This window comes from Danio aesculapii, chromosome 22, assembly GCF_903798145.1.
Source record: "Danio aesculapii chromosome 22, fDanAes4.1, whole genome shotgun sequence".
NCBI classification, from domain to species: domain Eukaryota; kingdom Metazoa; phylum Chordata; class Actinopteri; order Cypriniformes; family Danionidae; genus Danio; species Danio aesculapii.
The window spans coordinates 25,459,978-25,532,066 of NC_079456.1; the positions used below are offsets into that span (position 1 = coordinate 25,459,978).

Consider the following 72,089-nt stretch of genomic DNA (forward strand, 5'->3'; position numbering starts at 1 on the left):
ATTGCCTAATATTAACTAATGAACCTTACTATAAAATGTACTTCTACAGTTATTAATATAATTTTTCATTATTATTGTTGCTGATGTTGTTGTTGTTGTTGTTATTGTTGTTTGTATAATATTCATGAAATCCCTAATAGTCCAATGAATTAAACAAAAATAATGAGCAAAACAAAAAATAAATTATTATAATATTGACTCAATAAGCATAGACTGCAATGGCATTGATGCTTGTATAATGTAGAAACATATATTTGAAATTGTATTTGCATATTATTGTTTGTTCAAACTAAAAAGTTAACTTAACTCCTTCATGTTTTCTCGACACAAATCTATTGCATGTTTTACAGTCTGTGCTGAACTGCTGAAATCAAAACCATACATGTGTTCCATTAAGCGGTCGGATGATGGTTAAAGACAAACAGCATCTTTCACCTCTGTCCAACTGAAGGTTTAACCAGTGTCAAAACGTTTATACGTTTATGTCTGTCAGTTCTCATAAGTTTCTGAAGCTCAAATGGAAAACAGCAGCACTGTAGAATAAACACTGATGTAAAATGTCATTGATGTAAATTCTAATTGTTATTTTAGATTATTGATGTCATTTTAACACAATTTCTGTCTTTTTTGTTTGAGTTAATTTGTCAGCTGCACCTAAAAATGTTAACATTGCTTTTATTGTTGCTTTTATTGTTTTTTGTTTGCTGAGGTGGAAAATGTGTGTTCTGTGTTTTAAAAATAAATGTTAAAATATTGAACTTTGACAAAATGGTCTTCTTTTATGGTATAATTTCATTTTTGTTTTGAAGGAGTAAGCTATAGGCTATAACTCTTTTAAAAGGCAATGTATACACAGTTTTTAATGTTTTGATATTAAAAGAAGAAAAAAGACCTTTTCATTTTTTTTTCTGATGTTCTACTGGCAATCTCTATCGTCTAGCCAGACTTTACACTTGTTTGTATTTACCAATAATTCAACTTTTTTCTTTTTTCCAAAAATATCCTGTGTGCTTAAACTTTACTAGTGCAATATAAACTAACTGGCCACTTTATTAGGTACACCTGTCCAACTGCTTGTTAACGCAAATTTCTAATTAGCCAATCACATGGCAGCAACTCAATGCATTTAGGCTTGTAGACATGGTAAAGATGATCTGCTGCAGCTCAAACTGAGCATCAGAATGGGGAACAAAGATGATTTAAGTGACTTTGAATGTGGCATGGTTGTTGGTGCTAGACGGGCTGATCAGAAACTGCTGATCTACTTGGATTTTCACATGCAACCATCTCTAGGGTTTACAGAGAATGGTCAGAAAAAGAGTATCCAGTGAGCAACAGTTCTGTGGGCCCAAATGCCTTGTTGATGCCAGAGGTCAGAGGAGAATGGCCAGACTGGTTCGAGCTGAAAGAAAGTCAACAGTAACTCAAACTCGTTACAAGGTATGCAGAACAGCATCTCTGAACGCAAAATACATCCAACCTTGAGGCTGATGGGCTACAGCAGCAGAAGACCACACCAGGTGCCACTCCTGTCACAGGAAACTGAGCCTACAATTCCCACAGGCTCACCAAAATTCTGCTGCAACATTCAAATTAGGGTTAGAATCAACAACATGAAAGCATGGATCCATCCTGGCTTATATCCACGGTTTAGGCTGCTGGTGGTGGTGTAATGGTGTGGGGTTTTTTTTCTTGGCACATTTGGGCCCATTAGTACCAACTGACCATCATGTCAACACCATAGCCTACCTGAGTTCTGTTGCTGACCATGTCCATCCTTTTATAACCACAGTGTATTCATCTTCTGATGGCTACTTCCAGCAGGATAACGCGCCATCACATAAAGCGCGAATCATCTCAGACTGGTTTCTTGAACATGACAATAAGATCACTGTACTAAAATGGCCTCCACAGTCACCCCCACTCAATCCAATAGAGCACCTTTGGGATGTGGTGGAACAAGATATTCATTTCATGGATGTGCAGCCAACAAATCTGCAACAACTGCGTGATGCTATCATGTCAAAATGGACCAAAATCTCTGAGGAATATTCCCAGCACCTTGTTGAATCTATGCCATGAAGAATTAAGGCAGTTCTGAATGCAAAAGTGCGGTCAACCCCGTTCTAGTAAGGTGTACCTAATAAAGTGGCCAGTGTGTGTGGTGCCAAAACATGACATTTGTTTGAGTTGGCCACTTGGTCATTTCATAACTGACAATTAACTGGATCTGTCCTCATTATTTGAGTATAAGCTTGAACCAAGTACAGTATTTTTACAATATATTTGCAATATATTTACAGCTCTTACAATCTTAAACTCACATTTTAAGTCTTACAGTTTTAAAAATGGAAACAGAAGCATTACATTCATTCATTCATTATTTTTTGGCTTAGTCCCTTTATTAATCTGGGGTCGCCACAGCGGAATGAACCGTCAACTTATCCAGCATATTTTTTATGCAGCGGATGCCCTTCCAGCTGCAACCCATCACTGGGAAACATCCATAAACACATACATCACGGACAATTTAGCTTACCTAATTCCTGTACAATGTCTTCGGATTGTGGGGGAAACTGGAGCACCAAGAGGAAACCCACACCAACATGGGGAGAACATGCAAACTCCACACTGAAACGCCAACTGACCCAGCCGAGGCTCGAATCAGCGACCTTCTTGTTGTGAGGTGAATGTGCTACCCACTGCACCACCGTGTCCCCCCACAGAAGCATCACAAAAAATGTTATATGTATATCTGATCTTGTTTTCCTTATGTATTGTTTCTTTGGAAACTCAAAAATTGAATTACAACAATGAATAAATTGGACAGTTTACTTCCAACCCTAATAAAACAGACTAATTGAGTCCTTCAGGCTTGTTTGAAACATAAGTGTGTAGGAGCAGGGTTGGGAAGTCAATCTGCTATTCATGTTTACACCACCAGAGGCCATCAGAGATCACATTTACAGACAACTGCACTGAAAAAATTATTCAAAGATGATTCCTTGGATTTACTCAATTTTTTAACGTTAAGTGGTTGTAAACAATTTATTTGGGCTGAATTTAAACAAAAAATTAAGTTGAACATTGCTCAATTTAATTTGTTTGTTTAAATTCAACACAAATAAATAGTTTGCAACAGTTTTGCATGCAACACTTTTTTCAGTGTGTGTGACCCCTAAATGAAAGAATTAAAACTCTTCAATAGATTAAAATTTATTTTTTACGGTTCACTTCGAACCTAAATGCAAAACCTTCATATTCATATAACATTTACTATCTATTAGCAATGTTAAGCAGTGTGTTCACCAAACAATCTAACACAAAAGCTGTTTTTAAAGTAGTTCAATACTGGTTTTATTTAGTAAACAGGTTAAACAAAGACAATAAATTATTGTGGGATATCACTTTACAGCATTTATTTATTTACAATTGACTAAAACATTAACCAGACATTGACAAAGTTTCTCTCACACACTTAAAAATTAAAGTATTTGTGCACACATTTCTGCTGTCATTGTGTCTGTCATCTGTTGACTGTAGTTTATCAATAAACCAAACATCGAGAATGCAGATTTTCCAGTGACGCAGAGAAACTGAAAGACAAAAAGAAAAGCAAATATTTTGATGTATTTGCCATTCAAATCTCATTGACATTTGTCTACAGACATGGATTTGGTTCCTTGATCATTATCTTTGTTTCAAGCTTTGATACAGATATTATTATCTATTATAATATTTTCCATTATTATTATTATTAATATTTATCTTTATACTATTCGTTCAACAAATACCTGACATTACAAGGCAGAGCATTTATTGTTGTATTATGTTTCACTATTACATCATATTATACAGAAACATAATACAACAATGACTTTAAAGTTCTTAGTGATCAGACTGGTTTATAAATACACAAATGCTTCTCATTGAGTTGGCTGAATCGTGTCACCTGATGCCTTTATTTAAGGTTTTATATAAACTAATGAGTGGTGTTATTATGGTGACACTCGTCTCCAGGATGCAGGAAATGCAAACACCAAAGGGAAAATAGCTTTTTAAAAATTTGTCTAACAAATTTTGCTGCTGAGATCCAGTCAAGTGCAGGGGTGCCAAAGGGCCGGTGTCCTGCAAAGTTTAGTTCCAACCCCAATCAGACATACCTGTGCTAGCTAATCAAGGTCCACGCAGGTGTGGTGAGGCAAGTTGGAGCTAATCTCCAGGACACCGGCCCTCCAGGACAGAGTTTGGGCATCCCTGGTCTAGGGTATTCAGTGAAAAAACTAATTTGAATGATGTTACAAGTGAAAAAAAATCTGATGACATGCAATAAAAATATGGACACATGAAATAATTCATCCTGGAATTACACTTATTACCAAATATGAACTGACTTTTGATACTAAGAATTCCAGAAATATAGTAAATATTGATAATCATGACACCAGGGACCATCAACACATCAACATTGGGTATATTTATACAGTCTATATACGTTTATTTTTTTTACACAAAACTTCCCACATATTCCACATCATTTCTGTGATCCATGCAAAAAGACCTCGTTTATAGCTTGTTCATATTTGCATTGACCAGATTTGTTTTGGCCTTCATCCTTCATAAACTATCATTGACAAATAATGTCTTTGGACTATATTGATACTTTAAACATGGATTAACTCACAATGCAAGTTGCAAGTTGCAGAGTTTGACATGATCATGACATTAGATTTGGTAAAAACAGGAGAATTAGCACTTTTGTGTCACCTGAGTCGAACTGTAGAAACTATTATCTTGACATAATTAGCAAAAGCTGGGTCTTTCAGAAGGAAAACAGAAGTTTGCCACAACAAATTTAAAGTTTTCTTTTAAAGATGAAAAGGTATGCTTTCACTAATCAGTAGTTTAAAAGTAGTCTATAACTAAATATAGTACCTCCTCAAGCTAAAGAGCTGAACACAGTTCTTCAGAGCATTTTGTTTTGTATGCATAATATCATTATCATACTGTGTTGAATTGTATGGACTGAAGTTTGTTCTCGTATTGATCAGACTGGTTCATAAACACACAGATGTGTCATGTTTGGTTTGAAAAAGACATGTGAGGTCCAGGATGCTGTAGATACAAACACTGCCACAAATGAGAAGAGTCCTCATCTGTTTCTGTACCAAATTCATCTGCTGAGGCTCCATGAACCACCAAAAGACTCAAAAATACAGACATTTAAAGGCCTGAAACATTTAAAAACAAAGATTCATCATGGGATGAGTGGAACTCACCAGTCTGAACAGCCATCTTGAATTAAAGTGCAACCTGGAATTACGGTGCATTTTATATTGATCTAAACACCAGTGGACGAAAATAAACACAGGTGTGAGCAGGGTTTGTACTTCATGAACTTGTCCGCTTTCATTTATTAAAAGCCTGTTTGGTTCATGTTTGACTGCATTCAAACACCCACAGCGTATTGACTCAAAGCCACAGCCTATTGACTTCATTCTTTACCATTACAGGATGTTTTGTTGATGTTCACTACCACTGAATTCACTAGAGATTATTATTACTTTGCTGTCTGAAATCACATTTGGTTTCAGCAGAATCCTCTCTTATTAGTCTTGATTCTTACACAAACTGCAACACTGCTGTTTTTTGCTTCCATTTTTCATGGGCTGAAACTTTCTGTGTACACAAAAGACATATTTCTCTCAAATATTACTCATCTCATTCATCTAAATCTTTGTTACCGAGCACTTCTTCTTTGCTGAAATAATCTATCCACCTCACAGGTCAACATATCACAATGCTTATTAGACAGCCTGATTATTGCACAGGTGTGCCATAAGGGGGTCACACCCCAGAAGCGCCGCATTGCGTCACGCAGCGCCATGCATTTCAGAATTCTAAACATAGGTTTCTATCAGGGTACACACACCGGCGTCGCAAGTTGAGGGAGCATGCAATTGCCATGCAGACTACAGTAATGTCCACTAGAGTTGTTCCATGTCAGTTGAATGTTCATTTCTCTACCAAAAGCAATCCCCGAAGTATTTCGGGGAATTTGGCAGTACATCAAACCAACCCCACAACTGCAGGCTATGTGTAACCACACCAGCCCAGGACTTTCAGTATCGACATTTAGTAGTGATGGGTCATTCTTGAACGATTCGTCCATTTTGAACTAATCTTCAATATGACTCGGGAACTCCGAGTCCTCTCAGGGAGTGATTTGTTCACATTTGTGCAGGTGGAATCGTTCATTTCAAGTCTTTTGAGTCGTTCATCGCGGAAAGGCAGAAGCCAATCATTTGCGTTTAGAGCCGGAAAGAGAATTGATCCGTTCACCTCTCGAGTCCTCGGTCTGAGTCGTTCATCACGTGAAAGACAGAAGCCAATCATTTGCATTTAGAGCCAGAAAGAGATTTGATCCATTCACCTTTTTAGTCCTCGGGTTTGAGTCATTCTATCACGTGATGACCGAACGACTCAAGAACCAGAAGACTCGAAAGGTGAACTAATCATCATTCAATTCAATTCACCTTTATTTGTATAGCGCTTATACAATGTAGATTGTGTCAAAGCAGCTTCACATAAAAGGTCACAGTAAATAGGAACAGTGTAGTTCAGTTTGTAGTGTTCAAGTTCAGTTCAGTTCAGTTCAGCGTGGTTTAATAATCACTAGTGAGAGTCCAAATATTGAATGGCAAATCCAACGATGCGCAGCTCTACAGATCCCGAACCATGCAAGCCAGTGGCGACAGCGGAGAGGGAAAAAAAACTTCACTAATGGCGGAAGTGAAGAAAAAAAACCTTGAGAGAAACCAGGCTCAGTTGGGCACGATCATTTTAATTTCTCCGCTGGCCAAACGTCTTGTGCAGAGCTGCAGTCTCAGTGGCGGAGGCTGGAAGCTGGCGGAGGCTGGAAGCTGGCCTCAGCGAAGACTCGTCTGTCTCTGGAGCGTCACAGGAATCAGTCTTATATTTTCTCAGTCATCATGGTTCCTATTGGCTCAGACTGTGTACATTGGTTAAGATTATATGTAACTGTCAGTGTAACGTGAACGAACCACTGACATTTGAAGACATGAAGAGGTAAACTGAGCAACGGGACAAAAATACCTTCATAGACAAAAGAGCAGGTAAACACTGAAAGATTATTTTCTCCTTCTTATAGTATACTATTTATGACTTATTTGTCATGTGATCAACCTTTTGGGCTCGTTGTAGATTTGTTTGGAAGCAATTTGTAACATTTTAATAATATTTTGGCAAATTGAACCAAATAAATGAAATGACTCGAAAAAAGATTCGTTCATCTCGATGAACAAGACTCAAAGATCTGAGTCAGTAAAATGATCCGAACTTCCCATCACTAACATTTAGTATCATCACCTCCAAGATTGTCTGAGACCAGCCACAGCCAGAAACAGCAGCTGCAACAATTGATTTGATAATGAGAATTTCTGCACAAATGGTCTGAAACCGTCTCAGGGAAACTTATCTGCATCATTATCTTCATCATCGTCTTCATTGATGCCATTTTTAATGCAGAGATCATGAGGCCCAGTATTGTGTCTGATCGACTCTATGCAACGGAGATGTTGCACTGCATGAGCAAATGGGGGTCACACCTCATATTGACTGGTTTTCTGAGCAGTGTTTTTAGAAGTGTTTCTTTATATTATTGTAGGGCAGTATGTAACTCTGCTTTGTTTGTGGTTTGAATGTGTTTCTTTTCTTTTCTGGAATGACCAGGCTTCTGACACCTGTGGGAAAGATACATCCATTCAAGCAAAACATGTCTTTTATTTCAGTCAGCTATTGCCTGTTTAGTGTGTTCATGCACAGCTTTTTGGTCCAGGTGAGCCAGAGGCAGCCAACAAACGTCAACAGCACAAGTTATAAATTGGTTCTTGTATTGAAGCTCATTGTAGCTGTTGTCACACTGCAGGAAAGTGTCTGAAAAAACTGACACTGCCTGAACATCTGATTGCAACGATCATTAAGCAACTATCAGGGGACATGTCAAACCAACGGACAAAAATCACAAATCTTAGCCTAGGATTTCAGGAATCTTTTAGGAATTCCCAAATTTGTCTCAGTCAACTAAAACTTTTTCGATTGTTTGACATAACTGTATGATGAAGTTATTGACGAAACTGTTAACCAATAACTTGAATTTAGTAGTAAATTATTAAGTGAATGTGTTATGTATGTAAAAGTAAAAAGGGTGGGGCAATATTATTAGTCTAAAACTGGAAAGAGGTTGGACTGTATCACAACTCTACATTTTGAAGAGATCATATAAGTTTACATTGAGGGTTGCACAGACTGGTCAACTTTAATGCTCTGCCATGCCGCACTTTGATTCATGTCGACTAGCCGCGCTGTGCGGATCATGCGTTTTTGGATGCAAAGAAGTGTTCAGTATGAATGACCCCTTATGCTGCATCCCAGACACTGTTGGAGGTAGTTTCCATCACAGTTGCATTTTCAACATATTAGATCTGAAAATTTAATGTTATTTTGTAAATGTATGGTTGCTAAAACAAAAATAACAGAGAATGCTAACTGAGTGTTTTGCTGACATCACCAGCAGCTAGTCAATGTCAAATTTCATCACGTAAAATTTGACTTAAAAAATTAAAATCATGCCCCTACTTTAAATAGGTCTCAGAATAATTTTCAGAGATTTAAAAGCTTCCTGATTTTTCCCCCTTTTTAATACAAACAAAAGCAAAACAACTACAACAACAACATACAATTCAAACAGAAGTCCAAAAAATTAAATAATAATAAATTAAATAAGATAAAATTAAATTTAAAAAAAATTAAATTGAATAAAATTCAAGTTCGAATGGGTCATGCAAATCCGAGGCTTCCAGGTTTCTTGACACATGTGCCATTTGTTAAACTCTTGGTAGACTTGTTTATCTTGTTTATTAACACTTGTTTATCTTGTTAGATAAACATAGAATGAGTCATGCAAATGCGAAGCTTCAAGTCATCAATGGTATCATTCTTCTTCTTCCGTGTTTATAAATACATGCGCAGAGGCCTTGCCACCATAATGCTATAAAATAATAACAATATATCAAACTTCTGAGATTCAATGTTGATCGTCCATTGTTATGGGGTCATCATGATCATCAGGTATGTTAACGATCAATGATTTTGCACAAAGCAAGTCATACTTTCCCCTGCGACACGAAAAAAGTTCTGATGTTTTCTTGGCCTGGTTTGTTTTGGTTTGTTCGCCCGCTTAACTTAGCTACTACCACATGCTAACATTAACAAAGAAACCTGTGGACATCATTTATACATCAAACGTAGATTTATTGAGTTGCAATTTATATGTACATCTGTAGCAAATGGCAGTAACTATTTTGATTTAGCATTAGCAGTTTAGCATTAGTAATTAGCAATTAGCAGTAGTAGTTGTCCCTTCATCTACCGCCACAATAATAAGCAATAAAATACACTGGTGCAGAAGGCCTAATTATTCAGTTACAGCTCAGTTACTAGTCTTATTCCTAATAAGAATATTTAATATTATCGTCCATTTAATCATTATAGATACAGTCTAAACATTAGCACTGTCCTTACAGGTAAGGAAAAAAAAAACTGTTAACTGTTATTAATATATTAGTATTCATCAAAACAAAATTAACAGGCTATAGGTGCATCCCAAATCCATATGCACTATTCTGTGCCATTTTGTAGTATAAATATTATGTTGTGCATTAACACTGAAAAACATTGGTAACACTTTATAATAGCTACACAATATAAATCTTTTATTAAGCATTAGGAAATGTGTTTAATGTGTATTAATTGTGTATTAATTGTTTAATGTGTATAAATGTGTAAAAAATAGTTTAAACGAGTCGAGCAAAATCGAGGCTTCGCACGTCATCAGTTTCTCAACTTCCAGCTTTCTCGACACATGCGCTGAAGCCTTGGCACTAAGTTATAATGCTATGAAAAACAATATATCAAACTTCTGAGATTCTGTGTTGATCGTCCAATATTGTTGGGTCATCATGATCATCAGGTATGTTTGCGATCAATGATTTTGCACGAGGCAAATCATACTTTCACCTGCGACACAAACAAAGCTCTGATGTTTCCTTAGCCTAGTTTGTTTTGGTTTGTACGCCCGCTTAACTTACCACATGCTAACATTCACAAACAAAGAAACCCGTGGACGTAATTTATACACTAAACGTATACTTATTAAGTTGCGATTTATATGTGGTATTTATATTTTTCTTTTACTTTGATAATTATATTGCATTAGCAGTTTAGCATTAGCAATTAGCATTATTAGTTTGTTGAAGAAACACCATAACGACGAGGATTAAAATACAGTACTGTATTAAGACATTATTATTCAGCTACAGCTCTGCTCAGTTCAAAAACAAGGTAGATTTCCCCCCTAATAAAAATATTTATTATTGTCTGCCACTGTTTATAAGAGTAGCACTGTGCTTACAGGTAAATTAATATATATATATATATATATATATATATATATATATATATATATATATATATATATATATATATATATATATATATATATATATATATATTGCTATTTCTTGTTCCTTGGCCACAGATTTTCAATAATATGTCAAAAGCCAAACAACTGTATACATTTTAAGCACGAGATGTTCTAAATGTCATTTAATCATCCATATGTATATATGTAATACACCTGACAGAGCACACCTGTAAAGAGATTTTTTTTGTTATGTATATAATTGTTATGTATAAAACCGAAGGTTTTTCTATTTCAACATTGAGATATACACCCAAAGGAAAAAATCCTGAAATAAGAAGGAAATATAGGACAGTGCATGATTTTATCCATTGGAAACTTCGGAAGATGGGTGTTGCTAACAGAATGGAGGAAAAGTAATGAATAGATGAAGGCAGAGCAAAAATTAGCATTCCATGTGACAAGAAATGAAGAAAAGTCATTCCAGGGTTGCCAAGAAGGTTATGGTATTTTATAAAAGATTATGAGGGCATGTGGGAAAAACCGGAGCACTCGGAGGAAACCCATGCGAACAGGGGAAGAACATGCAAACTACACACAGAAACACCAACTGACCAGCCGAGGCTCAAACCAGCGACCTTCTTGCTGTGAGGCGAATATGCTACCCACTGCGCCCCCGTGCAGCTCTTATTAATAAACAATATTTATTAATTACATATGTGCCTATAAAGAAGTTGCTGTACGTTTTTATTTATTTATTTTTGCATTAGCATATTCTAGCAATTAGCATTGTATGGCCATGTGCATCTACATCTTAATGTTCTTAAATAATAATCTGATTCATTTCATTATTTTGGCTCATTTTAGTGTTTTCAAAATTGTAAACTTGTTGAGCTGAAGCTGTCTGCTGAGAACATGCTAAATGATGACAAATTTAGACATTATAAGTATTCTAAATTTATGTATTTTGACAATAATTTAACTGACTAAAATACCTGAGTAAATAATCTTAATTACACTATAGAAAAATTATATAAACAATATTCACACTGTACATTATACTTATATATTTATAATAATGTCAAACTTGTAATTGAATTTTAATGAAGTATCCTACATATTGAGATTGAATAAGTTCACACTTGCTCTATAAGTGAACATTAAATATTATCTTGATTATGGAAATCTGTGAAAACACCAGCAAGAACTAAAATTAATCCTTTTGAGGGGTGGAGATATCTCTCTTTACCATTTAACATCAAAATCAAACTAATTATACTATTAATTGAATAATTAAATATTAATATGAGCATGATCATTCAGTTCCTTAATGTGGTGTGCTTGTTCCATGAAGCCCCTTATTCAGAGGAGTTTTAGATTAGCCTGTACCAACTATTGGTTTAAGGGAACAAAAAAAAAAAAAGGACCTGTAAAGCAACTTAGCGTAACTAGTAACAAAACTACTTAAATTTTTCTGATTTTACAGATCCCTGTGCTTCATCTGTGTATTTGCACAGCTGACAAATGAAGGTAAGCACTTGAACAGCCCATATAAAATTTGTTTAAAGACACGGTCTGTAAGTTTAGGAGATTCTGTCATTTCAGTGTCTCTGCAGGTCACTGGTTTTATTGGTGGTTCTGTTGTTCTGCCTTGTGCTTCAACTGAACCTGATCATAAATGTCAAGACATTGAAGTGCACTGGAGACACAATAATAGTGTGAATGTGTATGATATACTCAAGGGTGAAGAATCAGTAGAGTTTCAGGATAAACAGTACAAGAACCGAGTTGAATCATTCCCTGGTGAATACCTAGGAGGAAGCTTTTCCATCAGACTCCTCAATCTTCAGCACACTGATGCTGGAGACTTCATCTGCTTCATTACACACTCAGATGAATGGGAGATTGTAATGCTCGAAATCCAAGGTGCGTGAAACTGGTTGATTATTTGAATTTTATAAAGTGTACTGATGCTGTCAGTGATGTGTGTGTGTAAAGATAGATAGATAGATGATAGATAGATAGATAGATAGATAGATAGATAGATAGATAGATAGATAGATAGATAGATAGATAGATAGATAGATAGATATTAATATTATAAACACAAACATGTTGCTTTCATCACAATTAGCTAATATTTCCTTTTAAACTTTGTTGCAGAATCAAAAAGGCGAAAAAGAAAACAACTCCAAAACCCAAAACCAATGTGAAGAAACAGAAGCAGACTGTCAGGAAAAGTCATTGCTTGCGCTGTGGATTGGGTTAGCTGTGTTAGCCGCAGTTGTGCTTATATTCTGTCTCATAAAAAAGCCCATGTTACTAACATGCACAAAATAAAGTGATCAAGTGCTTTAGGTCTTTACAGAGTAAAGACAAAGAATACTGGTGCAAATGACATGTCCAGTTTTTTCACTATAAAAGTCTTAGATAGGCAGATATCTTTTGCAGATTTCTCAGGAGTCTTTCCAGTGCTTTTGATAGTGTTTTGGCTGTTACATCCTTACTTTAAGCATTGCCTTGTTCTTATTGTATAGCCAAAGAAGATTGTGAAACATTTTAGGTTAAGAATTTGTTGTCTTTTGCACCACAGGTTTTCCTTCATGTTGTGTTTGTAAGAATTAATATATTTAGTTTTTTTCTTGAATTATTTCATGTATTTTTATCTTATTTATCCTCTGACTTTTATTTATTCCATTATATTTTTCTTTGATCTATTCAACAGACATTTATAAAGTATTTCATTTTGTCAGCACATACTTTTCTGTTTAGTTTTTAATTCGTTTTTTTTTTTAAGGAAGAGAATCTCTTATATCAGCAGGAAAAACGGTTTTCTCCCACAGAAAATACTTTAAGTTTAAAACTTTATGAAGATAAACAAGTCTTTATTGGCTGCTTCTTTCTGAGTTGATGTTCCCTCTCACGGCTTTGTTCTTTCATTGACTTAGTTTTCATTGACCTTGTCTCCTGTTTTGTGATCTGCTTCACACTTGTTGCCATTGTTTGTTTTATAGAGTTAAAGACAAAATGATTAGATAAATATTTATTCTTTTTAAAATATTGTTTAATGGTGGGATTTATTTCAACACATTTTAATCATAATAGTTTTAATAATAATTTTTTAGTAACTATATTTATTTTGTCATTGCTGTGGTGACAGTGTGTAATATTTTAGACTTATTTTGCAAGATACTATTATTAGCTTATAGTACAATTTAAAGCCTTGTTGTACATGTTGAATATATATATATATATATATATATATATATATATATATATATATATATATATATATATATGTATATATATACAAAACCATAAATCAGAAAAGGGTGGGACAGTGTGGAAAAAGCAAATAAAAAAGAAAGTAGTGATTTACAAATTTACTTTGACTTGTATTTCATTGGTTCAGGTGCTCCGGTTTCCCCGCACAGTCCAAAGACATGTGGTACAGATGAACTGGGTAAGCTAAATTGTTCGTAGTGTGTGTGTGTGTGTGTATGTGTGTGTGTGGATGTTTCCCCAGAGATGGGTTGCGGCTGGAAGGGCATCCGCTGCGTAAAACGTGCTGGATAAGTTGGCGTTTCATTCCGCTGCGGCGACCCCGTATTAATAAAGGGACTAAGCGGAAAAGAAAATGAATGAATGAATGCATTTCATTGGAGACAATAAAATTAAACGTGTTTCTCATGATTTTTTTTTTTTTTCAAAATAAACACGTGTTTTAATTTTTAGCAATTTAGAGCTAGCAATCAAGTAAATTAGTTAAATAATGATGTGATTTGAAACAGGTGATGTCATCAGGTGATTGCAATTATGATTTGGTACAAAAGGAGCATTTAAGAAAGGTCTTCTTCATCAGGAGCAAAGATGGGTCGAGGATGGCCAGTTTGCCAACAAATAGAGAAAATTAATGAGATGTTTAATAACATTGTTCCTCAAAGAAAGATAGGAAGCAATTGGATATTTCACCTTCAACAGTGCAAAACACACTTAAACGGTTCAAGGAATCTGGAGGAATCTGGTGCAAAAAGGTCAAGGGCGCAAACCTAAGCTGAACTACTGTGATCTCCGATCCCTCGGGTGGCACAGCATCAAGAATCGTCATTCATCTGTAAACTATATCACCAGAAAGGTTCAGGGCTAAGACTGTACTGTGCCAAAAGCAAGCCCTATGTTAACAGTGTGCTGTCGACTTCTCTGGGCTCGGAGGCATCTGGGATGGATCATCACACAGTGTGTGTACTGTGGTCAGATAAATCAGTATTTCAGGTATTTTTTGGGGGGAGCAATGGATGCTGTGTGCTCTAGATCAAAGAAGAAAAGGATCTTTTTGGACAATGCAAAACCACATTCTGCACACATTACAAAGTCCTGGGTGTAGAGGAAGATGATACAGGTGCTAGACTGGCCTGCCTGCAGTCTCGACCTGTCTCCGATAGAGAATGTGTCACCCTGTACGGAGAACAAAGATCCCGTACTGTTACCCACCTTGAGACTTGTTTGTAGGAAGCATGTCCACTACATTTGAAGAATATATGGTATATGTTGTGAATATATACCATTTTAGGAATAAACCTAAACCATGTCCATTACGCTTTGTTTCATGTCAATTTGAATTATAAAGTCCTGTCAACATCAGTCTTAATTCAACAACATTTTTATCTAAGTAAAGACCCAATAAACCGGAAACTGCAATGATTATTTTGTTCTTATTGGGACGCAGTTCCTAGAGGAATATTTAATGAGCTAACAGTGGGCGTGGCTTGTTTTTTTCTGCTGCAAGCTGATTGGATGTAGTAAAGTAGGCATTTCATTCAAATAGATTGGGGAAAGTGTTTGTGGAGAGTCATTACAACCCAACAGACTCCTCCTGCATGCTCACCATTTCTGTTTGTTGTCAAAACTGACAGATGGAGCAGCGTGATTAAATATGTTAGCCACGCCCATTTGCTAAGATATACATAATCTGAAAATTTTAATGAAAAAAATACTATTTTCAGATTTCTATTAAAGATTACAAGGGCAAACAATTTTTTTCTTAATGACACACACAGACGAATTGTTAACCGCAAAACTAGCAATGTAAGCTAATAAAATTATATGGTTAGTTTTGATTTCTTGGGGACTTTAATTAAACTTAGGCCACGCCCATTACACTATTACATATTTTCTTGAAATTGTTTTACTTTTTTAAATACGATAAAAGCAACAAAAAACCCTGGATACAATTGTAAGAGACATCCAAAAAATAAATATGATAAATTAAATTAAATAAACAAAAATTGTTTGAACGACTCAAGCAAAACGCAGGCTTCGGACGTCATCAGTTTCTCAACTTCCGGCTTTACCGCTGAAGCCTTGGCACTAATTTATAATGCTATAAAAAACAATATATCAAACTTCTGAGATTCTGTGTTGATCGTCCAATATTATCGGGTCATCATGATCATCAGGTATGTTTGCGATCCATGATTTTGCAAAAAGCAAGTCATACTTTCACCTGCGACACGAACAAAGCTCTGATGTTTTCTTGGCCTGGTTTGTTTTGGTTTGTTCGCCCGCTTAACTTAGCTACTACCACATGCTAACATTCACAAACAAAGAAACCCGTGGACGTAATTTATACACTAAACGTATACTTATTAAGTTGCGATTTATATGTGGTACTTATATTTTTCTTTTATTTTGATAATTATATTGCATTAGCAGTTTAGCATTAGCAATTAGCATTATTAGTTTGTTGAAGAAACACCATAACGACGAGGATTAAAATACAGTACTGTATTAAGACTAATTATTCAGCTACAGCTCTGCTCAGTTCAAAAACAAGGTAGATTACCCTCCTAATAAAAATATTTATTATTGTCTGCCAATGTTTATAAGAGTCGCACTGGGCTTACAGGTAAATATATATATATATATATATATATATATATATATATATATATATATATATATATATATATATATATATATATACATATTTAGTTACCATGTACTTACACATTTAGTTACCATGTAAGTTCACAGGTATAAGCGACACTTTATATAAAGTGAAACCCTGAATGTTTGTAGCTTAAATTGTTTCCATAATTATTGATATTCAGTGTCAAGTGACTATTTCTGCACTGGTTTGGTTTCTGTTGGGCAAAAAACCTATGACTAATTTACAAAAATAAGTTTTAAACATAGTTCGATTTTGCAAAAAAAAAAAAAAAAAAAAAAAAGGTTTATCGAGAAAATGTGCACGCCTTGAGTTTTGTTTGGTGTAAACACACTCACTTATAGCATGGTAAATCTACAGCATATTTGTACTGATTTGATATTTACATGTGTCTGTGCTTTTAGCCAGAATGTGCACAGGCACATTTTATTCAACATAATTTCATAATTTCATATGCACGCTACTTTTATCCAAAGATTTGCTCATAATCAAGCAACAACATGCACCATTAGGCATTCAAATACTGATGATATTTACGAGAATAAGAGCATTTAACATTTTGGTGACTAACAGTGTGAGTGTAAACTTTTACACCAAAGTGTGTTTTTTTAAAGTAGTTTTGAAAATAGTTATTTAAACTTGACTTTTAAAAACTTGAGTTTTAAACTAATTTGTAATATGCTTGTTATTAAATTAAAGGGTCACGACACACTAAAACTCATTTTTGGGCTGTTGACAGTCATATATGTGTCCCATGCTGCTAAAAAAACTATTAGGACACATTTATTACACAAAAAAAGTGAAAATACGTTGTTTTGAAGCTAAGTAACGGCGATTAGATACTTGTGTGTAATCCAGCGTGTAGACTGGATGTCTGTACCTGGGAGTACATTTTAACATCTCTGAGCATGCAGCATTAATTCATGAGTAAGACTTGGTTCAAACCAATCAGCGCGCTCTATTGTGTATATGGTGCAACTTCATTAATATGCATGATAACTTCGAAGACTGTTTTTACCTGTTACAGTGTTCAGGAGGCAGAGAGATGAGAGCGCAGCTAGACTCACGTGTGGATTACAGTGCACACGACAGAAATATGTTTTTGTTCCCTCTGAGCACCAACTACATCACATACTGTATTTGGGTATCAATGTTTCCCCCAGGCTGTCAGAGTTGTTTGGTCTCAATTATACCCCACAACTTAAAAAAATAGATGACGACCTTCAACGCTGGATGAACTTACCACTATCCATCATGGGCAGAATATCAGTAACCAAAATGTCCATACTCCCAAAGATAAACTATTTGTTTTCAACGATTCCAACACAGCCCACTCGTACCTGGTTCAAAACTCTAGATTCAATTATCACAAAATTTTACTGGAAAAACATGACCCCAAGAATTAAATTGACAATCCTACAAAAACCAAAATCACAAGGAGGATTAGAAGCACCACATTTTTACTACTGTTTTTTGGCAAATCAGCTTCAAAACATACACAAATGGATTAACTCATCAGAATACACCTGGCAAGATATTGAACAATCAATCTGCAAAGACATTAACATTTCAGAATTACCTTTTCACAGTCAAACAATCAAGAAACATCACTGTTTTAAAATGCCAACAATAAAAGCAACTCTGACAGCCTGGTGGAAATTCTATCAGGTCACAAATTCCCCACTTAGTCCATCTAAATACACCCCAATCTGGAATAACCCTGATTTCGTAGCTAACAAGAAACCACTCAACTTCCGCACATGGGCAGATAAGGGAATCACACAACTTCAGCATATCTTTAATAATAATAACCTGGCACAATTTTCGCATATAGCCCAGACATACAGCATTGGGAGTAATTGTATGGAGCTAGATTTGTTTCTTTATTATTTAATCAAAAATATTTACTTTTAAGGAAAAATTAAGCATATAGTAGTTAAAAAATAAAAGATTGCAAATGAAAAAACATTTCATTAAAAAAAAAAAATATGTCAGTGATAATAAAATGTTTTGCATCGCAAATAAATAAACTATGCAGTAAGCACAATTTTTATTGCACAATCATTAATTTTGCTCTGTTCTGCTGTCATTTATTGCACATCTAGAATCTTTGCTTGCGAATTGAAAGGTTTTGCTTGCATGTTAAAAAGTTTTGAACCACTGTATGCTAGAGTAATTTTTGTGTCTTTATTATTCAAACAAACATATTTAGTATTAGACCAAAGCTAAGTACATTGTAATTAAAAAATAAAAGATTAAAAGAAAAAAAAAAACATTTAATTAAAAAATGTCATTGGTTAAAAAAAAATCTGCATTGCAAAAAATAAACTATTGCCATTTTATTCAGTTACCAGTAGGGTTTTTATTAATTTTGCTTTCTGTTGGGTCAGATTTTTTTGCGGAACTTAAATTTTTGCTTGCGAGTTGAAAAGTTTTGAACTCTTCAGCGCAGGGGGCGGTATCTTCCCTCTGGGATGAGGCCTTTTTCTATTGGTCAAACTGGATTGACGTCACAAGTTGGCCACGCCCACTACATGTTCGCGCGATTGGACTCCTAACAGTTAGATGAGCGATCGATGGCGAGCAACAGGTCTACTTCGAGGTAAGTTAACAAAAACTGTATAACTTGTATATTATTATCCACATGTCCCATCGGATAACATAACGACTGCTATTATTAGCTCAGAGTACTTCGTAATATAGATGAATAATCTCGATTAACTTACATTTGCTGTCGGCCTTCAGTAGTGCACAGCTGCAATAGGCAACGGAAGGCCGCTGTATGTTATTTTGGAAAATATACATTAATGTACCGTCACTGTAAAAACAGGCTTTGCTTATGTCTGTATGATGTCTGTAGATGAAGGCCAGGTGTACCTTAACTTCCGGTCGGAAACTTTTGTAGTGAATTATCAAGGTTCACAAAACGAAGCATTCTTTTACTTGTAATGTTAGACATGTAAGAATAATATATAGATAAAGTTTCACATTTTTAAATTAAATATCTTGTTTAATTATGTAATATATAGTCTATGCTTTATATAAAATATTCAAACACGTTTTTTTTCTTTTTGTGTTTACTGATTACTGTTTAAAAACCTTATTTTTCATAATTAAATTTATGTTAAATCTTCACTATTCCAAGCATGATGACATTCAAATAAGATTTATGCTGATGCTTATTTGCTTTACTTCTGTTACTGTAGTAACGTTAGGTGATATTTTCTATTCAGACAATCAAAATATTTAAGGATCAAATCTGAAATTATCTCAAATGCAGATATAACGTAAAATCCACGTCTCCAAATCCAAATTAGATCTATTGACTACAGAATTTGTTCTCTTTTTTATTGTATATACATAATCTCTGAAACTGAACATTTGATAAAGTACTGTAAGAAAATAAAATATATATTTTTAAATAAACATTTTTTGTTCAGCCAAATTTAAGGTTAAAGAAATGGCAATATTTTGTCTACAACTTACCAGTAAAAATTATACCCAGTCTTCCAGTGATAATAGGTTCGGTCAGGGTTGTACCATGCAGTCTGTGCTAAAGTAGATAATTCAATTTTACTTAATTCAATTTCTTTTCAAAAGATTACCTTTTGAAAAATCTTTTGTTTTTGTGAAGGAACATGATTTCATATCACATAATCAGGAAGAAACCATTATTTTGTAGAACAACATACCAGAAAATATTTTGAATTAATTTCAAGTCCATATCACCTATTCCTTCACATTTGATGCAATGCTTCTGAATGCCATGAATGTTACCTTTTCAAGTAATTTTGTTAATAGCTATATTGTTTATCTTTACAGATCTCTTCAGAGGGAGATTTTGCAAAGGTCCGCTGATAGACTGGGGCACGTTATTGATCGGCAGCCCATTGATGTTGAATATCTGCAGTTGGTTTGCAGTCAAGAGCTACTGTTTCTTCGAACAGCAGCATCATATTTAGAATATATTTACACGTCTTGCAATGCAAGACAGCTGGACCATTCTTGAAAGTACTCCAGCACCATCTACACGTTGCATAGACATCTTTACTTGTCTCCATGTAACTCTGTGTCCCATTGCTTGTAGAGATTCCTTTACAAGCCTATATCCAGCATGAGGCATTCTTCCTTTTATAGATCTAACCTTCTGATCAAGCTCATGATCTGAAATATCTGAATAGCTGTTCCTTAGTGACAGATTTTCCTCCTTCATTCGCCTGTATAAGGTAGATCTTGAAATACCATGCACTTTAGCCAAAGAGGCCAGTGGTAAGTACATGCTGAGCAAATCTTGAAGTGTTTCTCTTTGTATGCTTAACTTGGGACGCCCCACACTTTCAAAACTTTCAGCCACAGCTACATTTTCTAAAAGTGGAGGGACAAAACTCTGTGAGAGGTAGCTAGAGATGACCTCAGATAAGTGTTCAAGAGCATCCACCACGCACTGTGGAATTTCTAAATATGATGCTGCTGTTTGAAGGAACAGTAGCTCTTGACTGCAAACCAACTGCAGATATTCAACATCAATGGGCTGCCGATCAATAACGTGCCCCAGTCTATCAGCGGACCTTTGCAAAATCTCCCTCTGAAGAGATCTGTAAAGATAAACAATATAGCTATTAACAAAATTACTTGAAAAGGTAACATTCATGGCATTCAGAAGCATTGCATCAAATGTGAAGGAATAGGTGATATGGACTTGAAATTAATTCAAAATATTTTCTGGTATGTTGTTCTACAAAATAATGGTTTCTTCCTGATTATGTGATATGAAATCATGTTCCTTCACAAAAACAAAAGATTTTTCAAAAGGTAATCTTTTGAAAAGAAATTGAATTAAGTAAAATTGAATTATCTACTTTAGCACAGACTGCATGGTACAACCCTGACCGAACCTATTATCACTGGAAGACTGGGTATAATTTTTACTGGTAAGTTGTAGACAAAATATTGCCATTTCTTTAACCTTAAATTTGGCTGAACAAAAAATGTTTATTTAAAAATATATATTTTATTTTCTTACAGTACTTTATCAAATGTTCAGTTTCAGAGATTATGTATATACAATAAAAAAGAGAACAAATTCTGTAGTCAATAGATCTAATTTGGATTTGGAGACGTGGATTTTACGTTATATCTGCATTTGAGATAATTTCAGATTTGATCCTTAAATATTTTGATTGTCTGAATAGAAAATATCACCTAACGTTACTACAGTAACAGAAGTAAGCAAATAAGCATCAGCATAAATCTTATTTGAATGTCATCATGCTTGGAATAGTGAAGATTTAACATAAATTTAATTATGAAAAATAAGGTTTTTAAACAGTAATCAGTAAACACAAAAAGAAAAAAAACGTGTTTGAATATTTTATATAAAGCATAGACTATATATTACATAATTAAACAAGATATTTAATTTAAAAATGTGAAACTTTATCTATATATTATTCTTACATGTCTAACATTACAAGTAAAAGAATGCTTCGTTTTGTGAACCTTGATAATTCACTACAAAAGTTTCCGACCGGAAGTTAAGGTACACCTGGCCTTCATCTACAGACATCATACAGACATAAGCAAAGCCTGTTTTTACAGTGACGGTACATTAATGTATATTTTCCAAAATAACATACAGCGGCCTTCCGTTGCCTATTGCAGCTGTGCACTACTGAAGGCCGACAGCAAATGTAAGTTAATCGAGATTATTCATCTATATTACGAAGTACTCCGAGCTAATAATAGCAGTCGTTATGTTATCCGATGGGACATGTGGATAATAATATACAAGTTATACAGTTTTTGTTAACTTACCTCGAAGTAGACCTGTTGCTCGCCATCGCTCGCTCATCTAACTGTTAGGAGTCCAATCGCGCGAACATGTAGTGGGCGTGGCCAACCTGTGACGTCAATCCAGTTTGACCAATAGAAAAAGGCCTCATCCCAGAGGGAAGATACCGCCCCCTGCGCTGAAGAGTTCAAAACTTTTCAACTCGCAAGCAAAAATTTAAGTTCCGCAAAAAAATCTGACCCAACAGAAAGCAAAATTAATAAAAACCCTACTGGTAACTGAATAAAATGGCAATAGTTTATTTTTTGCAATGCAGATTTTTTTTAACCAATGACATTTTTTAATTAAATGTTTTTTTTTCTTTTAATCTTTTATTTTTTAATTACAATGTACTTAGTTTTGGTCTAATACTAAATATGTTTGTTTGAATAATAAAGACACAAAAATTACTCTAGCATACAGTGGTTCAAAACTTTTTAACATGCAAGCAAAACCTTTCAATTCGCAAGCAAAGATTCTAGATGTGCAATAAATGACAGCAGAACAGAGAGCAAAATTAATGATTGTGCAATGAAAATTGTGCTTACTGCATAGTTTATTTTTTTGCGATGCAAAACATTTTATTATCACTGACATATTTTTTTTTTATAATGAAATGTTTTTTTATTTGCAATCTTTTATTTTTTAATTACTATGTGCTTAATTTTTCCTTAAAAGTAAATATTTTTGATTAAATAATAAAGAAACAATCTAGCTCCATATAATTGCTTCTTGGAATATTTTCAAATCAAATCGTCAATTAAATCAAAATTACTTAACCAATCAATCAATCTAGACCTTCCCCCTCAATTCTCAGAGTTTATTAATATATCTTACTACAAAAAATTGCTCTCCCAAATATACAAAATGATATCAAAATCAGACAATGCATTAGTTCTACCAACTGCTAAATGGGAAAAAGACTTATCCATTACTCCCAATGCTGCACTCTGGACTCAAATTTGCAAAAACACATTTTCCATGACTAAAAATGCTACTTCACAGATCACATCTAACCGGGCAGAAATTATTTAAAATGGGTTTCACATCAGAAATATGTTCACATTGCACACAAAACACCCCAGACACTTATCTTCATGCCTTATGGCATTGCACTTCAATTAAAAAATTTTGGGAAAAGGTTACTGACTCACTCTCCAACTTAATGGGATGTCACATCCCATTGTCTTCTTCCCTCTGCATATTAGGTGACATATCCACAATAGATATAAATAATACAAATGGTCAATTACTTCTGGTGGCGCTAACTATTGCCAAGAAAACTATCCTCATGAACTGGAAATCAAGAAATACCATTCACATCTCATCCTGGAAAAATTTATCAACAGAGTTCATCTCCATAGAAGATTCTCTTTGCCTGAAGCCATGCCCCAACAACACCTTCATCAGTACATAAACAAGAGGGGAGGGGGAGAGGGGGTCAGGTAGAGGTAAGAGAAAATAAATAAATAAATAAATAAATAAACGATAAATAAATAATAATAAAAAAATTTCTTTAATATCAAATCTAATTAAAAATAAATTAATTGAAAGGAAAAAACAAAAAGTTTTTAATATTAATCTTATTAATACTTCCCCACATTATAATTCGTTATTTACATACTTTTTTTCCCCTTTTGTTCTATTCATTCTCCTTTTCTGTTGCTATCAATTTTTTTCATTTTGTTTATTTATTTATTTTTTATTATTATTATCTTTGTTTATTTAGTTTTTCCTCTCCTTTTTTATTTTTTTTAATTTTATTTATTTATTTTATTTTTTTTATTTATTTTTTTTTTTCCATAACCAAGTACCATATAACTTTAAATGTAACAATAATAATAATTATTTGATTTAATGGAAAGAAGAAAGAGAAAGGAAAAAAAAAAGGAAAAAAGAAAAAACTCCTTGCATATACTTACATATACTACACTCACAGGGTAAGTGTGGCGTGGGCATGGCAGCCTGTGCACTGCACCGGACTGATCCATGCCACGCGTCATACTTTTTTAATGCATCACAAAGCAACTGACAAACAGTACACACTTTAATGCTGATTTTATACCTTCCACCACCTCAAATTATTGTGAAAGTTGTTGTTGTTTTATTATTATTAGTATTATTATTATCATTAATAATATCGATGTTAGTATATCATAGTTATCACGTATATCGTTCCTCCTCTCAATCTTTCATAATTTTTTTAAATTATTATTATTATTATTACTATTATTAAAAACTAATCCTAGTATAACCTAAATTCTTCTTTTCAATATTTCTTTACTTTGAGTTTTTACTTTCTGTTTATTATCATTATTATAGTAACGTTTTTTTTTCTTCTCTCAATATTCTCATTGTCTTGTCTGCTGCAAATTGTTTCCACTTCCTTTTCTTCTTCTACTCTTTTCCTTCCTTTTCCTTTTTTTTACTCTCATTTTCTAATTTTCTAATCTTCTATTTCTTCTCTTTCCTTTTTCTACTTATTATTATTATTATTATTATTATTATTATTATTATTATTATTATTATTATTATTATTATTATTATTATTATTATTATCATTATTATTATCATTATTAATATTATTTGTTCTCTTCCTGAAATCCCAACCCCCCCTCACCTTCTCACTATTATCATCAATATTATTACCTCTACTTTTGTTACTATTATTATTAGTACTGTCCTGACTTGTCCTGTTATCTCCTCATTTTCATTATTACAAGTATTTCTACCATTGTCATTATTCAGGTTGCTGTAGTTGTAGTAGTAGTCATAGTAGTAGTAGTAGTAGTGGTTGAAGTTGTAGTTTGGGTTTTTGAAGTAGTAGTTGAAGTAGTAGATGTCGTTGGTATAGTGGTATCAGAAGTAGTGGATGTGTAGTAGTAGTAGTAGTAGTAGTAGTAGTAGTAGTCGTTGTCTGTGTAGTAGAATCAGAAGCAGTAGACGTTGTTGATGTAGATGTTGTAGTAGCAGCCATTCCTGTAGTAGTATCAGTAGTAGATGTAGTAGTAGTATCAGTGGTAGTAGTCATTGTAATAGGTTCAGTAGTAGTACACATTGTAGGAGTAGTAGTGGTTGTGGATGTAGTAGCAGTAGTAATAGTTGTAGCATTAGAAACTCTCTGTAGTAGTAGTTGGTGTAGCATTTGGGATTTATTTTTATTATTATTATTTTTATTATTGGAGTGGTTGTTGTTAATGATTATTACTGTTGTCCTTTCTTGCTTGTTTACTGTCATTATTACTATCATTATATCACTAGCATTGTTGTCACTCCTTATATAAGTCACTTGCCTCATTTAGTGACTGTTATTGTTCCTTTTGTATGTACTCTGACCTGTTTACCATGTTACCTTTACATGTACACACGTGCACACACACACACACACACACACACACACACACACACACACAAACAAACACACGCACCTGCCGGTACTTGATTGTATTGTTGCTTTTTTTGTTGTTTTTGTTTTTTTGTTATTGTTTCATTTTCTTTGTATTTGCATTATCTCAAATTGTGTACCTTTTGTATATTCTAATAATAAAAAAAAAAAAATGTTTTTGTACAGAACATTTTTTATCCGAGAGCTTTTCGCATCTGGAAATGGTGAAATCCTGATTTGCTGCGCGTCTCCTTTTAAAAAAGACATGGTTCCAGTTGGTGTTGATTGTCCTGTTTACAGATTTGGTAAGCGATCAGTGGTCTTTGTTTGTTTATTCAGATGGCAAAGTTAGTTCGTATTGTCTGCAGTTCTCTTTTAGTTTTTAAAGACATACCTTAGTCAAAATGATTGCTAAGTTACTCAGTTTACAGTACGTAAATATCACTACAATATTATGAACTGAAGGATCCGCTGTAAATGCTGCTCTCTGAGTGTAAACATGTAAACACCGCAATCAAATCTATTGCCGTCGTGTTGAATTTTCGCCTCATTTTGTGACAGGATAGTCTACACACACAGCTTTCTGACACTACCTACCGAGTGCATCTAAGTTACAGAGAAATGCAAAGTTTTTTTTTCTCTCTTATACGACATGCGCTATCAAACATTTCACTGTCACTGTCATTAAACAGTCACCATCTTTCTCCCCTGCGTCTGTGTGTTTGTTTTGCCTGGGTGAAAATCAGCGCGTGCCCAAATAGAAACTACCATTTTCATCCAAATCCTTCCCTCTTTCCCTCCCCCAACACACCCACCTAAACAGAGCTAGACACACCCACTTTCTTGACTTTTTCTAAACTAGAGGTGTGAAAACACCCTGCTGAAACAGGCTGGTTTCATGGCCCTTTAAACATGTTTGGACATCATTTTAATGCTTTTTTTATATATACCACCATGTGGCTTGTGCCACCAGATTATAGTGCTACAATATTGGTGGCGCCTATTACACCACTCTCAAATGTTAGTCTGGAGCCCTGCACTATGCACTTATCCACTAAACCATGTAGTGAATGAGTTAAGTGCTGTCCCAAATGTTTTTTACTAAACAGAAATTCTTCTTTCAGCGTCTCTCATGCTGGCCCCGGGCCATCGGACAGTCCTTATTGTCGAGCCCTGATATGTATCATTATTAAAACTAAAATGTACTGTACTTTAACAAAGTTTATTTTAACTGTCATTAACAGGTGTGAAAAAACTGTTACAAATAATGAAAAGTATTAACATATAGTATTTATCAAATATAATTAACAGGTTATAGGGGCGTCCCAAATGACATATTGTTACGTATGCACTATTCGTTTGCCGTTGCGTAGTATAAATAGTATTTGTAGTTCATTCGCACTGAAATATTGTTTTTATATTATAAAGAAAGAGTGGAATGTTGAACACTTCATGCACTCAATGATCACAGCTTTGTTCACATAGCAGAAAAGGAGGAGCTATCGGGTGCTGAGGTTGGAATACTTCATTTTTTCTTTTGAATTGTGCAAGCAAAATTCTTCTACTTAAGTGATTATGCCACCTCCCAATAGTGAATGTTGTTGTACTCATGACAGGAAATATTTGGTTGTTTGGTCATTTATTTCACTAATGTAGCAACCGTTAAACATTGTCCGATAAAAGGTTTGAGTTTATGTTTAGTAAAAGCATTAGTGTTTCATTTGGGACAGCACTGAACTCATACACTACATGGTTTAGTAGATAAGTGTATATTGCAGGGCTCCAGACTAACATTTGAGAGTGGTGTAATTGTATGGAATCATTTTTGTGCCAATAAGAATGAACGTAACTTTATAAAACTGAACGTAACTTTTCAAGAAACGATCAAAAATATGCCACTGCAAAAGAAGAAAAACACAATGAGAACAAAAAAATGAACTCAGTCGCACGAATTTAACATGCTCTTCAAATATGCTTCATTCTTTGTTAATGATTTTCAAAGAATCGTTTTTGCGAATCATGGATTTTGAATGTGTTGCCACAGTTTTCGCTTACGCTTCGTAAATTTTCGTTTGCTGTTTTGGCACAAACTTCTCGTGGGGGCGGGCTTAACAGCGATCTACACTGATTGGCTAATGAGCTTTTGATGGACAGTTGCTCTCTGACCTGGAAGCACAGTAGGTGACGTCAGTGGCGTGCATATCGGAAAGTTGTTGTGGTGTGCAATACGTCGTGCTTTATGTTAAGTATTAATGTTAGTATTTTACCTACGGTCGTCTCTTAATTTCTAAAGATGACCTCCCAGGAGAGACACGGAGCGGTGCCATCATCTTCCACCTCAGCTTGTCCCTCAGGGCAGCTTGAAGTAAGTTCGTGTTGCTAAAGTAACGTTTATCAATAACATTAATAAAAGTTTTATTCATGTACAGTGTGCAACAGTTCTGGCTTTTTTTTAACACTTTTATTGTTTACATGTTGTGTTTAGAAACGTTTTACATTTTTGGTTTATTGTGTAAAAATGTTTAATGTATATCAAGATACAGTGTATAACAGTTAGATGTTAATATAAATAGATATTGCCTAATTGCCTACTTTTCTTTCAATGCTACTTTACTGCCTTGCTGTAGAATACAAAGACCAGTTTGATACCTGCACTACAATGACACGTCCTTACATATTATAAGTATAACTGTATAAAACAGCAATCTAACTAAAATTAAAACAATTAAACTACATGACATAACATCAGTGCACTGCAAACTTGTGAATAACAACAATAACCCGCAAAATAACTGTTGCACACTGTACATGAATAAAACTTTTATTGTTGTTATTGATAAACGTTACTTTAGCAACACGAACTTACTTCAAGCTGCCCTGAGGGACAAGCTGAGGTGGAAGATGATGGCACCGCTCCGTGTCTCTCCCGGGAGGTCATCTTTAGAAACTAAGAGACGACCGTAGATAAAATACTAACATTAATACTTAACATAAAGCACAACGTTTTTTTTTTATTTATTTATTTTTTTTATTTATTGCAATAATAACAATGCATTACAACAAATACAGATACAGAACAAAGAAATATAGTACAATCAATAGAAATATTACTTTTTGGGACAAGAGAAATATAAAAATTTTATAACAAATATAATATAGGTAAAGCACAGAAAGACAACAAGAAAGAAAATGAAACAAACAAAAAAAAAAAAGGAAAAATACTTGAGGGCACATGACATAAAACGCTACGGTTACTAAAGTAACCCTTCGTTCCCCGAGGGGGAGAACGGAAATGCTATGTGGAAACTTCACTATGGGGATGTCACGGATTGGTCAGGCTCTCACGATCCCCACTCACGAAGATCACCATCACCTGACTTCTAAGGAGCACACAGCTGCATCACATTCACGAGCACCAGATAAAAGCACAGCACTCCAGTCGCTCATTGTCCGGGCTCGTCTCGACGAAAGCGGACAACTGAGCGACCACTCAGCGTAGTCATCCTCAGCTAAAACAAACGCTTTACTTACCTGTTCTCTTTGTATTCCTCCTAGTCTTCCTGGTCCACCCGAATCGTCCTGTCTTCCAGTCCTTCCAAGTCTGTGTCATCCTCTGTCAGCTGTATCTGGTGTGTGCTGTCCATCCTCGTGTATTCCTGTTACCCAGCCACGGAGGAAAAGACCCCAACATCATTCTTGATCCTCCTGGCTATCCGTCATGTGCTCCTTGTTGTCATTTAATAAACACCCTAACGTTTCCTTACCTCTGTCTCCTGTCCGCTTCATAACAGAAGCCCGGACCCATAACGACGACAACATGAGCACCCCCGATCACTTTCAAGAGCTGGTGGACCAGTTGAAGCGGATTCTACAGCCACCAGCTCCACTTTCCAACGCACCACCAGCACCGAGCACTTCCGCCTCCACAGTTTCTTCTTCGGCCCTTCCTTCCAGTCCCATGGCCCGACCAGCGCCCTACTCAGGCGGAGCGGGGGAGTGCAATGGTTTTCTGTTACAATGTTCCCTCATATTCGAAATGCAACCTTCTCTATATCCCACAGATAAGTCAAAGATCGCCTACATCGTATCACTACTCTCTGGGCCTGCACTTAAATGGCTGAGACGATCTGGAACCAAGCCGGGCCGGTCATGAATTCCATCACTACCTTCACGGAGTATTTCAAAGAGGTGTTTGGACGTTCTGATGGGGAAGTAGCCGCTGGAGAGCAGCTGTATCATCTAAAGCAAGGTACTCTATCTACACAGGAATATGCTCTCCGGTTTCGCACTCTAGCAGCTGCAAGTGGATGGAATGAGAGATCGTTGTTGACCACGTACCGGCTCGGCTTGGAACCCACTCTCCGAATCCAGCTGGCCACATTAGATGATACTATGGGTCTGGAGAGATTCATCCAACATTCTCTCCGATGTTCCGATCGTCTCCGTTCCTATCAACAGGACACCATCACCCCCTCGTCTGCACTCCTCCAATCGCCTGAGTCAACAGCCTCTCCAGAACCAGAACCCATGATAATAGAGTCTGGAAGACTGACATCAGCGGAACGACAGAGGAGGCTGACCCGGGGTCTGTGTCTATACTGCGGTGTCAGTGGACACACCCGTATGGAGTGTCCCCTTCGTCCCATTCGGACTTCAGTGAGTGTATTCAGTACGAATATTGAACAATGTAAACCACTTACTACCACCGTACAAATAACTACTGCCTCTATTTCTCTCCTTGTCACAGCCCTCATCGACTCCGGGTCAGCAGGGAACTTCATCTCCCAATCCCTCTGTCGTCAACTCCACCTACGTACTGAGGCGTCCTCGCATATATACCAGATACAACCGATAACCCAGTGCACTCGATCTTCGACCCGTATCCATCGACAATGCGAAGACATCCTTCTTCAAGTGGGGTTGTTACATCAAGAGAGGATTCAATTTCTGGTTCTGGAGGGTGCAAATATGGACATCATTCTAGGGCGCCCGTGGCTGGTGAAGCACGATCCCATCATCTCTTGGGGCACAGGAGAGATAAAGAAATGGGATCTGGATGTACACCTACCTGTTTTCCAAATCTCCCTCTTCAAGGTCGGAACCCCCATTTCTTTGTTTACAAACATCGGTCGAGAGTCCTCCTGAGAAGCAGTCTATCCACATTCCTAAGGAGTACAGCTCCTTTCATGATGTCTTCTGCCCCAAGAGAGCTTCCCAGCTACCGCCGCATCGGCCATGGGACTGCGCGATCGACCTAGTTCCAGATGCCCAGTTGCCAAGAGGTAGGATCTACCCGCTCTCGCTTCCAGAGAATCAGGCAATGGAAGATTACATAAGGGAGGCTCTGAGTCAGGGGTACATACGTCACTCAAAATCACCAGCCGCCTCAAGCTTCTTCTTTGTGGCCAAGAAGGACGGAGGGCTGCGTCCATGCATCGACTACAGGGTCCTAAATAACGGTACAGTAAAATACCGATATCCCCTTCCTCTGGTACCAGCCGCTTTGGAACAGCTCCGAGAAGCTAAAGTCTTCACTAAATTGGACCTCCGCAGCGCGTATAATCTGATAAGAATACGTGAGGGGGACCAATGGAAGACAGCATTCGTGACCCCTACTGGCCACTATGAATATGAGGTCATGCCTTACGGTCTGGTCAACGCCCCCTCCGTATTCCAAAACTTCATTCATGAAGTCCTCCGGGAGTTTTCTTCACCACTTTGTAATAGTGTACATAGATGACATCCTCATTTACTCCCGGAGTGAGGCCGAACATCGCCAACACGTTGCGGAGGTCCTACACACATTGAGAGAACATCACCTCTACCTCAAAGCGGAGAAATGCTCATTCCACCAGAAGTCGATTCATTTCTTGGGATACATCATTGACCAAACCGGTATACGTATGGATGGGAAGAAAATTGAGGCTGTTCTATCCTGGTCAGAACCCACTTCCATTAAGGAGCTCCAGAGGTTTCTTGGGTTTGCTAACTTTTATAGACGGTTTATCAAGGACTACAGCAGGATTACATCACCTCTCACTAATCTCCTCAAGGGTAAACCCAAAGGACTGGAGTGGACCAAAGAAGCAGCCGCAGCCTTCCGCCTTCTTAAGAAGGAGTTCACAAGGGCCCCACTCCTGACTCATCCTGACCCAAATCTTCCTTTCGTGGTGGAAGTGGACGCATCCACCACCGGCGTCGGGGCAGTATTATCCCAACATCATGATACACCGCCCCCGACTGCATCCCTGTGCCTATTTCTCTCGGAAGTTGAGCCCGGCGGAGCAGAATTACAGCATAGGAGACAGGGAGCTTCTAGCAATCAAGCTAGCCTTGGAGGAGTGGCGTCACTGGTTGGAGGGAGCCAAACATCCGTTCCAGGTGATCACAGATCACAAAAACCTCCAATATATCAAAGAGGCCAAGAGACTATGTCCACGTCAAGCCAGATGGTCACTTTTCTTCTCACGTTTTGATTTCTCCATTTCCTATCGTCCAGGACCCAAGAATCTAAGAGCAGACGCTCTCTCTCGTTCCACGAGCATCACGATCATGAAGAACTCCCAACGAAGATTCTTCCCGAACACATCTCCATTTGTCCGATCACCTGGAACGCTCCTCCAGTCGTTGCCACTCCGGAAGCCCCTGCTCCGCCGGGATGCCCTCCTCATCGGCAGTTCATACCACCTGAACACCGGGTAGATCTGATCCACTCCTTACATACCTCGCTAGGCACTGGACATCCAGGGATCAACAATACTCTCTCGCTAGTATCCCAACGATTCTGGTGGCCAAACATGGCAAGGGATGTGAGGCAATATGTTCAGGGCTGTAAGGACTGTGCCCAATCCAAGAGCCCACGTCATCTACCCGCTGGAAAGCTCCATCCCTTGCCGATTCCGAACCGTCCCTGGTCACACCTAGGAGTGGACTTTATCACTGACCTCCCCTCGTCAGAAGGTAATACCTGTATTCTAGTCATCGTAGATAGATTCTCAAAGTTTGTCAAACTAATCCCTCTGAAAGGTCTTCCCACAGCCTTTGAAACAGCCGACAATATCTTTAATCAAGTCTTCAGGTCATTTGGTATTCCAGAAGATATTGTGTCGGACAGAGGTCCACAGTTCATCTCACGTCTATGGAAAGCCTTCTTCAAGCTCCTAGGTGTGGCCGTCAGCCTCTCTTCTGGAAATCATCCCCAAACCAACGGGCAGACAGAGAGGAAGATTCAGGAGGTGGGACGGTTCCTGAGGACCTTCTGCAGTGGTCACCAGAGCTCCTGGAGCCAGTATTTGGGGCTGGGCAGAATATGCCCAAAATTCACTGCGGCAACCCTCCACCGGACTCACGCCATTCCAGTGCGTCCTGGGCTTCCAACCACCGCTCTTTCCCTGGGATGGCGAACCATCTGATGTCCCCGCAGTGGATCACTGGTTCCGGGAGAGCGAGAGAGTCTGGGACGAGGCTCATCAACATCTGCAGAGGGCAGTCCGTCGAAGCAAGGTAACCGCCGATAGAAGAGGTCTGAAGAACCCAGATACACACCCGGACAAAAGGTGTGGCTATCCACCCGGGACATACGCATGCGACTGCCCTCTCGCAAGTTAAGTCCCCGATTTGTTGGTCCCTTCACCATCGTGGAACAGGTTAACCCCGTCACCTACAACTACAATTACCCTCTCACTACCGTATTCACCCTACATTCCACGTATCACTCCTGAAACCCTATCACGATCCTGTTCTTCCCTCCACAGAGCCTGACCACGAAGAGGAACCCCCTCCTCCACTGCTCCTAGAAGAAGGAGCCGTCTACGCAGTGAAGGAGATCTTGCGTTCCCGACGTCGTGGTGGCCAGTTGGAGTACCTGGTGGACTGGGAAGGGTACGGCCCCGAAGAAAGGACATGGGTTCCCAGAGCTGATATTCTCGATCCTAGTCTCATGGTGGAGTTTCATGAGAGCCACCCTGAGTTCCCAGCGCCTAGAGGCAGAGGGAGACCACCACGGCGTCGAGGTGTCGGCCCTCAGGAGCGGGCCCTGGGGAGGGGGGTACTGTCACGGATTGGTCAGGCTCTCACGATCCCCACTCACGAAGATCACCATCACCTGACTTCTAATGAGCACACAGCTGCATCACATTCACGAGCACCAGATAAAAGCACAGCACTCCAGTCGCTCATTGTCCGGGCTCGTCTCGACGAAAGCGGACAACGAGCGACCACTCAGCGTAGTCCATCCTCAGCTAAAACAAACGCTTTACTTACCTGTTCTCTTTGTATTCCTCCTAGTCTTCCTGGTCCACCCGAATCGTCCTGTCTTCCAGTCCTTCCAAGTCTGTGTCATCCTCTGTCAGCTGTATCTGGTGTGTGCTGTCCATCCTCGTGTATTCCTGTTACCCAGCCACGGAGGAAAAGACCCCAACATCATTCTTGATCCTCCTGGCTATCCTTCATGTGCTCCTTGTTGTCATTTAATAAACACCCTAACGTTTCCTTACCTCTGTCTCCTGTCCGCTTCATAACAGGGGATTTCGTCAGAATCCAATCATCTGAAAGAGTATAAAAACGGGCCAATGAAATGCCAATGAGTTGGCAGCGTCAGCGTGCACAGCTGGCGTCAATGACAATCAGTCATGCTATAAAGACGCAGCCAGTGCCATGCTCGACATCCTTTTCTAGCTGAAGAGACTTTCACGCTCAACAGCTAAGGGACTATCGTTGTGGCGAAGGAACATTGCATTTCAGTTCCCCCCCCTCGGGGAACGAAGGGTTACTTTAGTAACCGTAGCGTTCCCCTTCGGATGGGGAACTCCAATGCTATGTGGAAACTTCCACTATGGGGAAATCTATGGAAAACGCCACAACGAAAGAACCTTACTGCGTCCCTGGCGAAGGGTGTGCCACGCAGTAGAGCGAGCGCACCTACAACGCCCCGAGACACAGTCTTCCAACGTGTCCCCTGGCCCTCACTTACCTGTTCAGACACAGTTATGTTTTTCGGGGAGTCGCAATAACCCAGTAAAATAGGTTTTGATACGACAGTACGTTGGGAAAGCGTTCAGTCCTGATAGGGAGGACGCTGCGGAGCTCACCTGTTACCCAGAGGGGAGACCTGGTGACAACCTATGGACTAGCCCAGAGATGGGGAGTCCTTGCATAAGAATGGTTAGCGGGGAGGGAAGACACGTGCCTGCCCTAGAAGGGGGGACTATACCGTGGCTGAGTAAACGTATGGGATCGCCAGCGGGGATCACACATAGCAGGCACCTATACCCAGAACGCGGGCTGACCAGCGGGCATGCCGTCAACGTAACGGGCCAACACCTGACTCCTCCGCTGAGTCAGGTGCTGGGGGCCTCGGAGGAACTCTGCAGGGTTCGCCAAAGAAATGGGGAACTAAACTGACAAAGCTGAAAAAGCGCACGTATTTCCGGGTTAGGGAGAGTGGCGCAGCAAGCGTGTTTCGACACCTCAACCGAATCGTTTCCTCAATCACCAAGGGTTACCTAATACCCTTGAGGAAACCGGCTCCACTCGCAGATTGTAACCTTGCAAATGTATTGGGTGTCACCCAACCGTAGCTCTACAAATGTCTGTCAGAGAGGCGCCGCGTGATAACGCCCAGGAGGATGCGATGCTCCGTAGTGGAGTGCGCTCTCACCCCCGGGGGACACGGCTCACCCTGGCCCAAAGGCGAGGGAGATGGCATCCACTATCCAGTGGCCCAACCTCTGTTTAGATACGGCACTTCCCATCTGCCGACCACTGTAATGGACAAAGAGCTGGTCAGAGGATCTAAGGCTCTGAGTGTGGTCCACATATATTCGCAAAGCGCGAACAGGACACAACAATGAAAGGGCTGGGTCTGCCTCCTCCGCGGGCAGCGCTTGCAGGCTCACTACCTGATTCTTAAACGGCGTGGTAGGAACCTTGGGCACATAGCCGGGCCGGGGTCTCAGGACAACGTGAGAGTAGGCCGGCCCGAATTCTAGGCACGAGTCACTGACCGAAAATGCCTCCATGTACCTAACCCTCTTAACCGATGCCAACATGACCAGCAGAGCTGTCTTCAAGGACAGAAATCTCAAGGATACTGAGTCGAGTGGTTCGAAGGGATCCCCACGTAGGCTCGTAGCACTACCGCGAGATCCAAGAGGGTATGAGAGGGGGGCGGGGTGGAAACATCCGCCTAGCACCTCTGAGGAACTGGATGATGAGGTTATGCCTCCCCACGGTGCCACCATCCACGCATCATGATGAGCGGAGATGGCGGCCACGTAAACCCTCAGTGTGGAGCGCGACACCGGTAGGTTACCTAAGTCTTCCTCGTTGCGTCTTATGGACCCCACGTGGAGGTTCCACAGAACTAAGCGAGGGGGCCAGATGGTGCCCTGTCCCTGAGAGAGTAGGTCCTCTCTCAAAGGGACTCGCCAGGGGGGGCGTCGCGAGGAGGAGAGTTCTGGATATCCAGGTCCGGTTGGGCTAGGGGCGCAACTAGCAAGACCTGCCCCTCGTCCTCCCTGACCTTGCACAGAAACTGCGCGAGTAGGCTCACTGGGGGGAGTGCATACTTACGCATGACTCGGGGTGGAGTCGCCATTCTCCCGGGGAAGGAGCTGCCGTGAGAGCCTGTTGGCCGCACGGTTGAGCCCATCCGGGGTGTGAATAGCAAGCAGCGACTTCAGCCGCGTATGACTCCCGAGGAGCAGACGCGAGCGAGCTGAGACATGCAGCGGGAGCGTATACCCCTCATCCGATGGAATACGCTACGCGGGCCGTGCTGTCCGTCCTGACCAGCACGGGTTGCCCCCTCAGCACCGGGTAAAACGCAGCGCAGAGCGAGAAACACTGCCAACAGCTCTAGGCAGTTGATATGCCAATGCAGCTGGGTTCCCCTCCACAGGTCCGCAGCAGCATGCCCGCTACACACGGCCCCCCACCCCATACTGGAGGCATCTGCCGAAACGACAGCCTGCCTGGACGCCTGACCTAGGGGCACACTGGCCCGTAGGAAGGAGGGGTCCTTTCCAGGGGGTGAGGGTGCGGTGACACAGCGCAGTGACAGTCGCCCGGTGTGTGCCCGCGGTGCCATGCGCGTCTGGGGACCCGATCGTGAAGCCAATGCTGTAGTGGTCTCATATGGAGCAATCCGAGCGGCGTGGCCGCGGCTGTGGATGCCATATGCCCCAGGAGCCTCTGAAATAATTTCAGGGGGACCACTTTTTTTCCTGTCGAACTCTCTCAGACAGTTCAGCATTACCTCGGCGCGCTCTCGTGAGAGGCGCGCCTCTATAGTGATCGAGTCCAGCTCCAACCCAAGAAAGGAGATGCTCTGCACGGGGGCGAGCTTGCTCTTTTCTCGGTTGACCTGAAACCCCAACGGGCGGAGGTGCCAAAGTACCTTGTCTCTGTGCATAATCAATTGCTCCCGAGAGTAGGCTAAAAATCAGCCAGTCATCGAAATAATTGAGCGTGCGGATGCCGGCGAGCCGAAGGGCCGCGAGGGCACCCTCCGCGAGCTTGGTCAAAACTCGCGGAGACAGAGAGAGCCCGAAGGGGAGGACCTTGTATTGCCACGCTCGACCTTCAAACGCAAACCGCAGAAACTGCCGGTGGCGTGGAAGTGTGGAGATATGAAAATACGCGTCCTTCAGATCTATTGCTGCAAACCAATCCTGAGGACAAACGCATCGCGTTATGCGCATCTGCGTAAGCATTCGGAAGCTCAGCCTGTGAAGGCAGCGGTTAAAAAATGTGCAGATATAGGATTGGCCATAGCCCACCGGTTTTTTTTTTTTTTTTTTTTTTTTTGGGCACGATGAAGTGCGGGCTGTAAAACCCGCGCTCCATCTCGGCTGGAGGGCCGGCTCGATTGCATCCTTCGCCAGGAGGACAGCAATCTCCTCTCGCAAGACAGGGGCGGACGCAGGACTGACCCTGGTCGCCCGTGAACCTGGGAGGCTGTTTCGCGAACTGAATCGCATAGCCGAGTCTGGTCGTATGGATGAGCCATTGCGATGGGCTGGCCCGCACTAACCAGGCAGGCAGAGCCCCCGCAAATTATCTCACCCGCACGATCGCTGACGTGCCAGCTGCGGGGCAGCGTGGAGTGAGTGGGCTCATCCGGGGAGCGCTGGGGTCCCACAGGAGAGCAGGAGAGGAGATGTTCTCGTCTCGCACTCAAACTCCAGGAGAGGGGCTGGGAGTGGAGAGAAAGGAGACCGTTCTCTCGCGCTCCGTGAGCCATTGGCGAAATGCACCGATCCTGCGAGCTGGAAGGCATAGCGTCCCAGACTGGCAGTGTTCAGGCTGTCACATCCGGAGGAGGGGAAAAGTGCTCTTTCACTGAGGATTTTGATGGCGTTTTTTTTTTTATTTTTTTTTTACGCCTTTAAATAACGTGCCCCGCCCTCCAGCGGGGAAAGAGCAAATTCCCTCCTCCCCAGATGGCCCGCCTCAGGGACGCTTCGCGGTCCGTTTTACCGAACTTAGGGGCGCCCTGCGCGGGGGACGCTGGTTGCCTGCGCGATGCTCGGCGCAGCCGCGTGGCCGGAGGCGCAGGCGGGGGCGGCGAAGCAAAGCTGCGGGCGGGCGTCCTCGGCGAAAAGCAGTGGATGTGGATGGCTCGGCGGGGGGGAGCGGTCATACAATCCCGCCGATAGAGACCTCGCCCATCGTCTCCGACTGCTCTATCACCGGCGTGAATTCCTGGGCGAATTCACCGCCAGTGTCGCCGAACAGGCCAGCTGGGGATATGGGTGAGTTAAGAAAGCGAACTTTGTCAACGTCATGGCACATCACCAGGTTTAGCCTGAGGTGGCAATTCCTGGATCACGGATGTGATCATCGTCCTTCCCAGGGCACACACAGCCGACTTTTTTTTTTTTTTTTGTAAGAGCATAGTCGGTTGCGGTGCGGAGCGCGTGCTCAGTCCTGGGTCAGAACCATCCTCGCGCAGCCGGGCCAGCGCCTGCGCTTGGTAGCGCTGGTAGGTGGCCATGGCGTGCATGGTGAGGGGGAAAGCGCACGCAGCACACTGCGTGAGCCTACTGTGCCCATCCAGGAAGAAGGGGATGGGGAGGCTTAGAAGGTCTTGCCTTCATCCTCCACATCACACCCCTCTAATCGGTCCGGCCGCGGGGCTGGGGGATAAACCATCTCCAGAGCCACGGCCGAAGCAGCCTGGGGAAGCACAGCCGCAAAGTCTGCTTCTGGATTCGACTGCCGCGCTCAAAGTCCCGAGGGAGCGAGCGGGTTCGAATCCTCGTCAGACCTTGACAGCCCAACCTCCAAGGATGGTGAGGATGGAAGCGCATGCAGATCGGGCAGAAAAAAAGGTGCCCTCAGGACAGCGTGAGTTACTGTGCACTTCCGTGAAGAAGGGACGGGAGGCTTTGAAGGTCTTGCCTACTTATATCCTCCACATCACACCCATCTAGTCGGAGTGTCCCGGCCGCAGGGCTGGGGGATAAACCATCACCAGACCCACGGCCGAAGCAGCCCGAGAAAGCACGGCCATCACGTCTGCTTTTAGATGCTAACGCCGCGCATCTCCACCCCGGAGGGAGGGAGCGAGCGGAGCTCGCATCCTCATCAGACAATGACAGCCCATCCTCCGATGCAGCGATGGACATCTGACCCCCGTGTCATCAGGTGAGAGAGCGAACCATCCAAGGACGGAGTGCTTCTCTTCACCTGAAGCTTGGATGGAGCGCGTGGAGGAGCGAGAGGTCCGCGGCCCGGGGGCGGCGGATTACTCCACTGAAACCCTCAGATCTGCCCGAGTGCCAACCGCAAGTGCGGGGGACAACTGGGGTGGGTGGCTCTTTGCAAGAGCGAGCCGCGATCTTAACTGCGCAACAGACATGACATCAGTGATGGCATGCACTGCCCGTGAGCACCGCATTAACATGCTGGACCCCCAGACATGAAACGCTGTGCTCGTGCCCATCATTCGGGGATAGGAAACCACCGCATCCAGAAACGCACGGTCGGAGTGACGTCTTGAAAAAGACGCGCTGCACGACCGTGTTGCTCTTTTAGGAAAGCTTTTTTCCTATATACAAACCGCTCTTGGAGGACCGGACCCAAAGGACGCCAGGCAAGGGAGAAATACCCAGCTCGACCATCTGCCACTGCGTATACGCGCTCTGGACCAGGAGAAGCTGCTTCTCGATCTCTCTCTGTAGACACAGGTTGGAGATACCCTCAAAGACTCTCTCAGAAGCTTCATGAAAGGCTCTGAAAGCGAAAGGATGTCGAGCATGGCACTGGCTGCGTCTTTATAGCATGACTGATTGTCATTGACGCCAGCTGTGCACGCTGACGCTGCCAACTCATTGGCATTTCATTGGCCCGTTTTTATACTCTTTCAGATGATTGGATTCTGACGAAATCCCCATAGTGGAAGTTTCCACATAGCATTGGAGTTCCCCATCCGAAGGGGAACAAATTATTGCAGAATATTAAATAAAGCACATGTTTTATAAGTTTTAATAGCTTTCTTGTTGTGAGAGTGTGTGATGGTTTTTAAATAAAGTATCAGTTCTCGTTTAAAAAATAAAAAAATTGGCTTACATTGAGTATATTTGCATTTGTGTATAAAAAACTTTCCAATAAATGAGGTTTATGCAAAAAGATGAATTATGAAAGTGTTTACCTTTATTATAAAACCCCACAACAACATGTTTATAGGTTAAATAAAAATCACCACAAACGTTTTGGACAATTAGAGAATTAACATCAGACCAAAACGATTTAACAAAGGGACACTCCCAAAACAAGTGAGCAACAGATTCAGAAGTCTCACAGAAAGAGCAAGAGATGTCAATATCATTTTTGAACTTTTGTAAAAATTGTTTAACTGGGTAAAACCTGTGAATAATTTTAAAAGAAATTTCTTTAATTTTATTTGTTAAAAAATATTTCTGGGGGAGTGACCAGACATATGACCATTTAATATCATCAAAGAGGTTGTTCCAATAAGAAATAGAAGAAGGATTTGAGATGACCAGGTCTAAAAATAAAGATCTGATTTTATGATTGGATTTTTTAGTGGAGAAACAGATAGATCCAATAACAGTAGAAACAGGACTAAGGGAACAAGCGGAAATCAATGAATTATTATTATTATTATTATTTCTAAAAAGCATACAGATTTTCAGAGGAAATGGCCTTACAAACGATATTAAATTCTTTTTACATAAAGCACGACGTATTGCACACCGCAACAACTTTCCGATATGCGCGCCACTGACGTCACCGTCTGTGCTTCCAGGTCAGAGAGCAACTGTCCATCAAAAGCTCATTAGCCAATCAGTGTAGATCGCTGTTAAGCCCCGCCCCCACGAGAAGTTTGTGCCAAAACAGCAAAACGAAAATTTACGAAGCGTAAGCGAAAACTGTGCAACACATTCAAAATCCATGATTCGCGAAAACGATTCTTTGAAAATCATTAACAAAGAATGAAGCATATTTGAAGAGCATGTTAAATTCGTGCGACTGAGTTCATTTTTTTGTTTTCATTGTGTTTTTCTTCTTTTGCAGTGGCATATTTTTGATCGTTTCTTGGAAAGTTAAGTTCAGTTTTATAAAGTTACGTTCATTCTTATTGGCACAAAAATGATTCCATATAATTGGTGCCTCCAACATTGTAGTGCTGGGCCATAATCTGGTGGCACCAGCCACATGGTGGTATATAAAAAAAGCATTGAAATGATGTCCAAACATGTTTAATTTAATAACGAGCATATTACAAATCAGTTTAAAACTAAAGTCAAGTTTAAATAACTATTTTCAAAACTACCTAAAAAAAACACACTTTGGTGTAAAAGTGTACACTCACACTGTTAGTCACCAAAATGTTAAATGCTCTTATTCTCGTAAATATCATCAGTATTTGAATGCCTAATGGTGCATGTTGTTGCTTGATTATGAGCAAATCTTTGGATAAAAGTGGCGTGCATATGAAATTATGAAATTATGTTGAATAAAATGTGCCATGTGACACATGTAAATATCAAATCAGTACAAATATGCTGTAGATTTACCATGCTAAAAGTGAGTGTGTTTACACCAAATAAAACTCAAGGCATGCACATTTTCTCTCAGATAAACCTTTTTTTTTTTTTGCAAAATGGAACTATGTTTAAAACTTATTTTTGTAAACAATTTAAGCTAAAAAATTGTAGATTTTCTTATAAAACAGCACATAAAAATGTTTAATGTTAGCTAAAAGCTAGTTGTAGCTATAACTTTTGAATAGAATGAGATATCCAGGGGTTAGCGCGAAACACTTGCTATTTTAGTGTTGGAGGTTTCATGGCTAAATTTGACCAGCCTCATGGCCAATCTTCATTGATTGCACATTCCACCATTAAGAGCAGAGTGTGAAGGTTTAATTAGCAGATTAATAGCTCGGAGTGTAATGGATCACGGTTGATCCTTGATTGGTACGGATCACAACCCACAGTGCAGAATGCACACCCGCGGATTAATAACTTTTTTTGAACTTATAGGTTAATCCAACATTTATAACAATTGAAGAGAGATCGCCTCCCGCGTCATTCAAATCATGTGTATGAAAGCAAGTTGGCTTCCCTGTAAAATATAATGATGATGGAAAAAGTAGTGGTGGGACCTACCTAAATGCTTTCTTAGATTATTAATTAAAGGTGTTTTCCGTCACTGTTTGTTTAGCCTGCATTAATGCATTCAGTGTAAAGCTGCATGATTAAACATTAAAGGGCACCTATGGTAAAAAATCTACTTTACAAGCTGTTTGGACAGAAATGTGTGTAAGTATAGTGTATAAATTGTCATATTGGGGTGAAATAAACACACCCAGTCCTTTTTTTTCAAATTTAACAAGATAAAAACGGTGGACCAATTGGAGCGGTTTTCAGATCGACCGCAACTTTATGTAGGAGTGCGGTCCCCCCGCCCACCAATATTGATTGATAGCTGCGCGCATTAACATGTCTGGTAGTCACGTGTATAATCATATCAACAATACAGGACGAGCGCAAAGCAACCGGGAATAAAAGGTGTGTTCAGTTCGCTAGGATCATTAATCATCATCAAACGTTTAGTTGTACTTTAGCAGTTGAAAAATGCTAATTAGTTTAGGTAACCATTATATGTACATGGCTTTTTTTATTTGTAACCGCTTAGTTGCAAAACATAATTGTATGAAACGTGTTGGATCATGGTGATGTTTTAACTTACAGTAGTCATGATTGTGTTCCTTTTAATATGCTGAGCCCTGGGATACTTTGTATGGCCTGGGGCAAAAGTCATATCATTCAGAATTACATAATTATATTATAGTAAAAATATTTTATATTATATTTTAAAAGTATATATTAAATCATTAAAATGAACTGTCTAGAAAAAAAAAATAAACCAAAAAAAAAATCAAACATCAAATAACCAAAATAAAATAAAAACAATGTTTTACTTAATCTTACTTTACTTACTTAATTGGATTTTTTAAGTTGTCTAATTTTTTTTTATTGATGGTGAGCGAGCGAGAAATCAATCTAAATAATTTAGAACTTAATTAGAACTTTTTTTTTTCTACAGATCACAGTGCTTCATCTGTATGTTAACAGTGCTAATAAATGCAGGTGAGCATCTGAACTACATACTTATAATAATATAATATAATATAAATTATTGCCATGAACTCTGTGTTTTAATGTTTTTGTCATTTCAGTGTCTCCTTTGGACACTGTAGAGGGAGTTATTGGTGGTTCTGTTGTCCTGCCGTGCTCTTCAGCTGAACCTGATGTTAAAGTTCAAGATTGTATTGTGTTTTGGAGACACAATAACAGCAAGATCGTGTATGAAATTGTCAAGGGTAAAGATTCACTTGCAGAACAGGACCAACAGTACAAGGACAGAACTGACTCTTTCCCTATGGAGTATTCCAGAAGAAATTTCTCCATCAAACTCAACAAACTACAACACATGGATACAGGAGAGTTCAACTGCTTCATCACACCCACAGATGAATATAAGACTGTACAGCTGATCATCAAAGGTGTGTGAAACTACTTGATTACGCAATATGTGATATAATTTATGAATTGAATAACAAAAATTTAATATTTGACCTGTCTGAATGCTGCTTCTTAGAGGTGAAATTGTTGTGTGTTCTTTCAATCTTTTTTTTTTTTTTTTTTTGTTGTTGTTGCAAATCAACAGATCAAAAAAGAAACCCATCAATTAATCCAGGAGCAACAATTAATCCAGGAGCAACAATTGATTCAGGACCAACAATTAAGAAGACTTCATCTTCCTTGCACTGGCTTTGGATTTTATTACCCGTAGCAATTGTTTTAGTAGCCTTAATCATAATTTACTGGAGAAAACGTAAAGCTCCTTCATTCTCAGGTGTCACAACTGAAGACAAAGAACACTGACACAAATGGAGCAGGTAAAGTTAAGTTCCCACTATCAGTCCAAATCCTATTATTTGTGCGTCTGATTGATTATTAATGTTGTGTGATGATAAGGCTGAACAATGTATTGTTTGAGCTTCGATATCACAGTGTGAGTATCTGCAATAGTCCCATTGCAGGATAATTTTTATTTTTTTAATTTTAAGATTAAAGTTAAAGATATTATTTATTTATACAATGATGACTATTGTTACTTTACATTTGATTGCTACATTATTAGATTTGTTTACTGTTAGACTCCCTAGAATAAAAAGCAACAAAAGCAACTGTTTATTTAACTTTTATATTTGCTCTGTCGTATTTATATAGTTGTAATTTATATTTTATGCAGGCGTAATGCATAGAAAAGACTTGATCACCCCAGTCAATCTAAATAAAAAAAATCTTTAAAATTAAAGCTATTCAAATCATCTAGTGAAATTATATATATATCACAATAAATATCGCAGAAAAACAAAATGTTGTAACCAGGTGGAAGACAGCATGTTAACACGTTTAAAAGGATATGCACGATTCATGCATTTTCCAAAAGCATTTTTAGCCAACAATGGTCCCAAACTCTGTACCCAAAAAAAAAAAACGTTTCAACAAACATTCACAAACAGAATTATCTGGTTGCAGCCTATTATTATTGCTTCTTTATATATATTATAGACTATTATAAGCAAGCTTACAATCAGTACAGTGTCTTTCATTTCATATCATACAGTTCATTCTGCATCTTTTAGTTTATTAGGAGAGTTAAAGAGCTTTCAAGAGTGCAAGTGTTAATGTGCTTTAGTATTACAGCGAGTACACAAAAAAAAGATTACTGCTGCTCGTTCAAACTACCTGTTTAAAATGAGCTACAACAACACAAGTCTTGTAATTTCTATGTCCAATTTATTTGTCTACTTAAATTTGTAAACCATTAGGTTAAATTAAGCATGTTGTGCTACCTAGGGTATTTGTAGTTCCCAACATGCTTCGCGTGGGATTGAATTAGGAGAGGGAAATGTTGACAATAGAAGTAATCTTAGGTGTTTAAAGTTAATAGAAAGACTTGTTATGGTTTAATCTTCACTTAAGTTTGAAGATTTGGAAGATTTTAATGTAATGCTTTGAGTTCTAATAACTCATTTATTTTATCTTTGCCATGATGACAGTAAATAATATTTGACTAGATATTTTTCAAGACACTTCTATACAGCTTAAAGTGACATTTAAAGGCTTAACTAGGTTAATTAGGTTAACTTGACAGGTTAAGGTAATTAGGCAAGTTATTGTATAACGATGGTTTGTTCTGTAGACTATTGAAAAAATATAGCTTAAAGGGGCTAATAATTTTGACCTTAAAATGGTTTTAAAAAAATATTCTAACCGAAATAAAACAAATAAGACTTTCTCCAGAAAAAAAAATATTATCAGACATACTTTGAAAATTTCGTTGCTTTGTTAAACATCATTTGGGAAATATTTAAAAAAGAAGAAAAAAATCTAGGGGGGCTAATAATTCTGACTTCAACTGTACGTAACTCCCAAAGTACGCTTAAAACGGTTCTTTTAGTTCATTTAAGATAACTGCGAATAAAATTTGAGACTTTGAAATGTACAACACATAATAGACATACATATTATCAGATCTTTGAGTTTGTTAAATAAAATGCAAATGTGTTTAAACTTTTATTTGATAAAATCATGTTGCACCAAATGTTGCATTTAATTGTGTAAATAGTTTTTTTAGTTGGTGCTAAACACATTTATTGGATGGAATCAATTAAATTGAGTACATCCAATAAGTGTTTTTTTTTTTTTTTTTTTTTTTTTTTTTGAGTGTACCGGTATGTTGATCCAAACTATTTAATTAGCAGAAGTTGTCACTTCACTACCTGCATGACATTACTGATAACAGCAATGTTCAAGTATTTTATCTGTGTTTTAAACCAAAAATTATTTAATGGACCATGGTAATTTCTGAATGAATTAACCACTTGAAAGAATTGACTGAATGGTTTAGTAATTTCATGAAACCATTTACCTTCACCTACTCTCACTTTAGTCTCATTTTAAAAGCTGTATTACAGAGTAAAGCTTGAGTTAAACATTTCATGTTAAAGTGGTTGGTTCGGGGTTGGTTCAGTTCCCTCAGCTGAACAGATACAGTGGAAGTAAAGGACTGAACACGGAGACTGGACAGCCTAATTTAACCCAATGCGTGAAGTTGTGGACGAGGAGCTTTTTTATTCTTTTTTTAAAATTTATTATTTTTTAAAAATTACGGATCATTTGATGCGCTTTGGTCAACTCTCTGCATTACGCTGCCTAACTGCCTGTCAGGATTTCAACCATGGTTTCAACCAGGTCCGCTGCTGACTTAATGGAGGCGGGGAGTTACACTTTTCACTACTACAGCCCTCACCTCTTCTCGTGTTCAAACCAAACTAAGATCAGTGCCTTTTTTTAAATGGCAGTTCTTTATGTCCTTTATATTCATTGAGAGATCGAGTTGATCGACTTGAAAAGAGAATATGTCTTGACATAATCCACACAGACGTGACTTAGTAATGCGTGAAGTCATGTATTATTTTAATTGTTGCATTAGTCTGAATGGAAATCTCCTTGTCAGGCAGCGCTGGAGCAGTGTGAGAGAGTGGACCACAGCGCATCAAACAAAAAGTATTAACAAAAGAAAAAATACACAACTTAAGACAACTTAAATACTTGTATTTGCACCAGCTCTGCGATGCACGTCCACAACATTATGCATTAGGTTAAATTAGGCTGTCCAGTCTCTGTGCTCAGTTTGTTACCAGCATGATTGAAACCCAGATAGGCAGTCAGGCAGCGTAAAACAGAGAGTGAACCAAAGAGCGTCAAATGATCAGTAATAAAAGGGAAAAAAGAAAAATAGGAAAAATATATATATTTTTTATGTTAGACACACATCTGATGCTTGTATTTGCAGCAGCTCCACGTCCACAACTTCACGCATTGGGTTAAATTATGCTTTACAATCTCCTTTACTTCCGCTGTATCTGTTCAGCTGAGGGAACTGAACCAACCCTGTGACGTCAGACACAGCGACATTTCAAGATGGCAGAGCCCTAGCTCTAAAATTAAAACTAAAAATAAAACATGCCATTTTCTTCTAAATGATTACATTATTGGAGTTTGTTTATTATATTTTTATTAAAGTGGAATCCAATGTACAAAATACTGTAAACTTATTTACAGCACTTAGAGTCCTTCATCTCCCCTTTAAATCACTTTGGCAGAACTTGTTTCATTTTGCCAAAAGTTTTCCATCAATACACTGTGCTCTGATTTAATTAGCTGCTTAAATACTAAAGTGCTATCTATATCTAAGTAATTGCACTGAAACATTTCTAGAAATGCAATTCAAGTAGAATTTCAAACCACATACAGTGAAAGGTTAGCTTAATTTTGTTTTCTTTTTGAGTGTTCAAGTTTGATAAATATGATCAGCTTACAAACATCAGATATGCACAAAAATTGGATTTGGACTGACAGTCTGAACACTTTAAAGATATTTTTTTCCCACTTTGTATTACTTTTCTTGGCTGTTTTCATCTCATGCTTTATATTTTATTATTGAAATTAAAAATAAAGGTTCCAAATATTCCTTCCTAATAATGCCATCAAATGAGTAATTCTGGCTAGCTAGATACTTAAAAATAATTTTTATAATATTACTTCTTTCTGTTCTGTCTTCATTTTATATGCACGTTAAATATAAATGAATACTGTTATATTTGAGAAATAATGAATGACTGAATCTGTGTTTTGAACAAATGATTCAGTGGTTCATTTAAAACAGCCATTTATTATTAATATCCAAATGAATCAACCCTTTGAAATAATTAAATAAGGACTCAATGAGTTGATGATTAAAACATTTACTGCCACCTACTAGCAGTTTTAGTTTCATGTAGTGCATTATTTCATACAGATGTTATGTTAAACACTGAAATTCGTGTCCTAAATGGCTGGTTAAATTAATTTGCACACACACACACAGTAGTCAACAAGTGCATCAAAAAAAAAAAGAAAATGGTCTAAAACTATTGAAAAACACATTCTTGTCTTGGATCAAAAAACTGTGTATATGTGTGTGTGTGTGTATGTATGTGTATATGTGTGTGTGTGTGTCTGTGTATGTATGTATGTGTGTGTGTGTATATATATATATATATATATATATATATATATATATATATATATATATATATATATATATATATATATATATATATATATATATATATATATATATATATATATACTGTATATATATGTGTGTATATGTGTGTGTGTGTGTATGTGCATATATATATATATATATATATATATATATATATATATATATATATATATATATATAAGATATAAGATATGCTCCGATCAGGATTTTTGCAGCTGATACGAGTACTGATTCCTTGTTATGGTGACCGGTTGATACGGAGTACCACCTCTAATGCTTCAAGCTTTATAATGCATTAAGCTCATTTCCCTCTGAGTATGAACTTTAAGAGAAGATCTTGCCTTACCTATATCACTGTGCCTCTCGTGATCTGTTCTCTTGCTCATTCACTCTCGTCGTCATGATTTCTGGGTATTTTAACTAATTTTGAGGGATCATTGAGCTGGTATGAATTAGCGGGTGACTCACGGAGCTTCTGGGAGAGGTCATAAGATTGAATGAGACACTAGATAGGAGCCATCTCTCCGCTCGCATCACATCAGCTCAAAACACGGCAAGTACAATGGCTGAGACCATCATTCAGACGAGTCACGCCAATAGACTGTATAAACAGGTCGCACCGCATCTATTTATATTTTAGCTGTTGTGACGCAAGCGCAGCAATTGCTCACCACTCCACACATCATTTACCTCCTCATATGTTGTGGCTGCTGCTATGTATAATATAAGGGAGCACACGTGCGTCTTCCTCTGCTTGTAAACTCATGTAAAAACTCCTGCGATCAGTATATAAGATCAGCCAGATTGACGATTACCGATCGAGTCATTAAATGTGATTATCGGCTGATACCGATCTTTGGCCGGTCGATCGGAACATCCCTTATATATATATATATATATATATATATATATATATATATATATATATATATATATACACATGCACATACACATGTGTAAAGATATATTCATGCCTTTTAAGTGCAAATAAATACTTTTCTCAGGTTATATATATATATATATATATATATATATATATATATATATATATATATATATATATATATATATATATATGCATTTATTTTGTTTGGAATGTTACATTTGTTACATCTTTCATCTATGAGTTTTTTTGGATTTTGTGCTTAGAGCACTTTGAGCTTGTATGATAATGTAATTTTTTTTCCCTAAGGGCTTGTGTAATTTAAAAAAAGTTATGCACAGGGTGATATATGCTGCTTTCATTGTGGATTGTTTTATCTATGTTAACAGACTGCAAGTTCTTTTATCAAATCTTGTATGTGTGTTTGTTCATTCAAGGGTACAAGGGTACACAGAATAATACCATATTTTCTGGGCTGATATATATATATATATATATATATATATATATATATATATATATATATATATATATGTCCACTGGGCAGCATTTAATTTGCATTGTAATGCGTTTTCTTGGACATACAAAAATATACATACATACATACATACATACATACATACATACATACATACATACATACATACATACATGCATGCATGCATGCATGTATGTATGCATGTATGTATGCATGTATGTATGTATGTATATTTTTGTATGTCCAAGAAAGCGCATTACAATGCAAATTAAATGCTGCCCAGTGGACATATTGCCTTATAAATACTCTTCCTGTTTTTTTATGGTTTGTTGTATTGTTTGTAACAATAAATAAATATGTAAGAGATTTAATGTATGTGTGTATATGTATGCATGTATTTTTGTTTTGTTTTTGCCATGGGAACAGTACATAATAATATTTTTCAACTTATTTTGCAATATACTAGTATTCAGTTTAAAGTGAATTCAGTGTCACCCATTCTAAATATTGTACGCATTTATTTTACTTGTTGACAGGTTACGCTGTTGTAATTATTAGGGGTTGAAGCGTGAAGCGCTGAAACCCTATTGTATTTGTTGAGATTTTTATTATTATTATTTTACTGCCGAAGTTTGCATCAGTCAGACCAAAACCGTAAGGCCTAGAGCGCTGAAACTTGGTCAGATGGTAGTACTCCAGTACACTACAGCCAGGACAAACAGAAGTCACTCAGATTTTCTGTACAACGCACCATTTTTCTGATACGAGATTTGTCCGAAACCTACTTTTGCGAACTAGTCCTAGGTTCCTAGAACCAAAACCAGTTCTGAAATGTTCTCTGGACACTGACTTTCAATATTTATCAAAAAAAGTAGAAAATTTGATTCTTGCGGGAAACAGTACACAAAAATGTTCCATGCTAATTGAAGCTAAATGCTACTTGTAGCTTGTGAAAGGAATGAGATATCACCAGACTTGGTACACATATGTATAAGGTCAAGTTGAGGTGACATCCTGAAAATTGGTGCTATTTGATCAAAAAATAGGAAAATACACATAACCAAGCAACCGTTCGTTCGATTAACATCAAGTTTGGTATGCAGTGTCTTTGTCCGAGGCCACATCAGAAAATGGCTGCTATTAGCCAACTAAGATTTGACCACCCATTAAACAAGGTCAACGATAGCCGATCGGAACAACTTGATGGGCACGTTCAACTCATTGTCCTAGAGGTCTGTACGAATTTTGAAAGAAATCAGTCACTAGGGGCAATTTTACATGTTTTTAGTGTGTAATTAGTTGTGTATTACACAACCTTTTGCACAGGCATACAAAATTTATATCAAACAAATACAAAACACCTTGACACCAAAACAACTGCTGTCACTCAAACCGTTCATTAAAAAATCATCAACTACTTTATGAACTAGTGCCTGGTTTTAGCTCACTTGCAACAAAACCAGCGTTGTTAGAATCTCTGGACTGAGTAGATCAATAATTATCAAAAAAGTTTATCTTTCCACTTTGAATAGCTGTAACAGGCTCATTTACAAAAGGGGCGTCTCTACTTGAACCTACATGCCTGTAAACCCATAAGGAAAACTTAAAACATCACAGAGGTGAGCACATGTGACATGAATGAAAACAAGCATGTAAAATTTTGTGGAGATCAGCTAATAGGTGGCCCTATAATAGTAGAAAAGGTCTCAAAAACACTGTGTTTCAATGTCTGTTGATGCTCAATAGTGTTTCAACCACCATTTTAGCCACTAGATGGATCAACTTGAAATTTGGCATGCAGTGTATTTGCTCAAAGTAGAATGACATGCTATAAAAATGGCCGCCATTAGCCAATTAAAATTGAGCACTCATTAAACACAGTTAGGGCTACGCTAGTTGGCGTTTCTGTGTGGAGTTTGCATGTTCTCCCTGCGTTCGCGTGGGTTTCCTCCAGGTGCTCCGGTTTCCCCCGCAGTCCAAAGACATGCGGTACCGGTGAATTGGGTAGGCTAAATTGTCCGTAGTGTATGTGTGTGTGAATAAGTGTGTATGTGTTTCCCAGTGATGGGTTGCAGCTGGAAGGGCATCCGCTGCATAAACAAATGCTGGATAAGTTGGCGGTTCATTCCGCTGTGGCGACCCCAGATTAATAAAGGGACTAAGCCGAAAAGAAAATGAATGATTGAATGAATGAATAAACACAGTTGGACTCATGGGCCTAGATGTCTGTAGAAATTTTAAAAGAAATCATCCACTAGGGGTCGATTTTGAGTTTTTGGAGTGTGTAATTCAAGTAATAATGTAATTAACTGTCAAATAAACTACTTACAGGCTTCCTAACAGATAAATAACCTTAGCTACTAAAATTAATTTGAACCATGATAATTGCTGCTTGCAGCTATATTTTTAAATATATTTGATATGAAAAATAAATGAAAAGGGTAAACAACGGATTAATTTTCACACTTATTGATCCTATTTGTGTATATGATGTACACACAAAATTCACATCGGGGTAAGACTCAGATTTAAAGCAGTATAGATTGTTTATTTAGAGAATTGTGTGGATTATTTGCTAAGAAAATTATATTCCATGCACTGGCATTAAGATCTATGACATTATTATCCTGTAATAATTTAATGTTTAAAAAATGCAAAGACATGGTTTTGTCATTGCAAAACGCATGGAAAATGGATTTGTAATTAAAAATAAAAAAGGACCGTAAAGGTAATAGACATAATTTCACATTTTCTTCAGATTAAACCTCTCACTCATTGATAATTTAGGATGTTTAAAATCATAGTGAATGTGTTATTTGTGTAGTAAAAGTACAAACAATATCTAGAAAATTAAAAATTCATTAACTACTTTTTATGGTATGAGGATTTATGTTTTCTCATAATTAAATATTACTGTTGGTTTAATGTATTATGAAGTAGACATTATTTGTTGAAATAAACAGATAAATCAATTACGAGTAAACTTACATGATTATGACAGGAAAGCTTCCTTCTGTAACATCTGGAAGTGTTTTTGTAGTCAGTAATCTGTAAGTACGCTGGAAACACTTCTGATGGCTTCTCGTTTTATCCTCTTTTCAACTGATAAAGAGAAAGAGGACAAGGTAAACAACCCTCATTTTCCTTTCATTTGCCTTTAAAATTGATAGACATTTTCCTGAATTAATAGATATCTCACTTTTTTTATAAAAGAAATTACCTGTATCGTGATTTTTGTTGTCAGTCTGGACACCGTCTGTTTTTTTCTTAATGCCAGGTGTGTAGTGTCTGTCAATATAATGGGAGGAGGTTTGTACTGTAGAACTGGATGAGCAGGTAAGTAGGCAGTCACAATGTAACTTCTCTAAGTGCAGCTAGTAATGCTTTTTTTCAAATAATATAAACATTTTAATGTCTAATATTTATTTTTCAATAACTTAAACCGTTTGTAATCTTTCAGTGGGGAATTGAGAAAGTACCATTTGAGACCAATGATCTTACAAAAGTTATTTAAATGACTGTGTGAGAGTTTTGTACATTCTTTGCACATTCCTGTCGTGGTTTGTTTGTCACTGTAAGAGCATGTTAAGAATGCCAAACTTCCAGTTACATTCTCAACATTTAAATAACCTGAAAGCAAGAATTTAAATCAAATGGCCTCATCATTTGAGTTTGCTTGTTCATATGAACATAAGGGTTTGATTGCATGTATGGATCTTGTTACAGTACAGGTCTTACAGATGCTCAGTTGGATGAGAGGTACATGTCAAAGTAAAATTCATAAATGACTTGACCCAGGTTATTCTTGCAGACGAGTCTCCATCACACTTCCTCAAACAACCTGCATTTTCCTATAGGCATAGGGCACTTCTGGAGGTCTGGCCATCCACATGATTTACAAGAAAGTAACTCTCAGACTCGGAATTAGTTCTTTATGCAGATATTCTGGTCATCAGAAGCACCAGTCTTCACTATAGTCATATAGTGTATGACTCTGACACTGCTTCATGGCTTATTCTTTTTATTGTTTTTGGTAAATGTTTCAACGGTTGGTTTGCAAATTTGAGGTTTGTTATCAGACCAACTGCATCATCAGTTTGATTTGACAGACGTCATAGATACACTACTGCAAGTCTGTGCCTCAGAACTAAATGTTTTACATTAGGATTAGAAAAAAAAACATTTAATATAATATATGTTATATATATGTTATAACATTTAATATATGTTAAACTGATTAAAGGTGGCTAAATTATAGTGTGTAGCCACTTTGTGCATGAAAAAAGAATTGCATTATAACAATATACCTATTCTGACAGTCTAAAATATTAAGTAGTTCTGAGACAGATTTGTAGTGCTGTCTGGCATATTTTTTGAGATTTTAATTTGGGAATTCATTTCATTTATTATATTGTATATCTTTTTATTTATTATAAATATAGGAGGTTCAATCTGCTGTGGCAACCCCTGCAGCAACTAAGCTGAAAAAAGTGAATGAGTGAATATTAAAATGATCATTTATTAACTGGCATATGTAGCCTGATGCATTGACAGTGCCACATTGCAAAATATCACTTGTGCTCTGCTTCCCTCAAGTGTCTGCAAATGTAAGTGCATTATATGTACACTGGAATCCAGGGGTGTCAAACCCAGTTCCTACAGGGCCGCAGCTCTCCACAGTTTAGTTCCAACTCTAATTAAACACAACTGATCTTACTAATTGAGTCCTTCAGGCTTGATTAAAACCTACAGGCAAGTGTGTTGAAGCAGGGTTGGAACTGTAGGGCTGCGGCCTTTCAGGAACTGAGTTTGACACCCCTGCTGTAAGCTGTTTTGTGATTTAAATACTAAAGAGTGGGAAATACTAAAATGCAAAATAAAGCCATCTACCAACAGGCGAATTTCCTTCCTGCTGCAACCCAGCTCTGAGAATTTACCAACTTGTGCACCCCTTAGTGCTGGGAAGCACCCACTTTCCTATTAAAACACACACTCACTCACACACAACATGCCATTTTCTTTATACAATGCACCTATATATGTCTTTGGACTGTGGGGGAATTTGGAGCAAATGCAAAATGAAGAAACAGAAAAACAAAAACGTCTGTATCGAGGACGAGTCGAGACTGTTTTAAACTGATCTTAAGGAAAGATGTGAAGATGGCACTTCTGTGTGAAAATATTGGATGACATCCTGTAAAGGGATAGATTCAAAATGTCCAGATCCAGGATGGGTTGTAACTCTCTGCTCTTTTATCTAGGCTTTTTAGGCCCAATCCCAATTCTACTCCTTAGCCCTTCCCCTTACCCTTACCCATACCCCTCATTTTTCGCGTTCCCATGAATGAGTAGGGGTGTCTTAGTTCTCTTTAGCTTTAAGGCATAGGGCTAAGGAGAAGGGGTAGATAGCCCTTTGAACTGAGATTTTTCAGGACCACACTTGAAACCAAGGGGTAAGATAATTTCCCAGAATACACCAGCCACAACGGCAGCATAGCTACACAGTGAAGTACAGAGATTCACAATTATCCATTTATAACATATTCAGGCACAGCAATTTGAATCTTGTTGTCTCGAGACAAGGGGAAGGGGTAGGGGTACAAAATAGAATTGGGAATGGACCTAACTGTAGGCTGTAAAACCCACTCCTCACTTTGGCTGGTGAGACTGCTTGATTGCATCCTTCCCTAGGTGGACTGCAATCTTTTGATGCATACCATAATCGTAAAATAAATGCACCAAAACTTATGCCAACTTATCCAGCATATGTTTTACGCTGCAGATGCCCTTCCAGCTGCAACCCATCACTGGGAAAACATCCATACACACTCATTCACACTCATACACTAAGGACAATTCAGCCTACCCAATTCACCTGTACCACATGTCTTTGGACTTGTGGGGGAAACTGGAGCACCTGGAGAAAACCCATGCAAACACGGGGAGAACATGCAAACTCCACACAGAAACGCCAACTGACCCAACTGATTATATTGTTTTGCAATATGAAGCAATTAAGAGTTAAAGCTAAATCAAAAATAATTTACAGAATACTTGAAATTTAAATGATTTAATAAAATTGTTTGGCTATGGGTATAATTAAGTTAGTTATAAAATATCTGTTATAAATTATAAAACATAAAATGATAAAAACATATAATATTAAGTGTACCCAGCTAAAATGTAAAAAAGTTACCTGAGATGGAAGGAAAGGGAGACAGGGGAAGGGTAAGAGCCAGATAGCAGGAGAGCCAGAGAAGGGAAACTCCCAAGAAGTCAGAGAGAAGTCTTATCCATGACCATGTGTCCAAAGCCCGGATGCTGAGAAATTAAAACTGACCAATGAAGAGCTTCATCAAAATGTAAGCACACTGTAACCCCCCTCCCCGAAATCCACACACTTCAGCCAGACTCTAACTTTTATTACCTCTTCTACTTTTGAAGGTGTATGTGCCTTTTTTTGTGAAAAAAGACATTATTTGGTGCAGTTTGCCTGGTCTTCAATGAGCCAGAGAGAGCCCATGTTTTTATCTCTCTGCATTGGTTACTGGATGAGACCCTTATTAAGTTCAAATCATTGATGCTTGCTTACAGAACAGCCTCTCACACTGCATCCTCTTACCTCCACAGAAGCAGGTGCTTCTGAAGGTCTACATCCCCTCCATGAGCTTCCGATCACGGAGTGAGCATTGCCTTGTGGTGCAATCAGAGAGAGGCTGTAAGTCACTTACCAAAAAAAAATTTTTTTATTCCACACTGGTGGAATGATCTTCCTATTTCCACTCAGACTGCGGATTCAATGATATCCTTCAAAAAAAAAACCTTCTTTTCCGTGATCACCTGAATCCCTGTGAATAAATTTAGGACCCCCTTTTCTCTCCCTCCACCACACAATAACTCAAACTGTGTGTGCGTCATACAGATGAGTGGGCTTGACAAACCACCTGTAAAAAACACACTCTTTCATATCTCTGACACTTTAACCGACATTTGCCCCAGTTGTTTTGCACATTTGCACCAGACAATGATTGTACAATCATTTAAAAAAACTTGTGGATTTATGTTAGTGTATTAAGTAACCACCTGTAGAAACCACCAGTAGAAACAAACACTCTCTCTCTCTCTCTCTCTCTCTCTCTCTCTCTCTCTCTCTCTCTCTCTCTCTCTCTCTCTCTCTCTCTCTTTCTCTCTCTCTCCTTCTCCTCCTTGCTCTATTCTCAGAGCTCTAACAGTTCCTTTGTATAATCAGCACTTATTGAGTGTATTTCCTCTTCTTGTTGAATGCCTCCTCAATTGTAAGTCACTTTGGACAAAAGCATCTGCTAAATGACTAAACGTAAATGTAAATCTCCATTAAAAAAAAATGCATAAGGGACAGGGACACTTTGTGGTCCGTTGTCTGGGCTTAACGGTGCCCTGAAGTGGGGCGTTGCCTTCCTGTGGGGGTCTTGGCACAGCTGCTGGGAAAATGATTAAGCCTGGGTTGGGCTGGCATCCTTATACCTGGGCTGGCATCCCTATACAACAACTCATAGTGACCAACTGAAAGGAAACATAAGATCACACATAAAATTTGCATGCTTTTTTATTGAATGAAATCAGATTTATGTAAACGACATATCAAAGGAATAAAAAAACATGAAAACAGTAAAGTGACCAGAATCCTAAAAATATACTGCGGCATTAAATACAAAATATATACAAATATATACTACATTAAGGATTGTTTACTGGCGTTGCCTAATCCAGAGCTTAGCATATTGGTTATCTTATGCATCCTTCAAAATAAATAATTGCTTAATGATGTGCTGCCTATTGAATTGACGATGTACTGTATACGTGTGTGGTCAGAGCAAGCTTGACTTCCTCTGACTGATGTGGCAGAAGTTTTTTCTTGTATGCTTTAGAGCTGAAGTGACTTAGTTTTGCATGTTGTGAGAGGAGACACAGGTTTGCTTAGACTAAACTGTTTAAATCAAGCCAGTAGCATGAAGATCCTCCATCTTCAACTCTGTGAGTTTATTATGTTCTGAACATATTTATTTGCACTTTGTATATTAAAAACAGTAATAAATTGTTTTATGCTTTGGACTGTTTTTATGGCTAACCTTAATTGTGGTGCTTTTTATATCTTACAGATGCATTCATCTGTTGTCAAGCTGCAGTGTTGGATCTATTAACTGATCTTGGATCAAATGTGACCCTAAACTGTGATCTTGATGAAAATGATGTTTACTGGATTTTACTGAAAACTCCAGATCCTCCAAATGTAATTCTGCGATCATTCTCAACATCAGCATCCTCTTTATTTTTGAATAAAACATTCAGAAGTAAATATTCAGTGCAGTTTAAACATCGTCTGGTTATTAATCACGTCACTGCTGATGAATTGGGAGTTTATTACTGTATGAGCACACGCACACCTCCACAATTTAGCAACAGCAACAGAATCTACATCACCGGTGAGTTCATTTACTCATTACTGTTGATCTGAAAATACTGATGATCACTGTTTAAGTTTGTCAGTTATTATTTTAAATATTTTTTTAAAGTATTTTTTAGTTGACTGACTATGACAATGTGACTACTTTCCTTACATAAGCAGGTCAACAAACTTTGTGTCAGAATCACACAGGGCTGGAGTTTATTGAGCAGGATCAAAAACAACATCAGGCTATTGTCATCATCATATCTGCTGTGATGAACGGTCTCCTGCTCATTCTGCTGATTGGTAAGCTTTGGGTTCTTTAGCTAAAAAAATTGATTAAAAAACTTGACAGAATTTGAAATCTCTGTTCCATGTTTAGGACTAGTGAAGGTTTTTGTTATTGGAAACAGAAGATTCACAGAACAATCAGGACAAATGAACACTGATCTTCAACAGACACAAGTTACAGAACAGCATCAGGATCCAGAGCAGCTACAGGTAAATTATGTGGAAACATCACAATATTGAAAACAACTCTTTTCTTGCTTGATATATCATTCTTGCTAATTGTTATTTGAGCATTTAACATCTGTTTTATTAAAGGATATTTTATATTTAGCTAAAATATTTTAATATCACTCTTTCAGTATGCCACAATGGACTTTTCCAAGTTTCGCAAAAAAATGCGCTCCAGCCAAAACAACACCACCTACGCTGCTCTACACCTGCCGAAATCATGAACGCAGAAGTAGGACTGATCTCATGCTTATTTTATTCACTTTTTTAAAAGTACATTTAGTTCTGAAACTCCTAACCACAAACTGACAGCAAAATATTCAGGACAATAACCAGCCGACCATTATATAGGTCAAAGTATTTGTAAAAGTTCTGAGATAATGGTGTAAACCCACAAATAAACAAAGAAATAAGCTAAAATTATCTACGTTTTATCAATTTGCAATTTATTTGTTGTTTTATTTTTTCTTCTGAGTTTAAAATCATGAGATTCATCATCAATTATTTATGTTTATATCTTTAGCTGTTTTAAGCAGGAAAAGTATGTTGTTTACATTTGAAATGTTTTTATTATTAAATGCTGAATGAAGATCTGTATGTTTTATAGCCACAAATGATTCACCTTTAGATCTCTGTGGCATCAAAATGTTATTAAATATCTGCTTTATGAAAGTTCGTTAAGAAGTTTTGGTTTACAAGTTCTCATTTAAGAGTAATGGTTATGGTTTGTTTTGCAGCAACTGTATTAGTTTTATCTGTTAGCAATTGTTGCAATCTTATCAACCAAACTTTGGTCTTGTATCTTGCTGCAAAATTGTTAATACTTAGAATGAAAATCTTTGCACATGGCTTTTTAGCTTTTTGTAAAATCTGATTTGTTGAGTTTTCTATGCTGTTGAACTGAGAAGATTGCGGGATCTAAAAGATTTCCTATGTATTTCAAAGATTGTTTATTGCTTTATATAAGTGTGTGATGAATGGCTGTAAAATTGAAACTGTATAAAAATATAAAACCATCAGTTTTAAAATGGTATGTGACCCTGGAATACAAAACCAATCACAATTTTCAAACTGAAGTATATATTGTACATCAATTTGAAAATCTGCAATCTGAGGGTTAAAGAAAATCACCTGAAAAAATTGTACAAATGAAGTTCTTAGCAATGCATATTTGTAACCTAAATTAAGGTTTGATATATTAACAAAAGAAAATTTACAAAATGTCTTCAGTGAACGTGAAATTACTTAATATTGCAATGATATTTTGGCATAAAAGAAAAATGTATCATTTTGACACATACAATGTATTGTTGGCTATTCCTACAACAATACCTAGCCAACGTAAGACTGGTTTTGTGGTCCAGGGTCACATATTCAGAAAACAGAATGTTTATTGCTTTTGTGTTTCTATACTTTAAATAAAATGCAAACCTTTTCAAGATGAAAAAACAATGTCTGTTTTATTTTTGATGTAATCCATTATTCATAATCGTGACTTCCTTTTACCCTTGTATTATGTTTACTATTTTGTATTGTGTGTCTGTCAATTTGATTCAGTGTACTGCAAATCACACAATGACGATCACATAAAAACCATAAACCATAAACATTTAACATTAATTTAGTGGAGGAAATGAGTATTGATCATGTCACTATTTTTTCAGAAAGCATATTTATAAAGGTGCTGTTGACTTGAAATTGTCCCCAGATGTTGGTAACAATGAAAGAAATCCATATATGCAAAGAAAACTAATCTAATTAGTTAAAAAAATTAAGTTATGCGTAATAAAAATTAAACAATGCAGGGAAAAGATTGAGCACATGAAAAAAGGGAGCTGTAGAAAGGCAGTGAATGCCCAGACAGCAGCTGAAATCTCTCAGTAGTTCTTCAGCAATCCTCTGCCCTTCGTCATTGTAAACTAATATTAGCTGCTTCAGTCCAATATCTACATTTTCAGGATGATGAAGATGAAACCAGAGTGGACATTTCAGCAAGACAATGATCCAAAACACAGCCAAGGAAACTCTTAAATGCTTTCAGAGAAAGAAAATCAAGCTGTGGGATGGCCAAGCCAATCACCTGACTTAAATCCAATAGAAAATACAAATTAAAGATCAGATTTGATAGACGAGACACACAGAACCATCAAGATTTTTACACTGTTGAAGTGAAAAACACACAGCTGAGCAATTCATGTGACTTCATTCTCCACATGAGAGCCATCTTAAGCTGTCATCACCCAAAAAAAAGCCTTTTATATTAAGTATTAAATACATTTCAGTAGTTCTGTACCTTCTCCTTGTGTCATTTCATTGTTATTACACATAACATAACATATCAGATTTTGTTTTGTTTTATTTTTATGTTTGTATTGTTTGAGTTTTTACCAAAATCTGGTAATCAATTCCATATAAACAGCTCCTTTAGAAAAATTATTCCCAGCAAAATACATAACATGTTCAATACTTATTTTCCCCACTGTATATAGATGACACCCATTTTTTTGTCAGCAAAATTAACAATTGGGTTAACTGATTAAATGCATGCCACTAACACACATGAGGGTACGTCCAATAAAACATCTGCCAAGTAGATAAATGCAAATGAACACATCTTTAGGAGTTGTTTTGCCTTAAACAATAAAATTCAAATATCAAACATCACTTATGTATAATGCCAAAATCAAAATCTTTGTAAGACGTCATGGATACTAGTTAAATTCATTACCTAGTATTCCTGACACCTTACAAAGATGTTTAATCAATAAAAAAAAATCCAACATCATTAGTGAAATCATCTTCAGAATCAAATAGAAAAATGTAACTCTTGTTGAATTAGATCATAACTTTATTGTCAGAGTATTTTAAAATGAATAACAAATTAAAAAATGTATTTAAAAAAATCTTTTATACACACTCAGCGTATTTGAATATGTATGTAATAGCAAGCATGTGTGTGTACAGTATGCACAAAAATTCTTAATGTGACCCGTGCCAGCTCACTGCACAGTGTGGTTAAAATCAACTGAAATGCTCAACCGAAACCATAGATATGTTCCACTGGCTTTGGCACAACCAATGACAAAAAGGGTCACTTACCTTTGTATAGAGTGGGGGTTTAACCTTATACTGCTTGCAGACATGTTCCTCTAGCCTCATGCATTGATGTACTTCAGTTCTCACAGTTGTCGTAACCTCAAGTGGAAACAGAGCAGCCTAAGCATTGCATTTCTTTATCAATATTAATCTTAACATTTATCAATGGCTGTCATGTGATGCCATACTATTGTGGCTGTCAAAATGTTCTTCACATTATTAAAAAATTGTCATTTGGGGAAGCAAAAAAGGTGTCATCACCGTCGAAACCTCTTTTGCTTCCTTTTTCTTTCTTCAGGATGTAAAATAGAGTCATATTGAATGAGTTTCAGTTGTTATAAATGAATGTTCACCTGTGAACAGCCTGCAACTGATAAATACTTTGAGAAAAAAGTAGAAGAAGTGCTGAAAATAGGCCTCACAAGAAAAACTAAAATTAACATAAAATAAACAACAACACTAATTCTTTAAATATGAGATGTATTTCTGCAAACTATCATAATATAACATACATAATGGTGTTGGGGATATTTTCTTGGCACACTTTGGGCCCATTAGTACCAATTGTGCATCATGTCAATGCCACAGCCTACCTGAGTATTGTTGCTGACCATGTCTATTCCTTTATGACCACAGTGTACCCATCTTCTGATGGCTTCTTCCAGCAGAATAAGGCACAATGTCATAAAGTACGAATCATCTCAGACTGTATTCTTGAACATGACAATGAGTTTACTTGAAATGTGGTGGAATGGGAGATTGGCATCATGGATGTGCAGCCGACAAATCACCAGCAAATGCGTGATGCTGTCATGTCAATATGGACTAAAATCTCTGAGGAAAGTTTCCAGTACTTTGTTAAATCTATGCCACGAAAGATTAAGGCAGTTCAGAAGGCAAAAGGGGGTCCAACTCGGTACTAGTAAGGTGTACCTAATACAGTGAGTATATATATATATATATATATATATATATATATATATATATATATATATATATATATATATATATATATATATATATATATATATATATATATAGTAGTACTCGGCATAAATGAGTTTCTTGGTGAATATATAGCCAATGTATTTTGGTGCATATAAACAAAACCTAACATCTTTAGGAATTAACAGAATTTACATTTAAAGCCAAATGAAATATTGCAAAAAATAACATAATTTCAACTACATTTTACATATTTTTATATTTGCCTTGATTTTTCCACTTTATTATAATTTTATTTATTATTTTTCCCCAAACATATTATTAGTACACATTTTTGGACTTTGATCTTAATTTTTTTTTGTTTTGTCTTTTGTTAGATTAGTTTTAATTTTGGGGACTGGCTTCCTATAAAATTTTAAAAGAGCGGTGAGGGGTGCACTCGTTTATACTGATATAATATAGTCATATAATAATAATAATAATAATAATAATTTAACAGTTTACACATACTGTATGATAATGTTCAATTATAACTTCTATACAGTCATAGAGTCTAAAGAAACACAGTCTAAGGTCAATAGTTATTTTCAACAGCTCATTTCTGCTGCAGTGGTTTCCTGTTGCGAATCTACCTTGTGGCCTGCTGCAGACAGTTATTTCGATCAGTTTTACAGAAAGTTTAGAGATGACAGAGAGGGTTTAAAATACCCACTAAAGTGCCAAATATGGGCTAAGATAGACCATGGTGGCTAACACATATGACACAATGGCTAATTTGGCTAATTACACATTTAGTGTTGCAGCTACAAGAGCTCTCAAAGAGAACATCACAGACACTAAAGTACCTTGAAATTATGAACACACAAACAGTAGTGTTTTCTCTATACCTTTACATCGGGGATGGGGGGGGGGGGGGCTAATGTAATATAACTTATTTTAATTGGCTGATAAGAACATCGAGATAATTATTCTGTGACAACGACAGCAGTTTGTGCAGCTTCTCAATTAACTACAGCTCTGTGTAGCTACATGTGAAATTTTTACATGTGATAATTTTTTTTAATCCTTCTGTGGGAATATTTCACAGTCATGTGTGTATTACTCACACTAGCGTAAAAATAATAACAATACATTTTAATTAAAGCTGCCCTTCTGGCAACTCAAGGACAATTAACATTAAAAACAAGGGCAATAAAACAACAAGAGGAATAATATAAATGTTCACACAACAGAAGTGCAAATACAATTAACTCAGCAGTTGGGTTAGTCCCTATTACACCCAGAATTGGGTTGAAATAACCCGCCATTTTGCCCGGGTGCCTATTTGCATACTTTTACTACAACCTAAAAGTATGTACTTTTTTGTAAAGGAAAAGTAAATAAACTTTTGAGTGTGTAATAGAAGAATATGTAAGCATTGGGACGTACAGTACTACTTCCTCATTAACAGATCACTGCAATAGTATCTGGATGCAGCCTTTATGATGCAAGCTGAGATTGCATCACTCAGCGAGTGACTCAATCCACCCAATGGAGCGGGTGACGTCACTGTGAGGGGTAGGGTTAGGGGTGGAGTTAGGTAGAGTTAGAGTTAGGCACTGCACCAAGTCTGCATCCAGACCCCTCTCGAAACCGGAGCAACCTGAGGAAACAAGTGGAACTCACTGCAGAGCCACTTGGGCAGAGCTGAGCTCCAGCAAGGGGAAGCTTGAGCTCCAGCTTCTCCTTGCTGCGCTTCTTCTACAAGTGATATCACTGGGGGTTGGGGTTAGGGTTGGGGTGGGTGTACACATTAAAACAGCTTATAGGAGGAGGAGCTAGAGCTCATGCTACTCCTCATTGGAGCCCAAGTGGCTCTGCAGCAAGCAGCGTCTCCGACGGCAACATGAGGAGAACATGCAAACTTCACACAGAAACGCCAACTGACCCAGCCGAGGCTCGAACCAGCAACCTTCTTGCTGGGAGGCGACAGCACTACCTACTGAGCAACCGCATCCCCATGTCAAAACATATCTTGATATAAGTTCACCTTTGTTGTTACAGATTAAATAAAACACAGTAAAGGTGTCATTCTGAAAATGTACCACTATATACATTTCTGGAGAGAGCCAAATACATCCCAGTGGAAACTTGTTTTTTCAGTTTTTGTTTTCGCGAGTCCACCAGAGATTGCACCATTTGACCTGCTCACCCACTTCCCTAAACACAACCGACAGTGTTTTAAAAGCAATCCAGAAAAAGAAAAGCCCCCTTATTTTTAGGGACGGGGGGGATCCCTGTTGCTACGCCCTTGTTCTCACCCTGTTATTTACTAGTTTATTTTATTTTTTATTTTACTTCTGTTTTTGTCTCACCAACTTTCTGGAACTGTTCTTCACCGGACTCGAACTCTGTCATCATGGTCAACTTCTTTTTCGATCTCAAGTCCACCGACATATATGGCATATATGACAAACTGGTGTGGACAGGAAAGCCGTCTATTCGGAGGTAAGTGCTCAGCTGGTAAGCACGAAATGAAACATTGTCATACCGCCCTGTAGCGTTCATTTTAAAGATGAAATGCAGCCACACATACCTCTGGCTACATACTTCGTGATCTCTAGGAATGTATATAGGACTACGTTTTCAGAATCAGCCTATGTTGTACTTGACGGTGGGTGTCTCATGTCCGCCATGTTTGTAGTTTATTTACACTTTTTACTTGAGTTTGTAGTTCAAATAGAGAAGAGAGTGGAGTAGATCAAATTTGTGCATAACACACGATTAATTGTAGGCAATATTAGTGGTTAGAGTATGGACGCTTCTACACTGTGAATATTTACAGGAAATAGTAAACCATCCGGGAACATTTGGCATACTCTTTTCAACATATTACTATTGTTTGGGAAATACAAATTCTATTTTCGAATTCTATTTAGGATTGGCCCTGGGTAAATCCTAGGCTATATTTTTTCGGAAACCAAGATTGAAAGGTATTCAATTAGGTAGGTGTCTCCAGTAGGATTAGTACAAGGGGTTTTAATTAGGGCAGGTATTATAGTAATTGTTAACTTTTTGAATGTGGAGGCTCTGTATACTTTATCTATGCTTTTGAATAACTGTAGCACAATTTAACATTATGATGAACACTTTCAAAAAACAAATAGCAAAAATAATTAGTTGATATCTCATCATTATTTTAAAGAACAAAGTTTACAGATTTGGTCAGTTGTCATGTTATGGGTGAATTTTGCAAGATTTATCTGAAACGTGTCACATTCTTTAAAAGTTAGCAAATTATATATATATATAAATTATATATATATATATATATATATATATATATATATATATATATATATATATAACCCTCTTATATGGAAAAAAAGCAGTCTTGTGTGCAACTGTGACAATGAGTGTTAAATGAGCTAAATTTAATGCTAAATTTAAAAAGTGTCAAGTAACAGCAAAAAAAAAAAAAAAAGAAATTCTTCAAATGATTATTAAATAGTCAGACTTTTATAGTTGGGACATCAGCTTTACACATTCACGTGTCTATCACAAGAACAAACCATTCTTGACCCATGAAACCTGTTATGGAGTCCAAACCTTTTGCCATCTGTCTGAAGATCTGGTTATGTGAGACTGTAGTTTATTCACAGCATCAAGTTTTAAGGACACAAATTAAATTATATTATATATTATAGTTCTAATATTATAGATTCTAACTTATTTTCACAATAACTGTATAGACATATTACTGGTCAGAGATGTATAGTAACGAAGTAGAACTACTTCACTACTGTACTTAAGTACTAAAAGGCAGTATCTGTACTTTACTGGAGTATTGTTTTTTTCTCCTACTTCCACTTTTACTTAAGTACATATTTTCGATAATTTTATTACAAGTAACCATTTAACTGTCACACCAAGAAAAAAACCAATAGAATTTTTTTATTTATTGCATTTCTTAACTCCTAATGTTAACACAATCAATACATTTTCCCCCAACACATCCCATAATTTCTAAAATATCAGCCTCTACCAAATGGTTGAGATGTTGGTTTATGGTAAAAGTACCAGAATGAATAAATATACTATAAAAATATGAAAAATATGAAGTTTAAGACCAATTTAATTAAAACGTAATCAAAATGAAAAATTTTTGAATACTAAATCATAGCCATAAGCCATAAAATATTTCAGATTTTCATTTAACACAGTAATATACATGTTTTCTTTTTTTTTACAATAAAATCAAAATCAAGTGAATTAGAACGTTCGTTTACAGCGTTTACAACCAGTAATTTGTGCTCCGAAAATGGGTTTCAATAGCGTTTTGAGTGGATTATGGACTGTTTTCGTGACACACAATTTTGAAAGGTGTGTGTTAAAAGCTGTTATAATCTGTCAGATCTGTGGTTCAAGCGTGAGAGAAAAACAGTATTGTAAGTCATGTTTCTTTTCGTTCTGCTTAATGACATGCCACCCAAAAAAGAGATTTAAAATAAACAAAACAATATGATGTCTTTTGACTGCATTCTTTAATAACTACATTACACAATACTTGTACTTTTACTTTCAGTACTTGAGTAGTAAATTTTGAAATAAACTACTTGCAATACTTAAGTACAAAAAATGTTGAATACTTTAGTACTTCCACTTAAGTATGGTGCTTAAAGAGCACTTTTACTTCTACTCAAGTCACTTTTTGATAGAGTACTTGTACTTTTACTTAAGTCTGTGTCTCTAGTACTTTATACATCTCTGTTACTGGTAAGAGTTTGTAATATATCACTTATATTATACCATCTTATTTTTTTTTTTTTAATGCCATCTATCTTTAAATTAGATAGTGCAGTTGTTCTGCCCCCTACAGACTGCTAACTGTAGTTTCTCACTTAAAGGGATAGTTCACTCAAAAATTGTAATCATGTCACCATTTACTCATCCTTTACTTATTTCAAACCTGTTTGAGAACATCAAGGAAGATACACTGAAGAATGTTGGGAACAAAAACATCCATTGACTCTTCAACAGAATAGAGAAATTCACATGTTTAGAATCACCTACATGAGTAAATGGTGAGGAAATGTTTATTTTTGGGTGAACTGTCCCTTTAATGCAGCATTGTCTAACCATTTATAGACTTCCTCTGTCTGATATGGGAAGACTTTTTTTCCCTGTCTTTGCTATATAGTTGCAGAAGACCTAAACTTATATTAACTTATTCAAACTCATATTGAAGTGCTTAAATCATCATGAGGATCATTCAGCTTCAGCTCTGTGAGTTTATGACACGTTTTGAATACATTTATATGCAATTTACAATCTTAAAACAGCCACAAATAGTTTTTTTTTTCATAGTTTTAAGCAGATAATCTTAATTTTGATCTTGTAGATGCATTCATCTGTTGTCAAACTGCAGTGTCGGATCTATTAACTGATCTGGGGTCAAATGTGACCCTAAACTGTGATCTTGATGAAAATGAGGTTAACTGGATTGTACTGAAAACTCCAGATCCTCCAGTAGTGATTCTACGATCACTCTCAACACCAACGCCACCTTTTTACTCAAATAAAACATTCAGAAGTAAATATTCAGTGCAGTTTAAACATCGTCTGGTTATTAATAATATCACTGCTGATGAACTAGGAGTTTATTACTGTACCACAGGCGCACAGCCAAAATTCAGCAACAGCACCAGATTATACATCGCCGGTGAGTGAAGTTGATCCTTCAGTGATCAACACTTGCTAAATTGTTACTGTGTGTGCCATATGTTTATCATTAGCCATTTTACCTTATACACTTTCTTTTTCAGAACCAACTCAATCACGTGCTTGTAACAATAAGACAGTTTGGGAGCAGAATTCTAATTGTACTCAGCAGAATCAGACAAAACGGCAGATTATTATCCTCATATCTGCCCTGATGAACGGACTTCTGATCATTGTGGTGATCGGTGAGTTTTTGCTTTAATTTAATGTAGAAAATTAAATGTACAGTCTAAAATGTCATTATATGATCCTTAGATACACGATAAACGCGATTAGTTGACTTTACCTAAAAAAGAGAGTAAACTTGTGGCTTTATAATCATTAAGTAAACAAATGTGTATAATTATAAAAGTTAAGGCAATGCGTTTACTCACTTTTTTAAGTAAAATCAATTTGTTGCATTTAAGACATTGGGTTTTCTCACTTTTCAAAAGTAAAGTAACTAATCGTTTATTACAGTGTAGGTGGTACTGAAAATGAATTATTCATTGGATTTACTTAAATTTTTATGAGGGTAAGTGGTTATAAACAATTAATATGGGCTGAATTTAAACAAACCCATTAAGTTGAACATTACTAAATATAGTTTGTGTCTTTAAATTTAGCCCATATAATTTGTTTGCACCACTTTACCCTAAAAAGAATGTTAGTAAATCCAATAAATTTTTTTTTCAGTGTAAGTGATGTATTTTTCTCCATTTAGTCTTATGAAAATGTAGTTTTTCCACCTAATCCGTTTAAGAGGGATTAATATTATTGTTAATAATGACCAAACGTACTGTTCCTTTTTAGCTTTTGCAGTTGGAAAAAGTGAGCGGCAGAAAAAACTGGTTTATAATGCAGATCTGCAGACGAAAGTCATATATCAGTCTTAAGACCCAAAGCAAAAACCATCACAATGAGGTTAATTATAAGTGTTGTAATTACATAATATTTGATTCTCTGTTTATAATATTTAATGTCAAGAATTAATTGTTTTACAGTGACACCTGGTGTAATGAAGAATTTGAATTTCTGTAAAGGTTTATAATTTTATGAAGACATTACACCGACAGTGCCATTAGTACATTAGTATAATGTCTTTCCTGTAAGTTAGTGTGAAGAATTGTTTCGTGTTAACCAAATGTAAAAATGTATTTGTACCCAAAAATAAACTTATGGTGGGAAAAAAAGTGATTGCTTTATAAATGTGTGTTTATGATTAACTCCTTATATTAATATAGTTCAGAATTCTAAATGTTGGACCTCATTCTTGAAACAAAAATGACCAATAAAAAAGTTTGAAGCACCAAGCGGCCCATATTAAAGTTAATTTGAGTGCTATGTTATTGTCATTATCCATTGATTATATTGGCTATTGTTGTTATCCATGAATGTTCAAATGTACGTTTTTACAAGACAGGCAAGAAAAATTGACAATAATAATAATAATAATTGAAAATAGGCCAGTTTTTTAATTTAAAACTTTAAAACTTTAAACTTTATATTCCTAACAATTTATCATGTGATAAATTTGTATTTTAAAACCAAGTATTGTTTTTATATTTCCTTATTATAAATCTTTAGCAAATATGTTTGGTACATCAAAAAAAGTGCTTATGATGACCATCCGACAAGCTAATTCAGCTGAAAATAGTGCTTAAAATGTCACTAAAAGGCAGTATTTAAATCTCAGTTAAATAGAAAATGAGGTGTAGCACTGCAAAAAGGTCCACTTTTTGAGAAAAGAACCACCCCTTTCACCAGGCTGGATACGACTCTGTAGTTCACATAATACAACATATGTTGCCTCCTGTCATCCATGACTATCAAATGGTTGTATATAAATTTAATAAAATAATAAAAACGATTTACTACACAGACTATATATTTAATGTGATTAAACTTAACTATTAAACCAAAAACTAGAAACAAAACTTGCACTGGTTTCACTTTATGCTTAGCCCTGTGACAGAGTCTTTTACCTTTGTTTAGAGTGGAGGTTTAGCCCTTAACCACGTGTCAAAACCTTTTAAATTTAGGCCTATTTCAGTTCTCATATTAACCTCAGATGGAAACCCGCACTCAAACCTTGCCAAGAAATACCTCTATTGATTTTTTATTTAATGGTAGATGTATTTTTCACTGCAGTTGCTCATCTGCAAGATGTATATGAGATGTCTACTTTCGGACCTTTTAAAGACGTTTATCAGATATTTCACAGATGTTTTCCATATTGAATGCTCTCGAGACCAAAAGGTCTGAAAGAGGACATCTCATAAACGTCTTGCAGATGTACATGCATTATCCGGTTAGGGTTTAAACACACATGACAGGATGATGCTTATCATTCAACACATTTAGTAATAGATAAATGTACATGCTTTAAAATTAAAAATAAATAAATAAGTAAAAGACTTTTAGACCTAGAGGCACATTAACACCAAAATTAAATAAAAAAAAAATTCTGTCAATAAAATAAAATGAAGTCTCCCTTCATTTGTTTGAGCTTAGAAAATATTATCCTTCAATGCTAATGAAGGACTACTGGGACATTCCAGTCACAATACACATCACTATCAATACACATCTCTGTCATTTGCTCTTACCGAAACCATGGGCTTTTCACCATACACATTTCATCTGTTTATGATCTTCTTTCATATAACTTTGTCAAGTTTGGTGTCATTTGACAGTTTATGACTTTAGCGTTGTAGTGATGAAATCAACAGAGACATTGATGTATTTGGTGTAGCCTCATAAGCTAACAAAGGCAGTTTCACTGTCTTTGTTGCTCAGCAGTGCATATAACAGCTAAGTTTCTCTATACAGTTAGTATGTTTCATTCTACTGTCTGTATTTTTAAACATGTAACGTAATAAACATCTTTGTCTGCTTTAAGGTATTGAGATTCTCTTTATCAATGATGATAACAGAGTCAGATTAATTACAATGGAGTCAGATAAATAATTGTTTTAAACACATCATCTTTCAATTGCTGTCTTCGATTGGTTCAGATTAGCAACGTAAGCTTTAAGCCTATCTTTTTAAAATGTTAAACACAAAATAAGACATTTTCAAAATGTTGAGAACAATACCACTTACTCCCATGTTTTTTTTTATTTTATTTTTTTTATTTTGGATGTCAGAGACTTCTGTTCTAACATTCTTTGAAATATCTGCTTTTGCATTCAACAACAACAACAACAACAACAACAACAACAACAACAAAGACATTTATAAAGGTTTGCAGTAGCTAAATGGTGAGTATATTTTCAATTTGAGTGCACTATATTTCAGAGTTTTAGTAATATAGCAAAAGGTGTTGGTTCTAGAAATAATTATAAGCAAATATATAAGCAGATGTGCATAGAATATAAAAAAATATTCTTAAATATTAAATAAATTCTCATAAAAACAGTAGGCCTACATGAATGTATTATGTATATATTATTTAATAATTTATTTGTTTAAAACAGTTTTACGTTAGCATGGATGTCAGCACGTTTGTTTTTGCGCGGATGCACATGTGCGTCTCGTTCGGACTGATTTGTTCAAAACACTGAGGAGATGGTAAATATTTAATCATATTGCGCGATCTCATTTCAAACATCAGTTTAGAAGTGTAATTTTAAGCTAATGTTGTAAAAAATAGATCGCTACGTAAATTAATTTGGTG

General features: G+C 37.2%; 1 protein-coding gene and 1 long non-coding RNA gene across 2 annotated transcripts; one reads left to right on the plus strand and one right to left on the minus strand.

Moving 5' to 3' along the window:
* Window positions 1–3,377: 3,377 nt before the first annotated feature.
* On the minus strand, window positions 3,378–52,993 carry LOC130215747 (uncharacterized). The gene is made up of 3 exons (XR_008835736.1): window positions 52,907–52,993; window positions 52,675–52,788; window positions 3,378–3,596 (listed from the first exon to the last, which is right to left on the minus strand). It is a non-coding gene; the product is annotated as an uncharacterized LOC130215747 (long non-coding RNA).
* Window positions 15,835–48,295, plus strand: LOC130215746 (CD276 antigen homolog). Its single transcript, XM_056447598.1, has 4 exons — window positions 15,835–15,957; window positions 43,244–43,287; window positions 43,377–43,703; window positions 43,868–48,295. Exons 1-4 carry the CDS (start codon window positions 15,947–15,949, stop codon window positions 44,083–44,085), a joined length of 600 nt encoding a protein of 199 aa, XP_056303573.1. The 5' UTR covers window positions 15,835–15,946; the 3' UTR covers window positions 44,086–48,295.
* Window positions 52,994–72,089: the final 19,096 nt, after the last annotated feature.

Excerpts from the sequence above, each read along its gene's own strand:
- LOC130215746 (XM_056447598.1), top strand. Across the intron at positions 43,288-43,376 it reads AACAGTGCTAATAAATGCAG|TGTCTCCTTTGGACACTGTA; the intron begins GTGAGCATCTGA and ends TTGTCATTTCAG. Across the intron at positions 43,704-43,867 it reads TGTACAGCTGATCATCAAAG|ATCAAAAAAGAAACCCATCA; the intron begins GTGTGTGAAACT and ends GCAAATCAACAG.